This window comes from Solanum stenotomum, chromosome 1, assembly GCF_019186545.1.
Source record: "Solanum stenotomum isolate F172 chromosome 1, ASM1918654v1, whole genome shotgun sequence".
In the NCBI taxonomy this organism is placed as follows: Eukaryota; Viridiplantae; Streptophyta; class Magnoliopsida; order Solanales; family Solanaceae; genus Solanum; species Solanum stenotomum.
Window position 1 is genome coordinate 80,576,197 of NC_064282.1, and position 72,089 is coordinate 80,648,285.

A 72,089-nucleotide genomic window follows, 5' to 3' on the forward strand; every position below is an offset into this window, starting at 1 on the left:
AAATGAAACCGGATGCGTCACAATAGACCGTAAAGCCCTTGCCATCAACTAGAATTGTCAGTACAAAGACTATAGTCAACAACTCATTAAGCCTTCGAAAGCTCAACTCACAATCCTCAAACCACTCAAAAGGTAGACCAAGATAAGTCAACTAGGTCAAAGGTATTGCAATGGTGGAGAATCCCTCCACAAACTGTCAATAGTAGTTTGCCAAACTAGCGAAGCTCTAAACCTTAGTAACTGAAGTAGGCGTAGCTTAATCATGAATAGCCTCAATCTTTACCAAATCTATCATGATGCCGTCCTTGGACATCAGGTGCCCCAAGAATTCTATAGAATCAAGCCAAAACTCACACTTTCAGAACTTGGCATAAAGCCACTAATCTCTCAATGTCTGGAGCACAATCGTCAAATTCTTCTCGTAATCACTCCTGCTTCGCGAGTATACCAGAATATCATCTATGAACACAATGAAGAACAAATCAAGATACGGTTTGAACACATGCATCATCAAGTCCATGAAGGTGGCAGGGGCATTAGTCAACCCAAAAGAAATCAATAGGAACTCATAGTGTCCATATTGAGTCCTAAATGTAGTCATAGGGATATCCACTGCCCTAATACTCACCTAATTGTAACTAGATCTCAGATCAAACTTCGAAAACAATGTGGCACCCTAAAGCTGGTCAAATAGATAATCAATCGTACTCATTGGGTAGCGGTTGTTCATCAACACCTTATTCAACTACCTATAATCAATACCAATATGCTTCGTACTGCCTTTCTTCTTCACAAATAGAGGCTTGATTAATCTTTGCCCAAGAGATCTTGAAGATGAAAACTAAGCTCCTTGAGCTTTATTGGAGACATCCACTATGGCGGAATGAAAATATAGTAAGTACCTGCTAAAGCTCAATAGGAAACACATCTATAAATCATAGACGACTGGAATAGGCTCAACTGGAGAGACTTCACTACTCACATCACACACAAACGCCATGTAAGAACAACACCCGCTAACCACTAGCCTCTAGGCCTGAACAAAAGAGATAACTCCAATCGGTGCGCTTATAATGGAGGCCTACCACACAAGCAGGATAACACCATGCATAGTTAAGTTAAAAATCTTAGAGAAGCAATCTAAAATCGAACTGTATAGGGGGATAACCAGTTTATTCTAAGAATCATATCAAAATCAAGCATATATAAAAATATAAGGTGACCCTGGGTCTCACACCCCTGGATAGTAACTAAGGAAGATTGAAATACCTAATCTTCTACTAAACCCTCACCTACAGGGGTCGACACACACATAGGAAGGACCATAGGATCATTACTCATACCCATACGTGAAGTACGATACACAAACACATAAGAATATATAGAGCTCGGATTAAATAAAGTCAAGGTGGGCTGATGGCATAAAAAAATTGTACTTGTGATCACATCATTTGATGCTTCAGCATGCGCTGTCGTTGGAGCTGCATAGAAATGGCCCGATCCGACTCTGTCCTGGCCATCAGTACTACCATCTAACCAGCCTCCCTGAGGAACCACCTTGCATACCCTGTTATCCAGCACGACGGTCTTGACCCTAACCTCAACCTCTAGTGGGAGGTGCTACTAGTGGAGCAGGTATAGCTAACTTTGGAACTAGAGAAAACATTCTACGATAAAGGCAATCTCTTGTCCAGTTACCTAACTAACCACAGTCAGAATAACTCTAAGATGATCTGCTCCCAGAAGCACAACCAGCACACCTTGAAGTACAAGCTTGGGACCCATGACTCTGACTAGAGCCAACCTCACTTTGGGTATACCAATCACCCTTTGAACACTACAATGAGGCCTGAACAGGCTGATTAGGCTGACCCTATAAAAAACCATTTTCCAACCCTATCAGGTGCATCTCTGGGCCTAGAATGGGACTCACTATAGCTACCCTCTTATCTAGCTCTCTTGTTGCTGCCCTCTTGGGCCTCCTGATAGAGTTGCTCAATAGTGCGGGAATGATCAATAACATCTAGAAAAGAGTGACCCACCTGTATCATAAATCAATACAAAAAAATTATTTTTAGTGATGAATAATATTGTCACTTAAAAATCATATTACGTCACAAAATCATTTTTGAGACAAAAACAATCCGTCAATATTTCGTCCCTAAAGCATGGGTCAATAAATGTATATTGAGACAACTTAGTGTTTCGTTACTAAATAGAGGTATATTCGCTAGAGAAATAGTTTTTGTCCCGAAATACATAGTATTTATGCCGAACTTGTTCGTTATAGAAATAATAAAATGTTGTAGGTAATAGTGTATTTTCGTCACTAAAGATGTTATTAAGGATGAAAAAATTGATGTGTCACTAAATATTTAGTTTTATTAGGGACAAATTCATTTCTCTCTTTGTAATATGTATTTCGTAGTTGAACAAACATTATTTCATCACTAAAAACTATCTTTTACCTGCAGATTCTTTTATCCTTAAATGTATAAATAGTGACAATTTTTCTTTTATACAATTTTGTAGATGAAAATGATGGTATCGTCGCTAAAAATATTTCTATTACCGACAAAACAAAATTATCACTAAAAATGTCATAATTAGCAACAGTCATAATTTTCATAAAATACAAAGTTCATTTGTAGGTAATAATTAGGCAATTTGGGGAAAAAGATTAATGTTGTCACTAAATGTCATATTTTTAGAACAAAAATGTGTTCGTCTCACTGCAGTTGTTCATAAAAGTTAGATTTTTGAAGATAAAGTGTTGTCTGTAATCACAAGAATCATGTGACATTTAAATTCAAAGCGCCACTATTTACAAATTGTATTTAACTATGTTTCCATTAATTTATAATTTTATTAAGAGAAATTATTTATAAATAATACATTAATATCTAAAACATAATAGAATGTAGTGCTCTATTTGATAATGAGTATTGTACAAATTATAAATAACAACTGAGTACTTTGCGTCTAAACATTTTTCATTGCTGATGAAAAGTAAAGATAAAAAGGTTTGCATTTGGCTCACACGGATAGGTCTGAAGGCGTTTCAACAAAATCAAGAACAACCCTTGTACCTGAAAAAATGTTGGTATTCCTGCAAATATACCTAGCCATCAAATGAACCCAATAACCATTTCAAAGCAAAAGTGAAAACCACAAGCAAATAGGAGCAGAATAAAGTAGATTCTAGCATGACATGCATTTATATAAACACTTATTCTACCAAAACTGCAATTACTAATCGATTTAATCAATCAAAAATAATTTGTACAAAATTAAATACAAATCAATTGATACTAACCAGTTTATACAAATACAGACGAAAATAACTCAATTAAAAATACACCTGAATTATACAAATGTACCCACAAATTATATAAATGAGGTGTTAATTATAAAAACAGGGTCGCCCATAGCAACTTAAACTATAGCTACAACCCGTAAATATGCAAACTATAGCTAAGGAGCCTAATTAAGTTTATTATAATGGCTATTTTTGATATTTTTCCCCCTATTTTTATTTGTTTTTACCTTTCATCTTTTATGAGTGACCCCATAGAGAGTATTAGGGACAAGTTTTTTTTATTCAATTTAAGGAACATATTACCTTCCTTGAGTTATTAAATAAACCAAAGAATTAACAACCACAATAAAAAGTTGTATGTAAAAGGGTACATTTATGGACAAGCTTCTCAACTCATCGCTAAATGTTGGTCATTAGTAACCCTTTTTCTTGTAATGTTGTAATAATAAACAAGTGTAGCAAATATAACGTTATTTTTATCTATTATTTTTTTCGTAGAAAATAGTTAATTATTCGTCTAGAAATCGTCCCTATTTAAATATTGCATATTTTGTGACAAAACAATGATTGTCACTAAATTGAATGTTGATTAGAAACAATAAAATAATCGTCACTAATTGCTTATGTATTAGTAACAAAAACTAAGGTCACAAATAAGTAAAAAATTTTGTGGCTAAAGCTTAAACTCTTTTACTACGAACTATAATTTGTCGTTGTTGTAACAAGTTATTTTTTATGATGAAACCTTTTTAGTATCCAAAATTATACCTATTTTAAGGCAAACAATAGTTTGTCACAAATTGAATGCGAAAACATTTTGTGTCACTAATAACTTAAAATTCGTTGTTAATGATACCTAATAAATGGCACAAAATTATCTTTTGGTGGAAAACTTTTGTGGACAAAACTTTGCTACGAAAATTAAATATTTTGTCACTAAAAGTATATTGCTTCATGCATTTAAACACGAAATGAAATTTTAGTCACACACGATGAATAATTAGTGACAAATTTTGTATTGTACCTAATAATTTCGCAGCTAAATATCGCATTTGTAGTAGTGCGACCATGTGCGAACGAGAGGCCAGACACTCGCGAATGAGGCAGCACGCACGCGAACGTGCACGCCCAGGATGCCATTCGTTCACGCTTAAAAACTTTTTGTCTCCAAAAGCGTTTGTGGCAACATAGACACTTTCTCCACTATATTATAAATTGTGGCAAAGATGTCCCTACTATTTTTTTTATATGTATAATTTATTTAAAATTCCAAAAAGACCAAAAACAATATTATGGTATTCCTTAAATTTCCATGGTAAACCTCTACTGCATAAAAAAAACTCATACAATTTTCACTCTTAATACCTATATGGAAACTCATACAATTTTCACTCTTAATACCTATATGGAAACTCATACAATTTTTCACCCTAAATACCCTTACTATTGAAGCCCATAAAAATTTAACCTTAAATACCACAAGTTTTGAAGAATCCACAATGGGAAAGGGAAAATTGAGATCAGCACGTACTGCTTCGTTATCAATCGATGATTTGATAACTAGAGATTACCTAGAGAGGGACAAATATAACCCAATTTTTTTCAAGTACTTGGCATGATTTGTGTAGATCATAGTGAATGAGTGTTATTTGTATGAACTTCTTGGGTATTATCATTCCTTAAATCAATTCATTTAAGTTTGTATTTTAATAACTAGTATATTATATGATTAGTATGTAGAAGGTCCTTCAATTTCTTTTCCATCTAAAACTGAGTGGCCATTGAAAGTCTCCTTTCATAGTTGCAATGGATGGAGGGATTAACAAATAAAATGGAAAGAATGAATTCAAACGATTGAGTGTATCAATCACCCCACATGGAAAGCTGCAGGGATTTATGGAGCTATCAAGAGTTCAGTTTATAGAGTCAAGCAGGATCAACATTTGATTTTTGGGTTGGTAGAAAGGTGCTCTTGTGAGACTAACATTTTTTTGTTTCAGTAGGGTGATGCTACTGTTAGTCTTGAGGATATGATGATTTTGGGAGGCTCCTGTCTTTTGGGTGACTCAAAACAAAGAAGCCTCCCAAAATCATCATATCTTCAAGAGTAATAGTAGCTTAACCCCACGAAAATACTAAAGTGTTAGTCTCAAAACACCACCTTTTTACCAACCCAAAAATCAAATTTGGATCCATTTGGACTCTATAAATTGAACTCTTGATAGCTCCATAAATCCCTACAGCTTTTTATACAGGGTGATAGATAGACTCAATCATTTGAACCCATTCTTTCCATTTTTTTTATTGATCCCTACATCCATTGCAACCATGATAGGAGACTTTCAATGGCCACTCAGATTCGGATGGAAAAGGAATTGAAGGATTTATACGAACATCACTCATTCACTATGATATGCACAAATCATGCCAACTACTTGAAAAAGTTTGGGTTATCTTTGTCCCTCTCTAGATAATCTCTAGTTCTCAAATCTTCGATTGATAATGAAGCGGTGGGTGAAGATCTCAACTTTCCCTCCTTCCCAATCTAGATACATCAATAAGTGGGGTATTTAATGTTAAATGTCTATCGGCTTCAATATTTAGGGTATTTAGGGTTAAATTTTATGAGTTTTCATGTGGGTATTTATAATGAAAAATTTTATCCGTTTTTTTAGGCAGAAGATCTTTTCCATGGAAATTTAAGAACTACCATAATATTATTTTTTAGTTTTATTTTTAAATTCCAATTAATTTTATACATTTTTAAACAAAATAGTAGCAACATATTTTCCACCAATTGTCATATAATTTTTGGACAATTATATACTTCACAGATCACTATAACTAATATATTGTTTGACTATCAAATCTGAAACTTACCATCGCACTATTTATGAAAGGAAAGAACAATATTTTGAGTTTTTTTGAGTTAATTGTGAAGGTTTTCCTGTAATCTAGCTCGTTATTGATATATCACTTGTACTAATTTCATGCTTCTTATAAAAGGAAAACACACTAGGGTTTGTTGATGACCACGTATATAATTGATAGGCCACACAAACATTTAAGAAGTTACATGTTCATTTTAATCTTGGAGATTGAGCTTAAAGAAATAAGTTCCAATTCCTATTGAATTCCTATGTGTGGAATGAGTAAACGATGAGAAAGAATTGTGAGGCTCAATTGATGACACCAGCCATTGGGTAAGATTATAAAGTATTTTTTAAGATTATAAAGTATTTTTTAGTAAGGAATGAAACTCGAGGATGAAATCGGAAGTGTAGTGAGGGGCATGTTGTTAGGCAGGAGGATAATTTAGAATTGCTTACAAAAAGGCATACAAACTGTCTTATGTAGTCTTACCCTACATTTCTATAGGAGGTTGTTTTCACCACTCAAACCCCAAACCTCCTCGTCACATTGAAGAAACTTTACTAATCACACCAAGAATTAAATTATGTTACCGGAGCAAGTAATTAGATAACTTACACAATAATATTTTTTATTCTTTATTTATAATTATACAGAACCTTCCTTGTACTCTGATCTTATTTAATAATATTATTAGTATCTTCCACATATAATAAATAATCTATATTTAGAAAGAAAAAAGGAAATAGATATGAAGGTTAGTGAAATTAAAACATATTAAAGTTAACACTTAGGAGTATTTATCATGAAAACTACTAATCAATGCAAATCAAACTTTCAATCATTTCAGATATTCACTAACACTCTAATGTTCCATATTATCCTTCATTTTAAGTATTGAACACTCCGTTATTATTTTTATGATCAGCATATTATTATCCTGAAGAAATCAAAAAGTAGAGAAATACCATAAAGACTATACAACCAAAATAGAAAGAAGTACTCAAGGGTTCTTCCAAAACATTGTTTGAGTGCAATTTCTATAATGGACATCCCAATCAACAATAGATATTTTCTTAATCACATCCATAGTTGGTTGTATGCCACACATTGGTTTATATTACACAACTCAAATCCTATGCATTTCCTGCCATGAGTATAATTGATTAGGTCATTTTTTGATTATATAATTATGTATCTTCCGTTGTTTTTTATTTAGCTATATAAATGGTTTAGACTTGACTATATATTGGTCCATTTGGTTTTTAGCTAGGTTTGATTAGCCTCATGTCCACTGTGAAGTGTTGTGGTGGTTACCGATGTTGTATCTTCAGCTGGTTGGCTTCCATAATGAACCATTGTAGTGGATAGGTTATTTGGATAGCACCTCCAGTTATGTTCCTTTGTCTCTCTCTCTCTCTCTTATTATATTCTTCTCCCCTGTTTTTGTTTACATTAATTGTTCAATATCTCTTCTTTAGCTTCTTATACTATACTTGCTTTCCTTTCCTATAATTTATGTTTGATTTATCTTTTGAGCTCCGTCGGCCTATTACTAATGAGTACCTCTTATTTGTATTCATACTACACTTGTACACCCTGCATATCATAGTATGACTTCTTTCCATTAAGGTATTCTTTGTGTGGAGCAACTTTTGGATTCAGAGACTGCGGTGAACCCCTGAAATTTGGATTTGCTAATCTCCCTCTATTTTAACTAGTCCTAGTCTTTCATTTTCTTTCACATATGGTTCTGTATATATTTTTATTTGTCCTGGTACTCCTATTTTTATTAGAAGCTCGACTACCGAATGAAACCATTTCTTTTATCAAATATTTTTGTCATCATTCCTTGTATTCCCTTTATTCTATGTTTGTAATGACCCTCACGGTAAAATCTATTTTCTTGCATGCATTTACTGCTTTGCCCCTACCCATAGTTTCGTTGAAGCTTTTGTGTCTTGCTAGATTGAGTAAGATGCTTCCCGAAGTGGTCGAGAGAGTTTTGAGTAAGTTTTCCCCTTTAAAAGGCTATTCAATTGAAATAGTTGACTTTAGTCAACATCTGAATAATCTGATGTCGTATAAAATTTTTGAAAGCTCAGTAAGGTACATATTGGTCTAGTAGAATGGTTGGTTCTGGTTGTGAGGCCCTCGGCTTGAGTTTGTGTGGGTAGGCATTTCATCTTTAATGTTTTGGCCAATATTTGACTTTGGTCAATATTCTTGGTAAATGCGTTCGGATGAGAATTTTATTAGTGTGGTTAGCTCTTGAATATCGAGTTTGTTCTTGAGTGACCTTTGGTTGGATCTCGAGGTGTTCAGGATGAGTTTGTTGTTATACCCCATTTTAAGTCACGTCAAATAGTGACAACATATTGATGATTCCTAAATTATTTAACTTAAGGAGTGACCACCTAATTATTTTTTAGGTAAATTAGGACACTTAAATATTTATTTAAGTAATGCTAAAATGAATTCCAATTAATGATCTATTTAACTTATGTGATTCTAAATAAGGGTTCAAGTTATCCTAAAGGGACGAGATTAAGCATCATTTAAAATCTATTAAATATTGTTACCAACAAAAATTAGGTTGACAAAAATATATGATTTGATTAAAAATATGACGTAAGTGAAAATGAAAATATAACTTAAGAAGACATTACTAGTATTTTAAGAGAAATACCATGTAAATAGTATATATATGAATACTTCTACTATAAGTTAATTAAAGCCCTCATTCGGACAATTAATTGCAGATTATTTTTTTATGTAGTTGATTTATAAAGTAACGAACCAATGAGTCAAACCATCCTTTATTAGCATTGAACTAAAATTGATTCAAGCTATCTCTACTAAAAAATCGAATTATTTATACAGCTTGACCAAAAATGCAATAATATGTAATTAGATACAAATTTAGTCTTAGAAAAATGAGAAAACAGTAATAAGCTTACTCAAGATTTAAAAATATTATATACTTTGAAGATTGAAACCCAAGCATAATAAAGTAATAATATTTCCAAATTTTAAGAACAGGCAAAATTAATTTGAAAAACCTACAATTTAAGTGAAATATTTTTAAGAAAATAGTTGCAGCCATTTGTTTTCAAATGAAAGAAAATAGTCAAGTGTTTAAAAAAATGACTCTCAAGGTCTGTAGGCTTTTGAAGGTAAGCATGTAAAAATTTGGTTTAAAATCGAACGTTGATTCCTTTTATATTAAGAAAATGAAAATGTTTTCTTTTATTTAAGGGTCATTGATGCATATTTTTTTTTATGTTGGATAGATAACCTTAGCCGTCTAATGTTGTGGAATGAAAATATATATTTTTCTACAGTTATACATCAAAGGTTAGGGTGAAGATTCATGACCATCTAATAGGCTATATAACTTATTGATGGACCTGACCCAATAATTGATAGAAAATCTACACAAAAAAAAGCAAGCATAAGCCTTATATTTACTCCTTAAAATCCTACTTTAAAGCTATTGTACTATTTTAAGGGATAATGCACGAGTATAAAATTGTCATGACTCAAAATCACAAGTTGTGATGATCAAAAGAAGGGATATGGCTACATGAGGCAGTGCAACCTCCTGTCATTTCACCAGCAGCTCTAAACACCTATATATTTTTTTGCAAAATGAACTTATATTTTTTATGATTACATTTTTATATTACTCATTACGCGAGTGTGTTTCATAGAATATAAAATATCATTAAAGAGAGTCTACAAAAATTAACATGGGAACACGTGCAATGCACGTGCCCAACACTAGCTGTTAAAAACAAAAAAATAGGAGTTAAAAAGCTTATCTTTTTAATATAAAAAAATACCCTTTGTCACTTTTGAAACAAAATTTATCCTGGTGTTAAATTACTTTTGTCTTTGTCTGTTTCTAAATGCTCAGTTACAAACTCCAATAAACAATTAAAGTACTAGCAAACATCTTATTTTTACTTTGAAATTGTATAATACAAACCATTCAATTAAAATTAAATATTCATCATTTTCCTAATGATTTTCAACAATGGCTAATTGACATTCATTTTTTATGTTTCTTGAAGTTGATTTCTTGGATGACCATCGAAATTATAGAAATAACTTAATAAATTAACCGTTTTTTAGTATTTCAATTGGTAAATGCTTGTATAGGAGACTTACGAAATTCCTTTTTAAAGAAGAAGATCTATAATTATTACGATTTGTATTGTTGGTAGTTGGAAATCCTCATAGAATGGTTGAATTCCCTTTATCCATTGTCCAAATTCCATAGAAGATGCATAACATTTTTTTGTGTTGGATTGATAACCCTAGCTGTCTAATGTGGTGGAAACAAAATTTATCTTTTGCTACACCCATAATAGTATATGTGCAACACCTCAAATATCAGAACTAAGACTGAACAAGAGAGAAGGGTAAACAACAGACGGGTTCACAGGTCATGAAGGTGTCCACGACCCGTCACCTTTATTGTGGTTGTGCACCCAGCAAAATATGAAAGACCACAGACCACTAGACGATCTGTGGAGCTCCACATGAGTCGTTAAGTTGTTTGTGAAGAAGAAACAGAACCACCATTGCTACAGTGAAGGACCCTGGACCACTAAATGGTCTGTATGAGGTTCACAAGAGCTGTAAAATGGCTTGTGAAAGAGGATTAACAGACTTTAAGGTTTCAATCAGCTTCAAACGATCATATTTTTCTACACAAAATGATTCACATGGCCCACAACCTATCAAATTAAAGGTCTTTCAATCCTTTTTCCAACGCCACCAAGTTTGCCTAATTTCTATCCCGGAATAAAAAGTAATGCTCATTTTAGTGAAGCCCTATTAGGGAAGAGAATCTTCACGATCCACTCGACGAGCCGTGGTACTTTAGATGGCACGTGAAGTATGTGTTGAAATCACTTTGTCAACTTTTAAGTGATGTTTCACCCCCAAAGTCACTTGTCAAGCACCACAAACCTCTAAATAGTCCGTGAAGCTCCACACGGACCGTGAAGGGGACTTGTTAGACTGAAAGTTTTGGTTCAACTTTACATGCCCATATCATTCAGCACAAAATGAATTTTGTGGCCCATGACCTATTAAATTAAAGATCTCCAACTCCTGTTTCCAATGCAACCAAGTTTTCCTAATTCCAAGCTCAGAGCAAAAAATTATGCCCATTTTGGTGAAGCCATGTCAAGTAGGGCATCTTCACGAGCTGCTAGACGAGCCTTGGTCATCATGAGGACCAGTGAAGCCTGTCTTGAAGTAACTTCGTGTAACATCTCACAAAATTAAAAGAACTAGAAAGAGCTAGAATTAGAAAGAATGATAATTGGAAATAGTAATTTTTTTTGGAAATAATAAAAAATCTCAAAAATTGGTTAAGTTAGGTTAAGTTTGAGATTTTGGTCAACTTCAAATGACCATAAATCCTAGCTCATGATGATTTAGGTGTGTTTCCAGATATCTTAGGAAATATCTTGAAATAATCTTTCCAACGCCGCTGAGTTTGCGTGAATCCGAGTTTGTATGAGTGAGTTATGCCCATTGGAAGTTGGGTTGTTCAAATAAGGAAAGTCCAATCCAAATTTTAGAAGAGCATTATGGTCTTTTCACCACCCAATTAAGTTAATTTATTTTTAGCAATTAAATTGGGGTAGTTTAGACAATTGAAAATTTATGCTAGGGTTTTTGGAGAAAGAACGCAAGAGGAGAGAGGAGGAGAAGGAGCAAGGAATCGTCAAGTTCTTGAAGCTAGGCTCGTGGATTTCGTCTAGGGGTGATCCCTACAAGGTATGTGAGTTCACACTACATTGGGTTCGTTCACCCACGTGCCAAACATGTTTTATTCAGTGTACTTTCATCCTAAAAAGATTGAGAATTTGATGTTCTTGTGTTGTATTCTTGAATTGCTTTCGTTCTTGAATTTGGAATTAGATTGAGGAGTTCTTGAGAGTTTAAGATTGATTATTAGATTTGCTTTCAGTTAGATTCTTTTGTATATGTCGTGGGTACCTGAATCTAAAGAGATATGGAGAAAAAGAATCGAAATTAGGCGAATTGGGGCTAGAAAACAAAGAAGAAAAATGTCGGGAAAATCTGGAGCCCCAGGCCGCGTCGTGGACCTGCCCCACAGTTTTGAAAAATTCTTCCTTGCATCGTGGAACGGTCACGGACCGTTCATCCTCAAAAAGTATTTTCGCGACAAAAATTTTAATACATCTCTGCGTCGCGGACCAGCTTTTAGACAGTGAATTCTTGATATTTTCTTATGTTTAGCTATCTAAAGTCACTCCTAAACATCATGAGATCTTTCCTATAACAAATCACAATCCTTGAATCCATAATTCAATTCAAGGAACTTAAGAATCAAATCAAGAGAAGTTAAGAGTCAAGTTAAGAGAAGTTAAGAGAAGTTCATAAAGTTTTCCAAAAGTCTTTTACAAATGATTTAACTTTGTTTTAAGACTTGAATTTTGAGTTCATAAAGAGTAAAGTGGAAGTTCATTTCTTCAAAAGTATATGGGGACTATGTATTCCCAAAGAGTTTAAAATGTTTTCACATTTAAACAAGTAAGGAAACTTTGATTTCCAAAAGAGTCTTTGAGCTAGTTTTCAGTTAAAGAGTAAATGTTTTCACATTTGAGCAAGAAAGGGAACTTTGTTTTCTAAAGAGCCTTTGAGCTAGTTTTCATAAAAGAGTAAATGTTTTCATAATTAAGCAAGAAGAGAAACTGAGATTTTCAAGATAGCCTTTGAGCTAAGTTTTGAGCAATTATCTCAAACCACAGAAAGAAGTTATGTTTTTTAAACATAAAGTTCTAGTATATTTTGGGAGTAGTATTGAGCACAGTTATGGGGGAGATTTCAGAAAACTCCGAGCCGCCATAAACCATGTAGCCATCATGGGTAGAAAAGCGTCATACTTTTTAGATGATTCATTTAGTTCTTTTTAGCATAGACTGGTGGATCCACTTAGTAGTTTAGGTTCTATACCCCGGCAAGGTATAGGATAGCCCTGGCAGCATGAGGTAAAATGCTATATCATCACAATAGCTTTTAAGTGATGGTTGTCAGTTATAGAAACTCCACAACAGTATTTTGTATTTTTATATACATCAGAAATATTTGTATTTTCATATACAAACAGAGTTTATATTGTATCTTTGCATACATACAGAGTTATTGTTGTATTTTTAAATACACAGAGTTGAAAACCATGTTTTAAAGCTTTTCTTTATACTGTATTTATTTACACTGCTTTATATTGAAAGAAGTTCAGTTGAGTTGAGTTGACCTAGGTCAGTTCTTCAATTCCTTTCAAGCTTGTGTCTTATTTTAGAATTCCCCTTGCATACTCGTACATTCAATGTACTGATGCCATTTGGCCTGCGTCTTATTATGATGCAAACACAGGTAACCAGGATCAGCATCCAATGCATCGTTGATCTAGTTGAGCACTCAGAGTCAGTTGGTGAGCCTCTTTGCTTTCCGGAGGATCCCTTTGGTTATGTTTGTTTTAATGCTTGCTTATTTCAGTTGTTAGGATGATCGGGGGTCTTGTCCCGACATCCCTCAGAGTTTAGAGGCTTCATACACAGAGTTAGTGATGTTAGTTCATGAGTCATTACTTTTCCTTTTTAGTTAAGTTGAGACTTGAGTTGATACTTTGGCAGTGAATGTTATTATAATACATTCTAAATTATATTTTGAACAGTTCAGTTTACTTGTTTTAAAAGTATCTATATTGAGTAAAGTCTTCTGCCGAGTAAGTAAGCCAGGCCAAGGGTCCGCTTGGGCCAGCAATGGTTCTCGAGTGCCAGTCCCACTCAGGGTGTAGGCTCGGGGCGTGAAAAACTTGGTTTCAGAGCCAGGTTCAAGAGTCCTAGAGAGTTTATGAAGTCGTGTCTGTAGAGTCCTAGTTATCGTTGTGAACCGCACCACATCTATAATTAGGAGACTGCAACATTTAGGAAATATCTCACTTCTTTCATATTCATTTCGTGCGATAGAGTTAATCTCTATGAAGTTTCTTTCTAATCGTGCTTACGCATAACCAATTGTGAGTTGGGTTGTGTTGACATCCAATTTTGGCCTAGCATTTTCAAAATTCGTAACTTTTAAGTTTTATTTATTTAATAGTTCAAAATAATTTTTTAATAATTTTAAATAAGTTTATCGATAACTATCCTTATTTATCAAAATTTAGGATTTTTCTTTTATTAGTTAATTTTAAATCTACATTTTTATATGTTATTAGTTACGTTCATTATATTTTTTTAAATATTCATTTTATTTGTTACATTTGTTAATATTCATTTTGATATTTTGCACGATCTAAATATTTATTCAAATACGGATATTTTATTTAACCAATAATTTTGGGCCATAATCTCAATTCCACAATTTGAGCCCATTGTAAAATTATTTCCTATATAAGTTTTGTTTAGGTTAAAAAATAGAGGGTGGTGAATAAATTTTAGATTTGGGGTTCAATTTTCAGAGCTATTTTACTTCTTTTTTTTAAACTGTTCATCTCCTTTCCGGCGAACTTTCTGGCCAATCACCACCAAACCCCACTGGTCATCCCTCTTTTCTCACTAACCACCTCCAAATCACCACCAAAAACCGACCCCAAAACCACCGGAAAGAACCTAAACACCCCCGAAACTTGATTTTTCTTATATTTATTCATTTTCTGCTCCTTTATTTTGGTAATTTTTATTTACTGTCATCATTTATGTGATCATTTTTTTTAGGGATAAGAATCTGAAAAATATCTTAACTTTAGCCGAAATTGTTGTTACGATACCAAACTTTAATGAGGACCTATTACCCTAGACTATTTAATATCGTATTTTAAACATATATATTTGCCCACGTGGACATAAAAAATAATGCAAAATTATAAATAGTAATGTGTCCACGTGGGCACATATATACCTTTAAAATACACTATTAAATAGTTCAGGGGGTAAAAAATACACTATTAAATAGTTCTGGGGGGAGTAGGTCCTCCATAAAGTTTGGTATCGTAACAGCCAAAGTTGGGTATTTTTCAAACTCTTATCCCTTTTCTTTACTACTAGTTATTATTGCTTTAATATTGTTAGCTTGTGTTTTTTTGTTTATTCTCGACCTTATGAATTATTCTGTTGGTATCTATGTATCACTTTTATTTTATTGTTCTTAAATATGGTTCATGTTAACTTCACAGTGTTCATTTTTATGTTGTTACTATTGTTTCAAGTTTTAGTTTTATTATATGCATGAAAAGCTACTTTTTGTTGTCAATGCCTACTGTTGGTTGATTATGGACATTCTTTTATTACATTTTTTGGTTATTGATTTATGTTGATGTTACTTGTTTATTAGTTTAATTGAGTTGAATAAATTATGACATCATGACCAATGAAAAAATCTCTACGTCGATTTTGGAGGCCTTCCCATTTTAAAAGACGGTAATTTAGTTTAAGTAAATATATTTTGTTTATTAAAATTGGCCGATGAAGAAATTACCATCGATTTTCAAGGCCTCTCATGTTAATAAAATGGGTTTTTATTTTTGAGTTATTATTTAATTTATTTATTTTTATTCATATCTATTTATTACTAACACTTTTACTAAGTGTCTTTATAGGTACACGTAGCTGCTTCCCATTGGAGCTATTCGAACGAAGTTCGAATTATATTATTATTTTTCATTATTTTGTATGTTATCGATGTTAGGCAAGCCTTAGGCTGTTTTGATTATTGTTATTTTATTACTTGTGCATATCGTATGTTTGTTATACTTGTATACTATTTTATCTCCTCCTCAATTTGAAAAAAATGAATTCAGTCGGGAACCACATTTGTGGATTTCGAAGGATGCCTAACTCCTTCCCTTCGGAATAACCTAAACCCCTTGCCTAGAATCTTTTGGTTTTGTAGATCATTTCATTGGTTTCCTAAAATTAGGTGGCGACTATTTTAAAATTCATTTATTCTTAAAATTCTTTTACAATTGAATTAATTGATCATTTTTTAGGCGCCGTGACATTTTGCCCTATTTAATAAATAGGGATGTAAACAGGTTGTTTTGAGAGTGCTTTCATGGGGCGTTTCTTTACCCATGAGTTAAGAGATGGTTGCCGACATGAGGAGCAGGATGAGTTTATTCGTTGTTGAGTTTCCTCGTCTGTCAAGTTAGGATAGTAAGGCAGTCATGCTTATAGGTTACATGGACATAGCCAAGCTGATGATTCATGTGCAACAAGTTGAGAAGAACCAGCTGACAGATAGAGAATAGTTTGAGAATAAGAGGGCTAAGACATCAAAGAATAAATCTGGGAAGCAAAAGAGTAATGTGAACCAGTCTTCTTTCCAACATAAGCAGAAAGGACATGCTCCATCATTTGCTAGTGCACATGCACCACGGAACAAATATGAGTACAATAGTCAGAATTCTCAGAACTTCAGAGCTAGACCTGCATATTCGCAAAGTAGTAAGGTACAAGGGTGTACTAAGACTCCTGTGTGTGCTAAGTGTGGTAGGAGCCACTCAAGGATTTGTCGTGATGACTCCACTAGTTGCTTCAAGTGTGGCTAAAACGGTCATTTTATGAGAGAGTGTCATAAGAGAAGACAGAGTAATGGTAATAGGGGGGCAATAGAGCCCAGTCTTTTTCAATTGCTCCACCAGATAGAGTTGCATCTAGATGAGCTACTTCAAGGGCAGGCAGAGAAGGAAACTGTCTTTATGCTATCAATAGTCGCCAAGATCAAGGGGATTAGCCAGATGTTTTCACTGGTATGATCCAAGTCTTCGTTTTGATGTTCTTCCTGAGCAACTTAGTGAACCATTCAGTGTTTCTACACCTGTTGATGAATCTATTCTTGCAGAGAGAGTCTATCGTGATTGTTCCGTTTCCATCAATCACAAGAGTACGATGGTTGATTTAATTGAGTTAGACATGGTAGATTTTGATGTCATTCTAGGTATGGACTGGCTTCATGCCTGTTATGCATCAATAGATTGTACAACTCGAGTAGTCAAGTTTCAGTTTCCAGTGAACTAGTTATAGAGTTGAAGAGCACTTCAGCAATGCCTAAGGGTCGTTTTATTTCGTACCTTAAGGTGAGAAAGTTAGTTTCCAAGGGACGTGTCTATCACTTAGTCCGAGTTAATAACTCTAATGTTGAGATACTTTATATTCAGTCAGTTTCAGTAGTAAAAGAGTTTCCAAAAGTCTTTCCAGATGGTCTTCCCAGAGTCCCTCTTGAGAGAGAAATAGACTTCGATATATATACTATTCCTGATACGTGTCCTATCTCTATTTCGCCATATAGCATGGCACCAGCAGAGTTGAAAGAGTTAAAAGAGCAGTTGAAAGATCTTTTAAAGAAAGGTTTCATTCGACCAAGTATCTCACCTTGGGGCGCTCCGGTCCTATTTGTGAGAAAGAAATATGGTTCCCTTAAGATGTGTATAAATTACCGTCAGTTGAACAAGGTTATCATCAAGAACAAGTATCCTTTTTCGAGAATATATGATCTTTTCGATCAAGCTTCAGGGTGCTTCGTGTTTCTCAAAGATAGACATCAGATCAGGTTACCATCAGTTGAAAGTAAGGGAATATGATATTCTCAAGACAGTATTCAGGATCCGTTATGGTCACTAAGAGTTTCTGGTGACGTCGTTCGATTTGACTGATGCACCTGCAACATTCATGGACCTTATGAATAGAGTTTTCAAAACCTTATTTAGATATGTTTGTTCTCGTCTTCATTGATTACATACTAATCTATTCAAGGAATGAAGAAAATCATGTTAGCCATCTCAAAATAGTTCTTCAGACTTTAAAAGATAGAGAGTTGTATGTCAAGTTCTCTAAGTGTGAGTTTTGGCTTGAGTCTGTGGCATTATTAGGCCACATTGTGTTTGGAGAGGGAATTAAAGTTGATACTCAGAAAATTGAGGCAATGCAGAATTGGCCTATACCCACATCTCCAATTGATATTATGAGTTTCTTGGGATTAGCTGGCTATTATAGAAGGTTCGTAGAGGGGTTCTCATCTATTTCATCCCCTTTGACCAAGTTAACCCAGAAGACAGTGAAGTTTCAATGTTCAAAAGCTTATGAGAAAAGCTTCTGGGAATTGAAGATAAGGTTGACTACTACCCCAGTGTTGACCTTACCAGAAGGTACGCAAGGCTTTGTTTTATATTGTGATACGTCTAGAGTGGGTTTGGGTTGTGTACTAATGCAGAATGACAAAGTTATAGCTTATGACTCCAAACAGTTGAAGGTTCATGAGAAGGATTACCCAACCCATGACTTAGAGTTGGTTTCTGTAGTTTTTTCTTTGAAAATATGGTGTCATTATCTTTATGGTGTTCGTGTGGATGTGTTCACTGATCACAAGAGTCTTCAATATGTGTTTAGTCAGAAAGAGCTTAATCTCAGACAAATGAGGTGTTTAGAATTACTCAAGGATTATGACATGAGTATTCTTTATCACCCAGGTAAGGCTAATGTTGTTGTTGATGCCTTAAACAGGTTGTCTATGGGTAGTACCGCCCATGTTGAGGAAGAAAAGAGAGAGTTAGCGAAAGATGTGCATAGACTTTCACGCTTGAAAGTTCGACTAATGGATTCCATAGAAAGAGGAGTAGTGGTGATGAATGGGGCTGAATCATCATTAGTGTCAGAAGTAAAAGAGAAGCAAGACCAAGATCCTATTTTTTCTTGAATTAAAGGCAAATGTTCATAAGCAAAGAGTAATGGCTTTTGAACAAGGGGGAGATAGTGTTTTGAGGTATCAAGGTGGATTGTGTGATTATTTCAAGGGTAATTGGGATGATCACCTACCTCTCATTGAGTTGCGTACAACAATAGTTGCCACTCTAGCATCCAAATGGCTCCTTACGAAACTCTTTAGGGGAGAAGATATAGATCTCCTATTGGATGGTTTGAAGTTGATGAAGTTGAGTTCATAGGACCACACTTAGTTCGTCAAGCTATGGAGAAAGCAAAAGTTATTCAAGAGAGATTAAGAACAGCACAGAGTAGTCAGAAATCCTACACTGATGGTAGGAGGAGGGAGTTAGAGTCTGAAGTAGATGATTGAGTTTACCTGAAAGTTTCACCCATGGAGGGTGTTATGAGGTTTGGCAATGTAGCTTATTAAACCTTATCGAATATCCAAGAGGATTGGCAATGTAGCTTATGAGTGGAGCTACCACAAGAGTTAGCAGTGGTTCCTCCGGTATTTCACGTCTAAATGTTGAAGAAGTGCATGGGCGATCCTTCATTGATCATACCAACTAAAGATATTGGAATCAAGGATAACTTATCTTATGAAGAGATTCCTGTTCAAATTCTAGATCGCCAAGTTCGCAAGTTGAGAACAAAAGAGGTAGCATCAGTCAAAGTCCTTTGGAAAAACCAATTTGTTGAAAAAGCTACTTGGGAAGCTGAGGAGGATATGAAGAAGAGATATCCACATCTCTTCGAATCCAGAGAAGTTCCGAATTAAGGTACTAATCCTTCCTTAGTATTTATTTATAAGTTGGCATGTTATTTTGCATTTGCTTGTGGGTGTTTGAATTGGATGTTGCATGTTATACCCTTAGCCTAGTAAGAGTAATCTCATTCGAGGACAAATGTTCCCAAGGGGGAGATATTGTAACATCTCACAAATTAAAAGAACTAGAAAGAGCTAGAATTAGAAAGAGTAATAATTGGAAATAGTCATTTTTTTGGAAATAATAAAAAATCTGGAAAATTGGTTAAGTTAAGTTTGAGTTTTTGGTCAACATCAAACGACCATAACTCCTAGCTCAGGATGAGTTAGGTGTGTTTCCAGATATCTTAGGAAAGATCTTGGAATAATCTTTCCAACGCCGCCGAGTTTGCTCGAATCCGAGTTCGTATGACTGAGTTATGCCCATTGGAAGTTGGGTTGTTCAAATAAGGTAAGTCCAATTCGGATTTTAGAAGGGCATTATGGCTTTTTCACCACCCAATTAAGTTAGAAGTTGGGCTGATTGTAGTGATGTATACCTATCTGCAGAGTTGATGAGTTATTTATCTAATAAAATAATTGCATTTCAATTGTCTACACTAGACACTCTATAATAGATTGGTGTAAAAGAGAAAGAAATAGAATCCTATGAACATGATAAGATTAATGATTGGTTTATTCATTGTTGTTTTGTTTCTTTTGGGATATGTTCTAAGAACTACATATTACATTTCAATTCAATTCATTTCCAATCAAGAATGAAATGTGTTTGTGTTAATTGTATATCCAAGATGAATGAAAAAAGGTTTATTTTATTGTCCTAAAGAAAATAAGACAATTGTTAAGACAACTGTCAAAATTCTAGAAAAGGACTATTTAGTAATCCATGTTCCTAGAAGTAAACTAGTTTTACAAGAACTAAACAAAGAAATAACAAATGAGTTAGTTGTAAATTCAGACGCTCAAGAACAACTAAATGGTATATCGGAATTGATGTTTCATTGCAATTAAGTAGTGAGAGAAATGCTACTAGACATAAGGAAACTACTACCTTAAGTAGAGAGAATGATGTGGGGAAATTAAAGAACACTACATGAAAAAGTTTTTAATATTTCAATACCGAAAGGTTTTGAGGAAAAATATTAAGACTCAAGAACATGAAAGTGTGACTATTAATGTAGTACTTAGTCGTAAGGGAAGAATCATAACGAAGATTGATTAGTTTTGTATGTTTAAGATGACTTTCATGATAGAACTCCTGAAAAGAAATAAACTTTTGAAGGGTTTAATAATGGGGCCTCTAAAGATCTCATACAAAATCGATAAGTTACGACGAATCACTAATAGACGAAGTTGCATAAGAAAATAACTTGGTAAGATCTTTTTGATAAGAAATATAAAAGGAATATCTGTGAAAGTTGTAAATGCATTATTAACGGACTAAGTGGGAGATTGTTAGGGTATATACTATTAATCATGTGTTTAGAAAAAGTATTCTAACAATTTTCAAGATTAAATATCTTAGTGGAAAATTGTTAGGGTATATACTATTAACCATGCATTTAGATATAGTACATTATACCAATCGTGATGGTTAAAAGTCTAAGTGGAATATTATTGGGATATATACTATTAACCATGTGTTTATATAGAGTATTTATTATAGAATAATTATTTATTTATTTTAAAAGATCATATAGTCATTTATGGTGTTTATTTACTTATATAGTAAATGATTTAGTGTATTGAGATTTAGCTTATACACTAAGATTATATCATCGATTCTCATAAGTATACAAATTTTTGTTCGCAATCTAAGATTGGAATTGGACATGACATCGGTACGATTGTAGCATAATATTATATGTAGTTTATCTTAATTATGGGAATGGTATAGTTCCAACTTCTTGTGCTAGTGCATTTTGTATGTATTGAACGTGACCGAGTAGAGATAGTTACTTTAGACTAACTTACAAAAGTATATTCTTTAAACTATTAAATGTACTCATATTCTTAATCCTGATATAACGATTAAGATCTATATATGTTAAGTATCATTTTGATTTATTAAAAGGTGAGATTCTAAGATGGTCAATATGCCTGGTAGATTGGATGATGATAATATATATTGGTGAAATAACAAGTTAGTGGATGGAATCCATGTCTCGATATAGAGATTGATGATATGCCTTTTTGAGAAGTTTATACGTTTTTATCGTGTCAAACCTTGCAAGTGGATTTATGGATCTGACACTTGAAATAACTTAAGCAATGCTCTAAAAGGAATTGATCATTGATTAAATTCATCAGTAATTTAATTTATTGATTAGTATCTGTAATCTTAACATGGAGAATTACATGGGTTTAATGGGGAATTTCAAAATATAAATAGAGGAGTGCAATTATGAATTTTTAGTTGAATTATTCGTAATTTATTATTGCAAGAGTAATTCAAATTAATTATCTGGAATTATTTACATAATAGGAAGCTTCAGTAATTAATTTTATGGTCCCTACCATGACCATATTTAACTAGAACTCAAAATCTATTTTAAGGGTAAAAGGGAGAAGTATATGTCATTCTCTATTATAAGGAAAGGGAGAAGAATGTGTCTTTCTCTATTCTAAGGTAAGGGAGAAGTACATGTATTTTTCTATTCTAAGAAAAGGGAGAAGTATGTGTCTTTTTCTATTCTAAGGAAAGGGAGAAGTACATGTTTTTTTCTATTTTAAGGAAATACATGGTGTATCTACTCCTCCTTGGACTAGGATGAAATCTCTCTAAATAGGGATTCTTCTAAGCATTGAAAGAATAAGTTTTATAAAGGATACTTGCCCACCCAAGTATTGAGAGAGTTCGGAAGTGAACTTGGGATCACTGTAGAAGACCGTAGAACTATCGTCTAGGTTTTGGACTAGCTTATGGATTCGCTTGAAGGTTCTAGCTTGTCGACTAGCTTATGGATTCGCTTGAAGGTTCTAGCTTGTCGACTAGCTTGTGGATTCACTTGAAGGTATCTGCACGCTTCAAGAGGTATTCTTGAATTATATTTTAGAAAATTTATGTATTCTAGCATAAAGTATGTGTTGTCTATTATTAATGTAAGTAGTATGATTCTGGTATACTTCCGTTGTGCATATATATTTCCAACACTTTATATCACTAGCTGGAACCATTTTCCATTGTCTTTAAAAATAGTTGTTGGAAATGACCTCGGCATAAGAACAATCGCTAGCAAAGACCTCGACATCATAAATCATCACATGTCTCATCACGGTGCTCACAATCAATGCATACAAGCAATATCATATCACATAGAAGAGACATCAATTCACACAATTCAAATCCGCATTCATACTTTCAAGCATTTCATCAATCAATCAACCAGGGTCGCAATAAGGCAACTCACATTGTCATGTTCATCACATAGACTCTTTCATTTCAACCCTTTTTTATTCATTTATTTATAATGAGTGGACAATTTAAACCCTTCACCTCATCCCCATTACTCCCAACACAAAAGAAATAAAGGAAGTACACGAAATCTACTAGAATACGAGGTTTAGGAAGTCACTTTCCTTAAATTTATCAACAATCACACCAAGAGTTGAGTCTTCCTCTTCCGAATCACCTCTAAAGTCCCACAATCTATAATAATCATGTTTTCACAGTCACTCATCGAAAACAAAAATTCCCTAATAAATTAGGTAAAGAAATGGGTCAATCAACTCATAACCTAATTTCAAAATAGAGGTTTGAATCCAGAAAACAATACTTGAAAAAATTACTCAAGGCTTTAGGAAATCATTGGTGAAAACAATTTCGAAAGAGGATTCAAAATCAGTTCACAAACTAAGTTTACTTCAAAACTCAAGTTCATGAAGAACCCCTAATTTATCAATCCAAAATACTGATTTAAACTCATAAATTCAATAATAATAATGGGTAATTGAAGATTTAGAGTTAAGAAACATTACCCAACTATTTTATCGTGAAAAACACAATTGAAATTTCCTCTGTCGAGTTTTCAAAGCTTCAAAAATGAAAATGGCTAAGAAACCCCAAAATTTGGGTCTAAATACTGCCAGGGGTCCTACACAAACATGGATCCCTGCCCGCGAATGCAGGATTTAATAAGTTGGATCTTCCCAAAAGTGGAAGGTCTCCTGAGAACACGGAGGTCAACACCTCGACCTCTAGCGAACACGGTAGAGACTCCACGAACGTGGAGTCCTCACCCCTTACCCTCTACGAATGCAGCCATAATCTCTACGAACGTGGAGGATGCACCATAACATAAAAGAAAAATCATCCAGATATCAAACTATAAAAGGACCCTCGGGATTTATTCAGAACTCCGTGCACACAAACCACATAAGCAAAATAGTTATACTCGACCATCTGAACTAAATGGAATTGTTAAAACTCGAATCTGAGGTCTCCTAACCTGACATACATGAAAATCACAAGAAACTAACTCAACGCCTAAAAATGCTAAAACAAGCTTGGGACTCCTCAAAAATTAACCAAGACCTCACCTAGTCTTAATATCATCCCCAGAATCAAATGGAACTCTCAAAATTCTGATTCGAGCATTCGAACCCCGAATGTTCACAAAAGTCAACCCAAAGGCTAAAATTCCACAATTACACAACTTGAAACCTCAAACCCTCAAAAAGACTCGAAATCAGGAACCGAAAACACCCACAAATCAGATATCACATGATGGGACTGATGGAATCGACAAAATTCCAAACTAACACTGAAAAACACCAAAAGACACCAAACTCACTTTCTTACCAACTTAGCCTTTCAGGCTCAAAATTTTTCATATTCTCAACTTTTAACTTAAAGTACAAAACCAACTTAGCATTTGCACAATGATTTTCAACAATGGCTAACCGACTTCCATTTTTTATTTTTCATGAAGTTAGTTTTTTGGATGACCATCTAAATTATAGAAATAACATAGTAAAGCAATCTTTTTTTTTAGTATTTCAATCAGTATATACTAGTATAGGAGACTTATGAGATTTATTTTTTTGTAGAAGCAAATCTATAACTATCAGGATTTATGTTGTTGGTCGTTGGAAATTCGCATAGAATGGATGAATTTCCTTTATCTAGAGTCCAACATCCACAAAATATGCAGAGCATTTTTCTTTTATGTTTGATCGATAAACCTAACCGTCTAATGTGGTGGATTGAAAATCTATTTTTTGCTAAACACATAATGTTGTATTTCTACATCAAGGGTTAGGGTTAAGTATCATGACAGTCTAAGGGCTATATGACTTATTGGTGGACTTGACCCAATAATGATTATAAAATCTACACAACTATGCAAGCATAAATCTTATATTTACTCCTTAAACTCCTACTTTAAAGCTATTATATTATTTTAAGGGATAATGCATATGTACCAAATTGTCATGACCCAAAATCATAAGTTATGATAAAAATCATGAATACGGCTATATGAGGCAGTGCAACCTCATTTCACCTGCAACACTAAACACCTATATTTATTTTGCAAAATGAACCTATATTTTTCATAATTACAGTTTTTATTACTCATTACACGAATGTGTTTCATAGAATATAAAATATCATTATAATGAGTCTACACAAATTAACACGGGATGCACGTGTCAAAAACTAGCTGTTAGAAAAACAAAAAAATAAGAAATAATAAAGTTGTCTTTTTTACAAAAAAAAAAAAGATACCCATTATCACTTTTGAATCAAAATCTATTCTGGTGTAAAATTACTTTTGTATTTGTTTGTTTCTATATGCTTGGTTACAAACTACAATAAACAATTGAAGTACACGAAAACATCTTATTTTTATTTTCAAATTGACTAATACAAACCATTCATTTAAAGTTAAATATTCATCATTTGCACAATGATTTTCAACAATGGCTAATCGACTTCCATTTGTTATTTTTCATGAAGTTGATTTTTTGTATGACCGTCTAAATTATAGAAATAAATTAGTAAAGCAATATTTTTTTTAGTATTTCAATCGATAAATACTAGTATCGGAAACTTACTAGATTCATTTTTGCAGAAAATAATCTATAACTATCACGATTTGTGTTGTTGGTCATTGAAAATTCCCACAAAATGGAAGAATTCCCTTTATTCAGAGTCCAATATCCACAGAAGATGTAGAAAATTTTAATGTTGGATAGATAACTCTAGCCGTCTAATGTGGTGGAAATAAAATCTATTTTTTGCTACACCCATAATGGTGTATTTATATATCAAGGATTAGGGTTAAGGATCACAACAATCTAATGGGCAATATAACTTATTGATGAACTTGACCCAATAGTTGTTAGAAAATCTACACAAATAAGCTAGCATAAGCCTTATATTTACTCCTAAAAATCCTACTTTAAACCTATTGTATTATTTTAAAGGATAATGTATAAGTACCAAATTGACATGACCAAAAATCACAAGTTGTCATGAAAAGTAGTGATATAGCTATATGAGGCAGTGCAACCTCCGCTTATTTCACCTGCAACTCTGAACACCTATATTTTTTATTTGCAAAATGAACTTATTTTTCTTATGATTACACTTTTTATTACTCATTACACGATTGTGTCTCATAGAATATAAATATCATTAAAATGAGTCTACACAAATTAACATGGGACACATGTGAAACGAACGTGCCCAATACTTGTTAAAAAATAAAAAAATAAGAGATAAAATGGTTAAATTTTTTTTAAAAAAATATAATTACCTTTATCACTTTTGAATCAAAATCTATTCTGGTGTAAAATTAATTTTGTCTTTGTCTGTTTCTATATGATCAGTGACAAACTCCAATAAACAATAGAAGTACTAGCAAACATCTTACTTTTATATTTTTTTAAATATTAAAAAAAACCATTCAAGTGAAGTTAAATATTCATCATTTGCACAAAAATTTTCAACAATGGCTAATCGACTTCTATTTGTTATTTTTCATGAAGTTGATTTCTTGGATGACCATCTAAATTGTAGAAATAACTTAGTAAAGCAACCTTTTCTTTAGTATTTCAATAGTAAAATACTAGTATAGGAGACTTACGAGATTCATCTTTGCAGAAGTAGATCTACAACTATCACGATTTGTGTTGTTGGTTGTTGGAAATCCTCACAGAATGGATGAATTGCCTTTATCCAAAGTCCAATATCCACTGAAAATGCAAAACATTTTTTTTATTTTGGATAGATAACCCTAGCCGTCTAATGTGGTTGAAAGAAAATCTATCTTTTGCTACACTCATAATGGTGTAATTATACATCAAGGGTTAGAGTTAAGGATCATGACAATCTAATGGGCTATATAACTTATTGATGGAACTGACCCAATAATTATTAGAAAATCTACACAATTGAGTAAGCATAAGCTTTATATTTACTCCCTAAAATTCTACTTTAAAGTTGTTGTATTATTTTAAGGGATAATGCATAAGTACTAAATTGTCATGATCCAAAATCACAAGTTGTGATAAAAGCAAGTATATGGCTATAGGAGGCAGTGAAACCTCCTGTCATTTCACATTTAGTTCTAAACACCTATATATTTTTAATAAAATGAATCTATAATTGTTACAATTACATTTTTTATTACTCATTACACAAATATGTTTCATAGAATGTAAAATATCATTAAAATGAGTCTACACAAATTCACACGGGACACACGTGCAACGCATGTGCCCAGCAATAGCTGTTAAAAAAACAAAAAAAATAAGAGATAAAAAGGTTATATTGTTTATTAAAAAATAACCCTTTATCACTTTTGAATTATAATCTAGTATGGTGTAAAATTACTTTTATCTTTGATTGTTTCTATATGCTCAGTTACAAACTCCAATAAACAATCGAAGTGCTAGCAAATATCTTATTTTTATTTTCAAATTGTATATACAACCCAATCAATTGAAGTTAAATATTCATCATTTGCACAATGATTTTCAACAATTGTTAATCGACTTCCATTTGTTATTTTACATGAAGTTGATTTGTTGGATGACCATCTAAATTATAGAAATAACTTAATAAAGGAACCTTCTTTTTAGTATTTCAATCGGTAAATTCTAGTATAGGAGACATACGAGATTCTTTTTTAAAGAAGAAGATCTATAACTATTACGATTTGTATTGTTGATAGTTGGAAATCCTCATAGAATGGATGAATTCCTTTTATCCAGTGTCCAATTTTCACAGAAGGTGCATAACATTTTTCTTTGTTGGATTGATAACCCTAGTTATCTAATGTGGTGGAAAGAAAATATATTTTTTCTACACCCATAATAGTATATTTATACATCAAGGGTAAGGACTAAGGTTCATTACAATTTAATGGTTTATATAACTAATTAAAGGACTAGACCCAATAATTGTTAGAAAATCTACACAACTAAGCAAGTATCAACTTTATATTTACTCCTTAAAATTCTACTTTAAAGTTATTGTATTATTTTAAGGGATAAAGCATAAGTATCAAATTGTCATGACCCAAAATCCCAAGTTATGATGACAAGAAAGGAATATGGCTATATGAGGCAGTGCAACTTCCTGTTATTTCACCAGCAACCCTAAACACCTATATTTTATTTGCAAAATGAACTTATATTTATTACCATTATATTTTTATATCTCATAACACAAATGTGTTTCATATAATATAAAATATCATTAACATGAGTCTACACAAATTAACATGGGTCACAAGGGCAACGCACGTGCCAATGACTAGTTATTAAAAACAAAAAATAAATAAGAGATAAAAAGGTTTTCATTTTTTGACAAAAAAAATTAAGACACTTTTGAATCAAAATCTATTTTGGTGTAAAATTATTTTTCTCTTTGTTTGTTTCTATATGCTTGATTTACAAACTGTTGGAAAACTCTATGCACAGCAAAAGCATATCATAATCTTACTGCTTACATGAATAATACATAACCAATATTATTTATTCTAGAACACATAATCATGCTAGAACACATAAATTTATTGAATTTAATTCGATAAATACCTCTTGAAGCGTGAGCAGATAGCTTCAAGCGAATCTCCAAGTTAGACGGACCTTCAAGCGAATCCACAAGATAGACAACAGCTATGGTCTTCTACAGTGATCCCAAGTTCACATCTGAACTCTCTCAATACTTGGGTGGGCAAGTATCGAATAGAAAACTAATCAATCTAGGGCTAGAAGAATCCCTATTTATAGAGATTTCTTCACAGTCCAAAGAGGAGAACCAAACACACGTTATTTTTCTTCAACCGAAAAATACACGCTAGTTTTCTTTTTATAAGAAAACTAACGCCTGTCCCCTTTTCCCTTTAGAAATAGGATTCTGAGTTCTAGTTAAATATGGGCACTGGAGGGACCACATAATTAATTACTGAGGCTTCCTATTATGGAAATAATTCCAAATAATTAATTTAAATTATTCTTACCATAATAAATTACAAATCATTCCACTAGAAATTCGTAATTGCACTCCTCTATTTATATTTTGTAATTCCCTATTAAACACTTATGTAATTCCCCATGTTAAGATTTCAAATACTAATAAATAAATTAAATTACTGACGAATTTAACTTAATGATTAATTTCCTTTAGAGCACTACTTAACTTATTTTATGTGTCAGATTCATAAATCCACTTGCAAGGTTTGACACGATGAAAACTTATAAGTTTCTCAAAAAGGCATATCAATCAATTTCTATAACGAGAAATGGATTCCATCAACTAACTTATTATTTCACCAATATATATTATTATCATCCAACTTACCAGGCATATTGACCCATCTCATAATCTCACCTTTTAATAAATCGAAACAATAATTAATATATAGAGATCATAATATTTATAGCAGGATTAAGAATATAAGTACATTTAATAGTTTAGAGAATATGTTTTGTCAGTCAGTCTAAAACAACTATCTCTACTCGATCCCGTTCAATACATACAAAATGCACTAGCACAAGAAGTTGGAACTATACCTTTCCCATAATCAAGATAAATTACATATAATCTTGTGCTACAATCGTACCGATGGCATGTCCAATTTCCATCCTAGATTGTGAACAAAAAGCTTTATACTTATAAGAACCGATGATTTAATCTTCTGTGTATAAGCTAAAACTCTACACACTAAATCATCTACTATATAAGTAAACAGACACCATAAACAAATATATGATCTATTAAAATTGAAAAATATTTATTCTATAATAAATATTATTTCTTAACACATGGTTAATAGTATATATCCCAACACAAACTCCCATAAACAATTGAAGTACTAGCAAACATCTTTTTTTTTTTCAAATTGTATAATATAAACCATTCATTTAAAGGTAAATATTCATCATTTGCACAATGTTTTTCAACAATGACAAATCGACTTCCGTTTGTTATTTTTCATGAAGTTTATTTCTTGGATGACCGTCTAAATCATAGATATAACTTAATAAAGCAATACTTTTTGTAGTATTTCAATCGGTAAATACTTGTATTGGAGACTTACGAGATTCTTCTTTGCAGAAGCAGATCAATAACTATAATGATTTGTGTTGTTGGTCGTTGGAAATCCTCACAAGATGGATGAATTCCCATTATCCAGAGTCCAACATGCACCGAAGATGCAGAATGATAGATAACCCTAGGCAACTAATGTGGTGGAAAGAAAACTATTTTTGCTACACCCATAATGGTGTATTTATACACCACGGGTTAGTGTTAAGGATCATAACAATATAATGGGCTATATAACTTATTGATGGATCTGACCCAATAACTATTAGAAAATCAACTAAGAAAGCATAAGACCTACATTTACTCTTTAAAATCCTACTTTAAAACTATTATATTATTTTAAGGGATAATGCATATGTACCAAATTGTCATGACCCAAAATCATAAGTTATGATAAAAATCATGAATACAGCTATATAAGACAGTGCAACCTCCTGTCATTTCACCTGCAACACTAACCGCCGCCGAAATCCTTGCTCCTGGCTTATATTCACATAGACCACTACTCCCAGCAATGGGGGGGGGGGGGGGGNGGGAAGGGGAGTGGGTAGCCGGGCTCCTTTCACTTAACTGGTTACTTAGGACTTTTTTCTACGATGTTCGAGATCTTTGTCTCCCAGAGGTCAATACATTAAGTTTCTATCTATTGTTTTAAAATCTTTCCATACATCACATCTTTTATTGTTGTTTTATCTTGAGTTGAGTATGCAGGGTTGAGTATCTTGAGTTGAATATCTAATCTTTGAATATCTTATTCTTGAGTTGAGTTTAGTTGAGTGAGTTGAGAAGAGGTAAGTATGTTTCCTTTTTATCAACTTCAAGCTTATGTTTATGCTTTAAAATTCCCCTTACATGCTCGTACATTCCATGTGTCACGACCCGATTTAACAAGTCATGATGGCACCTACTATAACCCGCCAGCAGGTAAGCCAACCCGTAACCCGGAACAACAAGTAATGGGTCTGAGGGTAGAAATTAAACAAGAGTAGGCAAATAACAATATAAACAGGCGGACACAAACCAAAAACATATATACAAATAAAGATCCCTCCCAGAACCTGGAAGTCACTAGTACAGAGCTACTACAAAATGAGTACAAGTCCTAAAACCGGACAACAGAGACTGGACTGTCTCGAAAGGAAAAAGACAAGTCTATATATACAGATGGAGACTGAAATAGTACAAAACGCCGTGTGCTCACCCCCGTCTCCAGATAAGTCTACTCCAAGCTAGATCAACGCTGGCTACTAGTGCTCGGACCTGCATCACAAAATAGATGCAGAGCGTAGCATGAGTACCAAAACAACAGGTACCCAGTAGGCATCATCGGCCGACTGAGCAAGATAAGCAAAAGTAAACTGAAATGCAAATAAAGGGTCACATCAAGTGCAAAGAGTAGTAAATGGGGGGTATGTACACGAGCGTACAGGCAACAAAGACAAGCAATCTAACTAACTCCGCCGGGCTCCCATAAACCCGACGGGTACGCTCGTGCACAATAAAAGAAACCACCTGCACGGACCCCCATAAGCCCGGCAGATGGACTGACAGTTGAAGTAAAATAATGGAGCTAGAAGGTCTATCACAATATTACCAATTTCCGGACTTGTAACTGAACCATTCCCAATCATATTCCAAGATCTCATTACGTCCCGGACTTTAACCGGAATCTCTCCAACCTCCAAAACCTCAACCTGCAGATGAGAGTAATCAAGACTAAACTGAAGCTTTAGTGAGGAATTGGGAATACACCACGTGCAAGCTGGACCACGGACTCGAACCGGGTACTATAGCTAATGAGTCAACCTATATGGGCTGGACCACGGACTCGAACCGGGTGCTGTAGCCAAAGGTCGGGCACGGGTGGGCTGGACCACGGACTCGAACCGGGTGCTGTAGCCAAAATCAGATCACAGGTAAGCTGGACCACGGACTCGAACCGGGTACTGTAGCTAAGCCTGGACATAAATGAGCTGGACCACGGACTCTAACCGGGTACTGTAGCTGAAACCAGATCACAGGTAAGCTGGACCACGGACTCGAACCGGGTACTGTAGCTAAGCCTGGACATAAATGAGCTGGACCACGGACTCTAACCGGGTACTGTAGCTGAAACCAGATCACAGGTAAGCTGGACCACGGACTCGAACCGGGTACTGTAGCTAAGCCTGGACATAAATGAGCTGGACCACGGACTCTAACCGGGTACTGTAGCTGAAACCAGATCACAGGTAAGCTGGACCACGGACTCGAACCGGGTACTGTAGCTAAGCCTGGACATAAATGAGCTGGACCACGGACTCTAACCGGGTACTGTAGCTGAAACCAGATCACAGGTAAGCTGGACCACGGACTCGAACCGGGTACTGTAGCTAAGCCTGGACATAAATGAGCTGGACCACGGACTCTAACCGGGTACTGTAGCTGAAACCAGATCACAGGTAAGCTGGACCACGGACTCGAACCGGGTACTGTAGCTAAGCCTGGACATAAATGAGCTGGACCACGGACTCTAACCGGGTACTGTAGCTGAAACCAGATCACAGGTAAGCTGGACCACGGACTCGAACCGGGTACTGTAGCTAAACCTGGACATAAATGAGCTGGACCACGGACTCTAACCGGGTACTGTAGCTGAAACCAGATCACAGGTAAGCTGGACCACGGACTCGAACCGGGTACTGTAGCTAAGCCTGGAAAAAGTAAGCTGGACCACGGACTCTAACCGGGTACTGTAGCTAAGAATCAATATCCAACCATCCGTCGCGGGAAATATCACCAAACCGATTACCATAAATAATCCTTTTAGTCCGACCCTCATATACCCCAAATCGCCGAGGAAGTATCCAATAATGAGTAAGCTAGACCACGGACTTTAACCGGGTATTTGTAGCCGATATAAAAGCAGGGCATTATGGATACAAGGTCATAAGCTGAGTTACCGACTATCAGACTCAAGTCTGCTATATCAGTCTACAAGGAGCTAACCGTCCGAAACGACGTCGGAAAAAGTTCTACTGCCCAACGACATCCGAAATCTCGCAAGTCTATGGCAACACTAGTCTAAGCCTAGACTAAGGCCAAACATACTTCAAATCAATATTATCATATACACCACCAGATATGGCTATTCAATAATATCAAGAGACATGCTGTCATAATCCAACACTTTCCCGAAATAAGGTCTAAGGCAGGAATTATAGAAATTTAGCATGCTCGACACCCGAACCCCTCCATACTCAAGCAAATCAATAAACAATTGCCTAAACATGCTCAATCTCACGAGAGAAAACCATAGCCTACCTGAAAGCCGATCACGCGTGCTCCAACTCACGGTACCGGATCTTTTCCTCTCCGAACGGTCTCCAAATGCTTCCCCACTAACAAAAGGTTAATCACCTCGTCATTACGAATATATTGACACTAAAATTATATTTTTCGGAGACGGACCCAAAATCGGGTCTAAAACGGGATTGTGGGGCCCACACTTAGAATCTCAAAATCGAATCCGTGGAAACGTCCCAACTACCTTACTAAACTAATATCCCAAAATTTTAGCACAAACAGATGCCCACAACACCGCAAATCAGCCACAATAATTAAAAAGGACAGCCCTTTCATCATCAATTTCCGGAAAAACGAGACCCTTTCAACCCAAACAGATTATACCACGACGATCCTTGCGAAAAACTCTACAAGTTAGCCACAAGAATGACTCAAAACGGACTTACGATGATCAAGATCTCACATTTCAAAAATTCAACAACAAAACATCCGAAAATCACACTGGCAGTGGCTAAAAATTGATTTCTTACCTCAACGAAGCCTCCCCTCGCGTTTTCGAGATCACCGCTAGATTCCCCTCGAAATTCTCTTGAAGTTTGCCTTTTGAATCACTTAATTTGGATTAAAAATGAAGGAGCAATCTCAATTTGAAGTTGAACAAAAATTTGGACGAAATTCGTTCTTAAAAATCTGGAAATTTCCACCTCTGCCACGTGTCGTCACGTGGCTCTGCCACGTCACCGCCGCGTCAAAATTTTACAACCCTCCAAACTTAAATTTCGATGTTTCGGACTCGTTCGGAGTCGGAAAAATACAAACCTTATATGGAATCTGATTGGAAATGATATTTCGGACTCAATGGTGAAGGCGGAATTTCCATTTGGAGCTCGCTTCGACGAAAAGTGGGTCCCACACCCAGTATCATTTTGAGCCAGATTCCACTACTGCTATCTAAAGTCTCGGGAAGTGAACAAAGGGTCGTTCTAGACCAAAATCGATCTTCCGAAGCTAACCTAGCTGTCAGAATTTTCATCTGAGCACGTCTTCCAAGAAGGTTGACCAAAGTCAACTTTTCAAGTTATAAAAATCTCCAAAACAGGAGAACGGGCCTAAAACCCAAACGAACGACCAGGCGACCGAACAGTCAGTGCCAACAAGTCATAAATGACTTGGGGTCGCTACAGGAACGCTCTAAACGATGAAATGAATTCTTTAATTTAAAAATGACCTGGAGGGTCATTACACCATGTACTGAGCCATTTAGCCTACATCATTTTATGATGCGGATACAGTTATTCAGGATTATCAACAAGTGCTTCAATGAGGTCATGGGATATTATAGTCAGCTTTGGTGAACCTTTTCATATTTTTGAGGATTTCACTTTTATCTTACAGTTAGTAGTTTTGAGATATCGTGGGTCGTGTCTCGATATTTTTCCAAAATAGTAGAGTCTTCATAGATAGACAAAGTTGAGTAATTTTTAGTATATATCTTCTTTGAGTTGTTTTTTAAAAAACTCTAGTTTATCTATTGAATAGTTTTCAGATCTTTTTAAAGATTGAGTATTTGAGTTATTGAACACAATTCAGTCTTTAAGTTTTTGTATGCTTGAGTTAGTCTTCCACTTGTAGTCAGCCACGTTGAGGGTTCGCTTGGGGATCAGCAATGGTTCTTGAGTGCCGGCCACGTCCAGGGTGTATGCTCGGGGCGTGACAAACTTGGTATCATAGTACAGAGTTCAAGTGTCCTAGGGTGTCTATGAAGCCGTGTTAGTAGGATCTTATTTATGGTTATGAGGGCCCCAGTTCTATAAATGAGGTACTACAGACATTGTAGAAAAGTTTCCCTTCTTTCATACTCTCGTGCAGTAGAGCTAATTCATAGAAACATATTGTAACTCGTGTGTTCTCGTATCCATTTTACTACCCCTTATACTAGAGGTGGTTGAAAAGAAAAGTCACTTCTTTATCAGTGAGTTTCTCTTAGCAAGTTTTGAAGAAGTTATGAGACTCCAAAGGGGCTTGAGAGAAGCCTAGGAGTGAGTTAAATGTTGAGTTCGAGAAAATGCACTCATATTCATGTGAATCATGCATTTGAGGTAAAAGCGAGTTTTACTCTTTTCTCTAAGCCCTGTTTCAGTTGAGACCCTGATGAGGGAGTATGTTTAGATCTTGGGTACTATTCTCATCCAAAAAGTTAGCATGAGTTATGAAATTATGAGTAGTAGTAGTGAAAGTGCCTAGAGTTAGAAGAAAGTATGCAGAGGTTCAGTAATCAGAGGAAATGAGATAGTGATGGGGCAGATTATGTTATTGCAAGCATGTACCCATTCAGTTATAAGTGATGAGTTCCTTTATGAGTGGAATAACAAATAATAATGTTGTAGAGAGTTCTTGATAGAAGGAAGATGAATAGTTACTAGTCTGCATGAGATATACTTTTAACTAGAATAAAGTTGATGTCGATGTGCCATCATGTTAGAGGAGACTAAAGATATGTGTTGAATAGAAGCACGGAGTATTCATGAAGTGATAGATCTAAGCTAAGCTGATGATTTGTTTGAGAGGGTCATGATGTTCCAAAGGCTATAGAACGATTAAGTAAAGAGGTATAATAAGTGGGTGAATAGTATTGAGGGTTTGAAAAGGGGATGTAGACCAGTTTACAGATGATGGAATCGGTCCATAGCTTTCTAGTGTCAGCTTTAGACCTAAGGGGGAGATGATAAGATGAGAAATCAAGTCAAGTGTTGAGAATAATGTAGTAATTAGTTCAAAAGAGTATGGGAGATATCTTTTCAGACGTCCTTGTAGTAGTGGAGTGATGTTAGAAGAAGAAGGTTAATGTCCTCATCATGATAATGATTGTGTGATACTTCCATCTAAAGTTATAAATAAGGAGAAAGAGGAGGATGAGATTTTACTATGAGAAATAGATAAATGAGAGCCTGTAGTTGGTTCCGAGTAGTAATGCATGTAAGTTCAGTTGGTAGAGATGATGAGGGGATGAGAAGTTCTTAGAAAGTGGGTTAGTAGGAGAATATAGACTGGTTAAAGGTTCTAAGCTTGAATGTGGTGTTGTTAAACATGAGGTAGTTCTTGATATGAGCCCAATGTTGATTAAATGAGGTGGTAAAGAGTAATGTTCTTGGGATGAGACTCCCTATAGAGAGGTATAGAGCCCGATCCTTAGGATTTGGGTTAAACTTGAATATAGTAAGAGCGTGTCACTAGACTCAGGCCTTAGTAAGAAAAGTCATGTACCTTTGTGAGAGCAGTGAGTTGCAGCCAATGAGGAATGATATTCCTAGTCTTACTTCATGCTAAGATTTCCTTTGTTTAAGATAAGGTAACTTCAGAGAGAGTATCACTACGTTCAAAATAGCATCGTTCTAGACATTCATGCTATAGTAGATACCAACTATTGGTACAAATCAGTCCAGCCTATGTTAGTAGGCAAGTTCGCGAGTCAAGGGAGATAGTAAGAGTAGCCCCGTTCCATAGCCAGTCCAGCCGTCATTCGAGGACGAATAATCCCAAGACGGAGATAATGTAACACCCTAGAAAATTTTGTGCTAAGACTCGAACCCTTCTTTATGGAGACTAAAATTTTTTGGAGGAATTTAAAATTTTCTTAGGTGTTAAGGTCACTAGATGAAGCACCTTGAGTTCCAAAAGGAACCAAAGAGAATTCCTTCAAGTCATTTGTTAGTTCTTTTAAGTTTTGCGTCAACTTAAAATGACTATAAATTTTAGCACATGATGAATTAGGAGACCCATAAGATATCAAATGAAAGGTCTTGGAATCTTCTTTCCAACACCACTGAGTTTGCTAATTTTTGAGCTCATACGAGAAAGATATGCCCTTTTGAAGTCAGGCTGTCCATTTAGGGAAGTTACCCAAAAATAGGAGGGGTATTTTAGTCTTTTCCTTACCCCACTTATTCTAAACGTGAATTACACCCAATTAAGGGTCTAAACTGATTAAATCAGTTTCATTCATTCCTAAAATCATTTAGGGTTTAGAGAGAAGATTCAAGAGAAGAAAAAGTTCAAAGTTTCAAGCGTTCGTTCAAGAAATTCAAGATTTCACCGAGAACCTAGTTCTTTGCTATATGTAAGCTTCCATATTGTTGGGTTTATTTACCCACACGCCAATCATGACATTCTTTTGCGAATCGATCCATAAAAATTGAGCAATTTAATTTCTTGATGAGTTCTTGGTAAGTGTTCTTAAATTTTCCTTATCGATTAAGTTTTGATGTAAGATTCTACTTGGGTCAACTTCAAACGACCATATATCTTGGAATATAAAGAGTTACATGGTCCATAAACTATCAAATTAAAGGTATTTGAATCTACTTTTCAACGCCACCAATTTCTCGTTAATCCAATTTTTGAGTAAAAAGTTATGACTATTTTAGCAACCCGATACAGTGATGTTATGAATTAGCCAACGGAAAAACATTAAAAAGGGTCGTTTTTGTCTTTTTACCCTCAAGAAAACCCTAAACGAATTTATTGATTAATAAAAGGCTCAAAACAATCAGATTTTCAACTTTTAATGCATCATTCTCTTCTTTCTCAAACCCTAGGGCCTAAAACTCAAAACAATCAGATTTTCATCTTTTAATACATCATTCTCTTCTCTCTCAAACCCTAAGGAAAAATCAAAGTAGAAGACTCCATTCAAGATTCTTTCAATCTTTTTTCAGGATTCTTCTTCAAGGTTAGTCTTTCTCCAAGAATTCCATTCTTTTCAACTCAAGTTCCTCCATACAATTATGAATCACTAATAAAAACCATAATTCTTGGCCATAGAGATTTCAAGAAACTAATTCAAGAATATCAAGAAAGGTTTTCTTATTCAAGATTCTTCAGGAACCTTGTTCTTCCAAGTCTGTAAGGCTATCATAGTGTTGGACTAGTTCATCCTCACGCCTTACATCTACTTTCAAATAAGTAAAAGAGTAATCTAGGATTTTACCCCTAGATTTGAGTATTCTTGAGAAAAGTTGATTTTGAGTTCTTGAATTCCTGATGCTTTTGAAATTCTATTCTTAAGATTTGAGTTTCACTATTTTTATTGAGATCCTTGAGTTGATTTGTTCATGTCTATAATTCAGCATGAACCCTATTTTGAGTTATAAATCTTGAGAAGTTTTTCAAAGCCAACACTTGAGTTTTAAACTGAGTTTTGAGGAAGTAAGTATGAGAATGAGAAGAGTCGTATACATGAGTTACATATTATTATTTAGACCCTTGAGTCGAGTCATTCATGCCCATAAATTCTGCATGAACTCCATCAGTTGAGTTTCTTTGAGAGGAGTAGTATTTTCAAGTTCTAAGTCTTGAGTATTGAGTTCCTAATCAGTTTGGGAATATATTAATAATCATGGGGCTACTATATGTTACCCATGAAGGTCCTTGAGTTGAGTGGTTCATGCCCATAATTCCGCATGAACTTTATGAGTCAAGCAGTCTTGAGATGAGAGGTATCATTGAGTCCTTGAGTTGAGTAGTTCATGCCCATAATTCCGCATGAACCCTCTGAGTCAAGCATTCTTGAGATGAATAGTATCATTGACTCTTTGATTTCTGGAGTTGTTGAGTTCCAAGTATTGAGTTCTATGCATGGTTATTGAAAACCTTGAATTGATTCATTCAAATCCATAATTCAGCATGAACCCTATTTTAAGAAGTTTTTTTACAAATTGTTTTAAAACTTGTTTTAAAGACTTGAGCACTGAGTTGAGGAAGAGTAGAGCTGAGTTCATTTTCATTAAAATGATATATAGGAACTAAGTATTCCCAAGAGTAAAACAAATTTTACATTTAGGATGAGAGGAAACTGAGATTTCCAAAAGAGTTTTGAGCAGTTTGAGTACCATCTCTTTTAAGAAAAAGATTTTTGGGTAATAATCTCAAAAAAAAAAAGAGTTATGTTTTCAAACATATGAGCTGGTATAGTTTGGGAGTAGTATTGAGCACCGATAAGAGTTCATACAACTCACAACCCCCATAAACCATGTAGCCAACGTGGCTAGAAAGGGTCATACTTTTTAGATGATTCCTTAATGCTTTTCAGCATAAACCAGTGGATCCACATAGTTGAGGAGTTCTATACCCCAGCACGGTATAGGACAATTCTGGTAGCGTGGGTGAGATGTTGTATCATCACACAACTCATAGTGATGGTTGTGGATTAGAAAATCTCCTATAGAGTTATATTGTATTTTTATATACAAATTTAGTTGTTATTGTATTCTTCAATACATTGAGTTTCTATCTACTGTTTTAAAAGTTTTCCATATATTGCATCTTTTATTGTTACCTTATCTTAAGTTGAGTATCAGGAGTTGAGTATTCAAGGTTGAGTATCGTGAGTTGAGTATCTTATTCTTGAGTTGAGTTTAGTTGAGTGAGTTAAGAAGAGGTAAGTATGCTTCCTTTTTATCAAGTTCAAGCTTATGTTTATGCTTTAGAATTCCCCTTGCATGCTCGTACATTCCATGTACTGAGCCATTTGGCCTGCGTTTCATGATGCAGATACATGTATTCAGGATCATCAACATGCGCTTCATTGAGGTCATGGGATATTCCAATCAGCTTTGGTGAACCTTTTCATATTTAAGAGGACTTCACTTTTATCTTACATTTAGTAGTTTTGAGATGTCGTGGGTCTTGTCAAGATATCCTTCTGAAATAGTAGAGGCTTCATAGATAGACAAAGTTGAGTAGTTTTCAGTATGTATCTTCTTTGAGTTGTTTTCTTACAATCTTTTAGTTTATATATTTAGTAGTTTTCAGATCTTTTTAAAGATCGAGTATTTGAGTTATTGAACACAATTAAGTTTTTATGTTTTTGTATGGTTGAGTTAGTTTTCCGCTTGTAGTCAGCCAAGATGAGTGTTCGCTTGGGGACCAACAATGGTTCTCGACTGTCGGCCACGTCCAGGGTGTATGCTCGGGTTATTACATACACTCTCCACAATATACATGATACTTCTAAAAAGTACATCAAGTGTTTGTGACCCATGGGGGACTCGCAAAATCCATATACCGACATGGACAATCTCTATGTGTCTATGCGGATGATCTCAACGCACTATCATAAAATCAAACCAATGCCCCCAGCACAAACAATCTCCACGTGTAGTGGCATATGTAAGGTTTTTTTCAAGCGGTGACACCTTTAAAGTATATATATAAATATATATATATATATATATATATATATAACACAATTCACATATATTATTATATCTTTTCCAACAAGTAATAAAAAAATTAAACTTTTTCTAGATAAATTTCTGTTTTCAAAATAATCTCCTAAAATATAATAATGCTACATAGTAATTTTTATATAAAATACCAAAAAAAGAAAAAAAAAAAAGCAAAGGAAGAATAGAAAGAAGAAAAAAGAAGAAAAACAAGGTTGTCACTCATGACAATCACACAAAAATTGGTGCACTTAACCGACCGAGTTTTTAACATTGTATAATATATATTTTCTATTTTCTATATATATATATATATATATAAATATATTGTAAAATTTTCTGACGAAGCAGTATCCGGTGACACCCATTAAGCCTTTCTAGCTCCATCTCTGTCCATGTGCCCAACTTATATGTCACGCTCGGAGCCTACACCCTGGACGTGGCCGGCATTCGATAACCATTGATGATCCCCAAGTGAACCCTTGGCCTGGCTGATTACTTAGCGGAAGACTTACTCAAGCAAATAGACAACTTTAAATACATAATTAAACTAAATAATCTCAATTAAACTCAACTCAAATAAATGTCTGGAAAAACTTAATAAAGTATAAGTTATAGTTTTCAAGATCTCAAAACAGAAAGGAACATATTTAAAGACTCATCAACTCTAACTATCTATGAAGCATCTATAGTTCAACATGGATGTTGGGACAAGACCCACATCACCCTAAAATGACTAAACACAAAGGAAAAGGAGAGTCCTCTAGAATTCAAGGAGGCTCACCAAAAGCTAACTAGAGTGCCAAATGATCTCAATGAAGCGTCTGTTAATGATCCTGAACACCTATATTTGCATCATAAAAGATATAGGTTGAATGACATCAGTACATTGAACGCACGAGTATGTAATATAGCCGAGGTGAAATAACTCAATGAAAGGACTGCAAAAGATATATCATAAACTCAACTGAATGTAAAGAATTAAAGGAATGAAATTATTTAACTTTAAAATATACTTTCTCATCTCTAAACTTTAACATAATAAGTGAAATATAAAATAAAAATATACTTTAACTCTATTGGCATACTCTCTAGCCAACAACCATGACAACAAGATACGTGATGATACATCATCTTTTCCACACTGCCAGAACTGTCATATATGGTGTCGGGATATACAACCTCTCAACCAAGAGGATCAATTAAGCTCTACCCCAAGGCACTAAGGATTCATCTAAAAAGTATGATCATGTACTCATGTTGGCAAGACATGGTTTGGGGGGTTGTGAGTTGTCTGAACTCTCCCCCATATCACTGCTCAATACTACTCCTTATAATATATACTTTTGGTCAAATGTACTCCCTCCGTCCCTTTTTAGTTGTCCACTTTAGAAATGGCACACAGATTAAGGCAACAATGATTAGCACAGTGAAGTTACAATTTTACCCTTATGACAACTTTTCACTTCAAAATTACAACCACTTTTTTGAATTCAAGTGAAATAAATTGGAGGGAAACAACATACACTTTTACAATTTTCAAGAAGTGTAAATAAGGGTATAATAGGAAAAAATTTGTTGTCCTTTCTTGATTTGTCAAAATGGACAACTAAATAGGGACAACTAAAAAAGGAAATATGGACAACTAAATAGGGACGGAGGGAGTATAAAACATTCTCTTTCTCTTGTTTCAGGTAATTTCTCAAACTATCCTGTTAAAAGATGTAACTTTTCTGAAATAACACTTAAACTCATTGCTCATTTAGAAAAGAAGGTTTCTCTTTGCTCAATGTAAATATACATTTAGGGTTGAGATAATTACTAAAAAGGGCCTTTTTAAGGGGTAACTGCTCTATACTTAATATTTCTGAAAACTCTTTTAACATTTCTCAAAAAAAGGTCTACTATGTTTCTTCATGTAAAAATAAAACATTTAGGAAATACTTAGTTCTCTTATACTCTTTCTCACAGTACTCTTTACTTTCTCAAAACTCAAATTAAACAATAATGTTTTGTCTGAAAGATTCTCAATAAGAATTCACTGAATACTCAAAAATAGGGTTCATGCTGAAAAACAGTCATGGACAATCAACTCAATAATCACAATACACAATGTATGACAACTCAATGATTAGAGATAGGAATTCAATAACCAACAACCAAAGAATTCATAACTCAATATCAGCTCATCTAAAGAATACTAAAATCTAACGATAGAACCCTAAATTACTCTTTTACTGAGTTAAAAGTAGATGTGAGGTGTGAAGATGAACTAGTCCAACACTTTGACAACCTTACATACTTGGAAGAACGAAGTTCTTTGGTGAAAACGCTTGAACCCTAGCTTTTCTCCTCTTGGAACCTTGCTCTAATGTCTTGAAGTGTTAAAGAACGTAAAAGAACTGATTAACACTTTCTAAGCCCTTAATTATGTGTAAAATATCATGGTTTAAGAGAAAAGACCAAAACGACCTCAACTTTTAAAACTAAAAAGATTCCTTAAAGGGGAGGCTTTACGAACCGTTTAAGGCTTTACGGTCTGTGAAACACTTCACGGGTCGTCTAGCCGGTCGTCAAGATTCACCTGCCCGACAGGGCTTTACTTAAATGGGCATAACTTTTTACTCTAAACTTGAAATGATGCAAACTTCGTGGCGTTGGAAAGAGGACTCAAAGACCTTTAATTTGATAGGTCATTGGCCACCTAAACAATTATTCCCCAAGAGATATGATCATTTGAAGTTGACCCAAAACATGAAAATTGATGGGTGGTTGGTACGGACCCCTAAATGGACCATACAAGTTACCACAGCCGTCTAGGGTCTCGTCTAGGTGACCTTCACAATGGCAGCCTTGGAAGTTCGTCCACCATACCCTAAACGGGTCATGGACCCCTAAATAAACCATTTACGGTGTCGTGAAGGGTCCATGGTCCATTTTGGGTTTGTTGACTTGTTTGTTACCCCTTTTTAATCCCTTTCAAAGTCTCAGGTGTTACAATATATCTCCCCCTTGGGAACATTCGTCCTCGAATGAGATCAAACAAAGCAAAAAAAGGGTGGGAAAGTGTCTAACAACCCAACATAAAGCACAAAACATGCAAATAGCATAAACTCAACATATCAACTTAAAGAGTACTTTACAAAGATTAGTACCTTTGTCTAGAATTGTTTTAGATGAAAAGAGGTGAGGGTATCTCTTATCCATATCCTCTTTGGCTTCCCAAGTAGTTTCCTCAATAAATTGGTTCCTCCAAGAGACTTTGACCATCCTTTACTCCAATACTCTCAGTAGGCACAATATGTGTAAGATCACCCAAACACTTCTTTAACATAGAAATATGAAACAGTGAATGAATTGCTGCTAACTCTGGTGGTAGCTCCAACTTGTACGCTACATTACTAACCCCCTTGTATAGCCTGTAAGGATCAATGTCTCAGGGACTGCGCTTCCCTTTCTTACTAAACCTTATAACACCCTTCATGGGTGAAACTTTTAGATATACCCAATCATCAACCTCAAACTCCAAATCTCTTCTTATAACATCAGCGTAGGATTTCTGATGACTCTACGTTGTTATCAACATCTCCTGAATTGTCTTCACCTTCTCCATGTCTTGATGAACCAAATCTAGTCCTATAAACAAAGCTTACTCAACCTCAAACCAGCCAATAGGAGACCTACACATTTTCCCATATAAAGCCTCATACGGAGCCATTTGAATGTTGGAATGGTAACTATTAATGTAAGCAAAATCAATAAGAGGCAAGTGGTCATCCCAATTACCTTCGAAATCCAAAACACAAGTTATCAACATGTCCTCTAAGGTCTATAATTTGCACTCTGTGTGACCATCAATTTGAGGATGAAATGTAGTACCAAGGTTCATCTTCGAACTCATACCTTTCTAAAACAACTTCTAAAATTGTGCAGTAAATTGAGTACCTTTATCTGAAATGATGGATAAGGAAACTCCATGCAGTCGAACTATCTCCCGATTGTACATATTTGCATACTCTTCTATTGTATTGGTAGTCTTTACTGGTAAGAACTGGGTTGATTTAGTCATTCAATCCATAATCACCCAAATGGAGTCATGTTGTATGCAAGATCGCGGTAAACCATTAATGAAATCCATATTAATCATCTCCCACTTCCATTCCAGAAGGGGTATATACTGAGCTACACCACATGGCCTTTGATGCTCAGTCTTGACTTGCTAGAAATTTGGAAACTTGGCAACAAACTTGGCAATGCACCACTTCATGTCACTCCACCAATAGACTTCTCTCAAGTCATGGTACATCTTGGTGGCACCTGGATGAATCGAATATTGAGAAATATGGTCTTCTTCCATGATTTTCTCTGGGAGTTCATCTACATTTGGAACACACATCTTACTTTAATACCTCAATACACCATGCCCCTCTTGTGCAAAGACCATCACTTTCTTCTTATGCACATATGTCTTCATCTTAAGTAAAATAGGATCTTTGTCCTATTTCTCCTTCACTTCCGACGATAATGAGGATTTGCCCCATTCATCACGACCATTATGCCTTCACTAAAATATAAAAAGCAGACTCCCAGACGTGCAAGTTTGTAAACATCTTTATCCAATTCTTTCTTACCTTCCTTGACATGAGCATAACTCCCCATGGACAACCTGCTCAAGGCATCAACAACAATATTAGCCTTACCTCGATGGTATAAAATACCGATATTATAATAATTGAGTAGTTCTATCCATCTCCTTTGCCAAAAATTTAACTCCTTCTGACAAAAAACATACTAGAGAGTCTTGTGGTCAGTGAAAACATCCATGTGAATGCCATAGAGATAGTGACGCCATATCTTGAGAGAACAAACTATTGCTGCCAACTCCAAAACATGAGTCTGGTAGTTCTTTTTGTGACTGTTAAGTTGTCGAGAGGCATAGGCTATAACCTTACCATTCTGCATCAATACACAACCAAGTCCAACTCTAGATGCATCACAATAAACAACAAAACCCTTTGTACCCTATAGTAGGGTCAACACTAGACGAGTAATTAACCGAGTTTTCAATTCCTGAAAGCATTTATCAATGGCATCAAACCATTAAAACTTAGTGGTTTTCTAATTCAACTTAGTCACTAAGGACAAAATAGATGAAAACCCCTCGACGAACCTTCTGTAGTAACCAACCAATCCTAAGAAACTTCTTATACTAGTAGGGAAGGTGGGTCTTGGCCAATTCTGAACTGCTTCAATCTTCTCAGTGTCAACTTGAATTCCATCTCAAAGACTATATGGCCTAAGAATGCCATGAACTCAAGCAAGAACTTACACTTAGAAAACTTGTCATATAACTCTTGATCTTTGAGTGTTTTGAGGACTATTCTGTGATGACTAATATGGTCCATCTCATTCCTAGAATAAATCAATGTCATCAACAAATATGATAGCAAACAAGTTGAGATAGTGCTTAAATACTCTATTCATAAGATCCATGAATGATACATGAGCGCTAGATAACCTAAAGAACATAACAAGAAACTCATAATGACCATAACGGATCATGAATGTTATCTTCGTGATGTCACTGTCTCTCATTTTCTAGTGATGGCAGACATATCTGGGGTCTATCTTAGAGAAATAAGTGTCACCCTAAAGTTGGTAAAAAAGGTCATCAATTCTTAGAAGGGGATACTTATTCTTTATAGTGACCTTGTTCAATTGGCACTAATCAATACACATCATAAGGAACCGTCTCTATTTATCAAGAATAAGACTATAGTACCCCAAGGTGAGACACTTGTTCGGATGAAACCCTTAACAAGAAGATCTCTTAAATGCTCTTTTAACTCAGCTAGAGTCATTCTATATGGCAGAATAGAAATGAGTTGAGTACCAGGAAACATATCTATTCCAAAGTCTATTTCTCTCTCAGGAGTGACTCCGGGAAGATCATCCGAAAAGACCCTCGAAAACTCACTCACAACTCGAACTGGTTGAATATGTGTTGTCTCAACGCTAGAGTCATTAACTCAAACTAAGTAATAGATTCACCCCTTAGAAAATAACTTTTTGGCCTTAAGGTATAATATAAAATGACCTTTAAGCACTGTTGAACTACTCCTCCACTCTAAATATGGCTCATTAGGATACCAAAACTTGACTACTCGAGTTCTACAATCAAATGAGGCATAACAAGCATGAAGACAATCCATACCTAGAATAACATCAAAGTCCACCATGTCTAACTCAACTACGTCACCTATGGTGTCCTTGTGATAGATAGAGAATGTACAATTACAATAGACTCTTCCTGCTAGAATAAACTCACCAAGACGTGTGGAAACACCGAAAGGCTCAAGAAGTTGTTCAGGGGAAATACAGAACCTCGTGGCTATATAAGGAGTAACAAAAGACAAAATCGCACTTGGATCAAGTAGACATTAAAATCAAAAGTAACGACTTTAAGCATACTATCTAGTGACAACATCTGGTTCATACTCCTAATCCCGATGACTAGTTATCACATACAGATGGTTCGTACCTCCGCCTGAACCTGAAGTAGCTCCTTTTTGGTATTTCTATTTGCTGGAGTTTCTCAAGAAGATTAGGCTCTATTGCCCCCATTACCCTGCCATTTTTAGGGCATTCTCTTATAAAATGACTCATATGGCCACACTTGAAACAGTCATTGGAACCATCACGACTTTCCCCTGGATAGGTCTTTCCCTACTTAGCAAAAGATGAGCTCTGAAACCCTTGTGCCGCACTACCCTGAGAGTGAGTACCCTGAGCTCTAAAATTTTGAGAACTATGATTACTGAGATCATTCATGTTTCTTGGTGTAGGTGCACTAGTTACAGATAGAGCAGGTCTAGATGACCTCTGCTAAAAAGATTACTGATGCCCATTCCATGTCTTTTGTTGGCAAGTCTCATTACTAGTTGTCTTGGCCCTCTTGTTGCGAAACTCTTCTATATCCTTATCCTCCTCAACCTACTACACATGAATCATGATCTAGCTATGTACATTTCCCCTATCAACACAACTACCTTACCTTACTTGTTGGATAGACGAGATAGCTCGTACACGAACAAACTCATCTTGCTCCTCATATCTGTCACCATCTCTGGTGCATAGCGAGATAGCTTAGTAAACTTGAGAATATACTCTTGCACACTCATCACTTCCTATTTTAGATTCAGGAACTCTCTCACTTTAACTTTCATTAGCTCTCGGGGAAAAAAGCACCCCAAGAAGGGATCCTCAAATATAGCCCAACTCAAAAGTGGTGCCCCATATGCCCTATTCTTCTTCCACTAATAAAACCATATCCTAGCAACACATTTGAGTTGATATGAGACTAACTCCACATGTTGTGTATCAGCAACATGTTTGACCTTAAACACTTTCTAAAGATCTTCCATGAAGTTCTTTAGATCCTTAGTGACCTTCGATCCAGTGAACTTTGGGGGATTCATTCTCAAGAACTCATGGATTCTAGATATAGTAGTTACATCCTGACGACCCACTCCTAGTTGACCAACCTAGTTTACCACAACCTGAGTTAGCATCTGAATAGCATTCCTGAACTCATAATTGGTGACATATCCTTGATGGGGTTGCACTTCTAGTGCATTGGGAGCTTCTTGACCTTGAGTATTAGCAAGACGTCCTCAAACAACTCTTCATGGATGCATGATCTGAAAAGACATGTGTAAGCACGAGTTAGAAGAAACATTTATACAGTTGAACTCTATCGCATGAACAGGAGTAAAAAGAAAGTGAAATGTTCCTAAATGTCATAGCCTCCCAATTATAGATGTGGCGCGCTTCACACTTATACAAAAGACTCTATAGACACGACTTCATAGACACCCTAGGACTCTTAAACTTTTTGCTCTGATACCAAGTTTTACTCGCCTCGAGTATACACCGTGATGTGGCTGACACTCGAGAACCATTGTTGGTCTCAAGTAAACCCTTGGCCTGGCTAACTACTTAGTGAAAGACTTACTCAAGCAAATAGGAAACTTTAAATGCATAATTAATCTCAATAGTCTCAATTAAACTCAACATAAATAAATGTCTGCAAATGCTTAATAAAGTATAAGTATTAGTTTTCAAGATCTCGAAACAAAAAAGAACATACTAAGAGAATCATCAACTCTAACTATCTATGAAGCCTCTATAGTTCAATATGGATGTCGGGATAAGACCCACAACACCCTAAAATGACTGAACTTAAAGGAAAACGAAAGTCCTCCAGAATGCAAGAGGCTCACCAAAAGCTAACTGGAGTGCCAAATAATCTCAACGAAGTGCCTCTTGATGATCCTGAACAGTTGTATCTGCATCATAAAAGATGCAGGTCGAATGTCATCAGTACATTGAATGCACGAGTATATAATATAGCCGAGGAAAAATAACTTAATGAAAGGACTTCAAAAGATATAGCATAAACTCAACTGAATATAAAGAATTAAAGGAATGAAATCATTTAACTTTATAAGATGCTTTCTAATCTCTAAACTCTAACATAATCAGTGATATATAATAAAAATAACACATTAACTCTATTGGGAGATTCTCTAACTGACAACAATCACTATGAGCTACGTGATGATATAGTGTCTTGTCTACTCTGCCAGAACTGTGCTATCGTGTCAGGATATAGAACCTTTCAACGAAGTGGATCCACTAAGATCTACCTGAAGGCCCTAAGGATTCATCTAAAAAGTATGATCATGTACCCATGTTGTCAAGACATGTTTTATGGAGCCTTTAAGTTGTATGTACTCTCCCTAATATCAGTGCTCAATACTACTCCCAATAATATAAACTTTTTCTCAAATGTATAAAAACATTCTCTTTCTCTGGTTTGAGGTAATTTTTCAAACAATCCTCTTAAAAAGGGTAACTACTCTGAAATATCTCTGAAATTCATTGCTCATTTAGAAAATAAAGTTTTTTTTTCTCAATGCAAAAATACATTCTGGGTTAAGATAATTACTCAAAAGGGGCCTTTTTAAGGGGTAACTGTTCTGTACTTAATCATTTTGAAAACTCTTTTAACTTTTCTCAAAAAAAGCTCTACTCTTTTTGTTAATGTAAAAATGAAACATTTGAGAAATACTTAGTTCTGTTATACTCTTTCTAAAACTGCTCTTTACTTCCTTAAAACTCAGTTTAAACAATAATATTTTGATTAAAAGATTCTCAATAAGAATATACTTAATACTCAAAAATAGGGTTCATGCAGAAAAATAGTCATGAGCAATCAGCTCAATAATCACAATACACAATATATGAAACTTCAATGATTAGAAATAGGAATTCAATAATCAACAACCAAGGAATTCATAACTCAATATCAACTCATCTCAAGAATATTGAAATATAAGGAAAGCACCCTAGATTAATCTTTGACTGAGTTGAAAGTAGATGTAGGGTGTGAGGACGAATGAGTCCAACACTATGATAGCCGTACATACCTGGAGGAATGAAATTCTTTGGCAAAATCAATGAAACTCAAAGAACACTTGAACCCTAGCTTTTCTCCTCTTGGAACGTTTCTCTAATATCTTGAAGTGTTAATGAATGTAAAATAATTGATTAACACTTTCTAAGCCCTTAATTAGTTGTAAAAACTCATGGTTTAGGCTTAGAATAAGGGTCAAAATGATGTAGTTTAAGTACCACACACATAGGGGAATGACCAAAACAACCCCAGCTTTTAAAACTGAAAAGGTTCCTAAAAAATGAGGCTTCACGAACCATTTAAGGCTTCACGGGCCATCTAGCCGGTCGTTAAGCTTCACCTGCCCGACAGGGCTTCACTTAAACGGGCATAATTTCATACTACGAACTCGAAATGAGGCAAACCTTGTGGAGTTGGAAAGAGGACTCAAAGACCTCTAGTTGTATAGGTATTGGTTACCTAATTCATTATGTGCTAAGATATATGATCATTTGGAGTTGACCCAAAAACTTAAAAAACTGATGGGTGACTTGTACAGAGCCCTAAGCGGACCGTAAAAGTCACCAAGGACCGTCTAGGGTCTTGTCTAGGTGACCTTGACCTTGGAAGCCTTGGACAGTTGTCCACCATACCCTAAACGGGTCGTGGACCCCTAAACGGGCCATTTAGGGTGGCATGAAAGGTCCATGGCTCATTTTGGGTTTGTGGACTTGTCTGTTACCCTTCTTTAGTCCTTTTTGAAGTTTGAGGTGTTACATTATTATTATAAATTGATCTCGACACGGGTGACCTCCATGTGTCAGACCTTTACTCATTCTCAATCTCATCACATCAATGTGTTTGCTCCTTCCGTGCAAATCTGGATTTTTGGAAAGCTTAATCGCTGAATCATTATCACAGTAAATTAGAGTTGGCTTTTGTGGAAGAAGACATAGTTCAGCTAGAATATTCTTCAACCAGATTCCTTGACTGGCGCACATAGTTACTGCGACAAATTGTGCTTTTGTAGTTGACAACGTAACAATTGGCTGCTTTTTGGAACACCATGAAATAGCACCTGATCCTAACATAAAAACATAACCGGATGTGATTTTCCTATCATCTTTGTCTCCAGGAAAGTCACTATCTGTGAAGCCAATTAAATATGATTTTCCTCCTTTTTTGTACAAAATGCCTAGATCATTCATACCTTGCAAATACTTGAGAATTCTTTTAGCAGCCAACAAGTGAGTCTCTCTTGGATTTTCCATGTGCCTTATTATTAGACTCACATAGTACATTATATCACGTCTACTGATTGTCAAATACATCAAACTTCCCACATTTTGCTTGTCGAAAGTGTTGTCAATCCTTGTTTCTGTAGGATTTTTTTTCAAGCTTCAGCCTCATCTCCATTGGTGTGGTGACAAAATTGCAATTTGTCATTCTAAATCTCCTTAAAAATTCATGAACATATTTCTTTTGTGAAATAAAAATTCCACCAGAGGACTGCTTCACTTCAATTCCAAGAAAGTAATGCATCATGCCGAGATCCGACATATCAAACACGGTCGTCATCAATTGCTTAAAATTATCAAGCAATACACTATCATTCCCCGTATAGATTAAATCATCTACATATAAGCATATAATTGACAATCTTTCCATCTTCAGTTTTAGTATAAAGTGTATGATGATAAGGAAATCTTGTAAAACCTGATATATAAAAATAAGCATCAATGCGACTATACCGAACTCCTGGAGCTTGTTTTAGCCCATATAATGTTTTTCTCAATTTGCAAACTTTACGTTCGCTGACATACTTAATGTAACCAGGGGTTGATTAACAAATACCTACTCTTGAAATTCTCCATGTAAGAAGGTTGCTTTCACATCCAATAGATAAATTTGCCAATTGTTTTGGGCGGCCAGTGCCACCACCAACCTGATGATGTCGAGTCTAACTACTGGAGCAAAGACCTCTTAGTAATCCACACCATACACTTTCTTATATCCTTTGGCCACCAAGCGTGCCTTGTACTTGTCAACTTCACCATTCTCATTGAGTTTGGTTTTATAAACCCATTTAACTCCAATTGTCATTTCCCTTTTGGTAGATCAGTTAGCTCCCAAGTTTTTTTTTTCAGTTGCCAAAATTTCAGCATCCATTACCTCCTTCCATTTTGTTTCGTGGACAGCCCTTTTAAAATTTAGTGGGTCACAATCTACAAACAATGCAAAATGAGCACTTGTCTCATCATTGATATTAACACTGGTTACCTGATAGTCTTGCATCCATGTAGGTATATTTCAGACACGGGGATCAATTTTCTCTATTTTGATAGGTTCTTCTATAGGTGGGAAAACTTCAACAGTTGCTGGAATTTCAGACCTTGGAGCTACATCTTCTGATTCATCATCGCATAAAACTTTACTAGACGACTCTTCGTCCTAGTTCCAAGTATTGTTTTCATGAAAAAAAACATCTCTACTAGTCACTATCCTTTTGGTCAAATAGTTAAACAACTTGTACGCCTTGGACATCTCGCTAAGACCAAGATAGACACACTTAACGCATTTATAGTCAAGCTTCTTTCTCTTTACATCTAGAACATGTGGATAGGAAATGTAGCCAAAAATTTTGAAGTGTTCTACCATCAGGCTCCTTTCAATCCGAACATGCTCTCATGTCACATCTCGAAGAGAAAAAGTAGGACTTCTGTTCAAGATATGGATGCTCCAATTTACTGCTTTCGTCCAAAATGCCTTTGGAACTCTTCCTCGAGCCAGCAAGCTTCGAACCATGTTCAGAATGGTTTTGTTCTTTATCTGCGATACACCATTTTCTTGAGGTGTATAGGCTGTTGTGAGCTCTTTTAGAATGCCACAAGTCTCACAAAATTATTCGAATGCCTTAGAAAAATATTCGCCTCCATGATTTGTTCAAATGCTTTTTATGGTCTTCCCCGTCTCATTCCCCACATGAGCTTCAAAATTTTTAAATACATTAAAAGCCTCTGATTTTTCTTGCAAAAAATATACCCAAGTCTTTTGGGAATAATGATCAATAAAGGTAATAAAATACCTTTTGCCTCCATTAGAGATTGGTGTTATTGGCCCACAAATATCTAAGTGAACCAACTCCAACATCTCTTTTGCTCGCCATGACTTGCCTTTCAGAAATTGAAACCGGTGTTGTTTGTCAACAACACATTCTTCAAAAACTTGAAAAGGAACAACAATTTTAGGAAGGCATGCCACTATATTCTTCTTTTGAAGGATCTTCAAACCACCAAAATTTAGATGGCCATATCGAAAATGCCACAACCACGAAGGGTCTTTCACTTCCGCCATAAAACAAGATTGAACATTTTCAATATTTAAAGGAAATAACCTATTATGACTCATTTTCACAGTAGTGATAACTCCTTTGGAAGGATCAGAGATTTTGCAAGAATCGTTCCTAAGGGTGATGACATATCCTTTATCTAACAATTGAACAACACTCAATAAATTATTTTTCAAAGCAGGAACATAAAACACATTAGATATGATTTCCACACACGCATTCTTGATTCTTAAATTAATATTACCCTTCCCCATTACATTCATTGCGGAGAGATCACCAAAACCATCTGTTGAAAGGAAGCTTTCATTTAAATAAGAGAAAAAACACTTACTTCCAGTCATGTGGTTACTGCAGCCGGTATCCACATACCAAATAGCTTGCTCCTATGACTCATTTTCGACATGGATTGCCATTAACAAGGTTTCCCCCTCCTTGTTCTCAGTAAAATTTGACTTTTTTTCTTTCTCACTAGGCAGCCTAGTACGACATTCAGAACGATAATGACCAAACTTATGGCAGCAATAACATTCCACCTTAGATTTATCAAAATCTCTTCCTCTACCTCTGCCATATTCATCATTAGCTCTAAAATTCCTACTGCCTTTTTTGTTGCCACCATCTCTATTTTCTCGGTCTCTTCTCCCTCTTCCTCTACCTCTACCCCTTCCTCTAGAATTGGAAGGAATAAAAGTAGAAGCGTTCCAGGCATGCTCCTCAAAAGTTGAACTTATGTTCATCTTTAGCTCATCCACCAACAAGGAGTTTTGCAATTCGTCAAGTGAAAAAACATATATGCCTTTTGACTCCTCAATCGAGCATACAAAATAACCATATTTTAATGATAGGGAAAGCAATATCTTTTCAAAAATTGTGACATCGTTAATTTTCTCACAATGAAATCACATCTTGTTGTTTATCTCTGTGGTTCTAGCGCAATAGTTAGTAACAGTTTCACCCTCCTTCATCTGCAAAGTTTCAAAGTCCCTCCTCAAGGCTTGAAGTTGTGCTCGCTTCACTCTTGTAGTGCATTGATACTTCTTCTTCATGGAGTCCCATATATCCTTGGAAGTTTCTTTGCAAGTAATACTTTCAAAGATAGGGCGCTCAATAGCCTGAAAGAGGTAATTTTTTGCCTTCATATCTTTCAGGTTTCTTCCTTGAAACTCCGTCTTTTGAGTATTCTTCAAAGCTTTGCCTTCCTCTGGAGTGCCAATTCTATCTTCGACAATTGGCCAATACTCCTTTGACCGTAAAAAGTTTTTTATCAACATACTCCAATGGTCATAGTGACCATTGAAATGGGGAATTGTTTCTTGCACAAAGTTGCTCTCTGAAGCCATAGATGAATAATAATTTTTGGGTGAACTCTCCCTCACAGGTGTTTTTTAAATTTAACCTGGCACTGATACAACTGATAGAAAATAACAAATAGAATAGAATGATGATGAGAACAAATTGAAACAAGCAACAGAAGAAAATTTTCTTACTGCGCGACTCTCTTGTCTTCGATAGCAATCAGGATAAGTCATTATATAGACTTTTACATAGAGTGTTTTGTTATGCATTTAAACCACAAACCTACGACTACTAGGACTCCTAACAGACGCTACTAACTTACTAAATATTTGCCCACTTCCTAATAATTAGGAGTTTAACATTCAATAAAATAAAAAGACCAACAAACATTAAATAAATAATTCATAACAAAAGGACTTTTTCAACAAAAACTTCACATTTTTAGTTTGCTTGAACATTTGGTCTCACTAAAGCTCAGTCAAACTTTATTGACCACTAAGTTACATCTTGGCTTCATTGTACTCCAATCATAAATTGAAATTAACAAATAATCTAGTATTGTAAATATAATTTGACTTTTGGTAAATAAAAAATAGTAACCCATTTGGAAAATGATAATAAGATATAATTTTCTTTCCAAATATGAACTATTTTTATGGCCAGTAATCAAAAGTGAGATATAGTATAGTATTTAAATAAACATAAATTACTTTTTTTCTCTTTCAGCTCCAACATTTGAAAGGAAATGTATAAACTAAGGTGCAAGTCATTAAAAGAATGGGATGCAAAGTCCAAACAAAACCATAAGTGTTGGGTGCTAAATGCCAATAATATAGAAAATATAGAAGGAGAATACTATCTTTAGAAAATGCTCAAATTTTATATAGGCTACTTAAGGCCACTTGAGATGATTATAATCATCTATTACATCTCTATTTATACTAATAAAATGTAAAATCAAAGGTTTTGCACAAATAACTAGATACATGTATCACAATTTATTAGATACATGTATTACAAACTCCTAAAATTCTTCTTGAAAAACTAAAAGACAATATTGGAAGACTAAACATCAATGTGTGAATGCATTAATTCCAATGCCCCTCTCCCCCCTTAATGCATTTGCTTGACAACTCCAATGCCTTCTCGAAGATACCAAAACTTTTTTTCTTGTAAATGCTTTGGTGAAGATGTCAGCAAGTTGTTCTCCTGTCTGTCAATAATTGCAACTGAATTTCACCTTTCTCTTGTGCTTTTGAGTATCTCCTTTTATATTGAGTTTGGTTTTGTATATCCATTTTAGACTTACAACTTCTCTTTCTTTAGGTATAGTCACACACTCCCAAGTATTATTTTTCTCAATCATCCGAATTTTTTCTGTCAAGGCTTTCTTCCAAATATCATGCTTTATTACCTCCTCATAATTTTCTGGCTCAACACCATCTTCGATATATTTCACTCAACATTTTTGCTCCTCTTGGAGATATATGGTTCTTCATCATCATAATCTGAGATTTCTCCCCTTTGAGGGACATCTTCCTCTTCTTCATGCTCTTCTTGATTTGACACATCTAAAGATATGATAGAAGTATTCTCTACCTTAATCTCAATAAGTATCTCAAGAAGGCCTTGCACAATGTCTTTTTGCTTGAGAATCTTCAAACCATGAAAATTCAAGTGACAAAATCTTTTGTGCCAAATCCATGAATCATCTACAACTTCATTTTTGAACACATTGTAATGAAATCGTAAATGAAATTTTCTTTTTATCATCTCTACTTCAACAATGACTTGATTTGGCTCGATTTTATCTTAAATATTGCAATAATTATATCTAAACACTAGAGAATAACCATTTTCAATGAATTGACCAACACTAAGCAAATTTTCTTTCAAGTCAGGAACATAAAATACATCATGAATTTATTTACCACTCCTTTTTATGTTGATCGAAATGGTACCTTTACCCTTTGCATCAACTAAGGCTCCATTCCCCATTCTCTAGTAGTGATGCTACTATTAATCGAGAGAAAAGCATTTTTATCTCCAGTCATGTTATTGCTACAACCGCTATCAATATACCATTCATTGGTTTTTGCTGAAGCATCAGACTGAGAAGCATAGAAAAGGTTTTCTCCCTCCTGTTCTTCATAAAATTTTGCTTGCTCACGTTGCTTGTGCCAACAATCCTTCTCAATGTGGCCAAACTTTTTACAAAAGTTACATTTGGGCTTGCCTTTGTGCCAACATTTTTCTGCATTGTGATAATCCTTTTGCAAATTTTACAAAAAAGACTAGAACTGTTCTCACCTTTTTCTTCAACCTTATTAGAAGAACCATCATGATCCTTCTTCTTTTTTGGATTGTAATTCTTCTTTTGTTGATTTTTTGAGAAATTTTGAGAATTCTCATTTGTTCTGGACTGGAAAGCAGTCTCTTTGGGTTGATCTTCACGAAAAAATCTTTGTTTCTCATGTGCACAAAATGATCCAACTAGCTCTTTGATGGAAAACTTAGAAAGATCTTTCGTCTCCTCAATGATAGCAACAATGTACTCATACTTTTCTGTGACACTAATTAGAATCTTTTTCACACCTTGTTGGTGAGAAATTGTATCACCATGATTTCTCATTTCATTGACAATATTCATGACTCTTGTGCAATATTCATCTATTTTTTCAAATTCTATCATCTTCAAATTTTGAAACTCTCTTCTAAGAGTTTGAAGATTTATAGTGTGTACCTTTTCCTCACCATACACCTCAGTTTCCAGAGACTTCCAAACTTGTTTTGCAATCTCACAAGTAGCAATTGTTGCAAAATATGCTCTTGAGACTCCCATTTGGATTTTGCTCAAGGTTTTTGCATCTTGACGGTACTTAGCCTCAAGATTTTTCATCTTTGCTACTGAAATTTCACATCGTTTTCTGGCTCTTCATAGCCATTTATAACAATAGTCCACAAACCTTCAACTTTCAAATGCTTTCTCACTCTTATCTTCCAGTATTCAAAATCAGTTCCATCAAAAAATGGAGTAAGAACAACTGAAGAATCAGCACCTTCATTTGTTTTGGATGCCATATTTTTTCCTTCACCTAACTCTAGATTCAGAACGAAAACCTTCTCTAATACCAATTTGTAGGAAATATAGAAGGAGAATACTATCTTTAGAAATTGCTCAAGTTTTATATATACTACTTAAGGCCACTTGAGAGGATTATAATTATCTATTACATATCTATTTATACTAATAAAATGTAAAATCAAAGGTCTTGCACAAATAAGTGGATACATGAGTATCACAATTTATTAGATACATGTATTAAAAACACCTAAAAGACTTCTTGAAAAACTAAACGATAATATTAAAAGACTAAACATCAAGGTGTGAATGCATTAATTCCAACAAATAACTCATCCATTCATTATATACTTCCAGTGACACGTTACAAAATGATTTTAGTGTGATGAATCTACGAAGATTTGTCTTCTCATTCTCACTACACTTCAAGTGACATGTTTACCTGAATTCAACTTATATTATAAAAATCTAGGAAGAGTCTTCCTCATTCTCACTTCAATTCAGTCAAGTAAAATAATTCTTGATTTGCTTGTTTACTATATCGGCTCCAACATTTTCACAAATTAAGAGTAAAATGCTACGTACAGAAGAACTGAATGAATAAAATTGAATATCTTATGAAGAATCCGATGAACACCGAAATTGAAGCAGATCTATAAACCCTTTTCTGCTACCTGAAGTTGTTGCTGAAATCATCTCAAGGCTTCCAGTGAAATGTCTTTTGAAATTTAGGTCTGTTTCAAAATCTTAGCTTGCTTTGATCTCTAGCCCTGAATTTGTCAAGTCTCATATGAGTGTATCATTTAACAAAAACATCAACCATAGAGTTACGGAGGAATCTAACTTGGATTATCTAACGAAAAATTCTGCATATCTTTTTTGATTGAGGGGCATTAAGTTGACCCCCCCCCCCCTACGTAGTGATTCTATCAATCATGTACGTAGGTAGGACCCTCCATTCTAATTGGTATATCATGAAAAAAGAAAGCCATTTGCACCAGGCGCACTGCGCTTTCCCTTGCCCAGATGTTCGTCTTTCTAAGTCAAGTAATGGTGACCACCAAAGACTGGAGCTTCGTAACATGTTGACGAAGGCCCCCGGTTCAGTCAATGGATTGATTTGTCTTGATAATGAGGCTGAAGAAATATTTCTATGGAAACCACCAATATGAAAATACAAGAAATTACGTAATTTTAGATTAAATCAATTGAAGAATGCTAGTCGTTTCATGTGTGGTTATGGATATGATAAGATCCATGATGATTATAAGGTAGTGCGAACTTTTACTTTTTTTTGGTCGTCAAGGTAACTTTCGAAAGGTAAGCATGTTCAGTTTAAAGAATGATCTTTGGCAAATAATTGCGAATCCTTGGAATTGGAATATAGTGCAGTTAATTAGTTCATGTAAGTTTGTGAATGGAAAGTTTCATTGGGCTACTAATGTTGGTTCTGGTTTGGAAAGAGTCTGGGGCAAAACGTCTTTTAATTTGGCTGATAATAAATGGGGAAAGCTGGAGAGACCATGTGGGGATGGAGTGAGTTCTAGAAACTAATATCTCTATGATTTGTAATAATCCAACAAATCACATAGATGTGTGGACTATGAAGGACAGAAGGAGTATGGCGATAAACAATCTTGGATGAAGATGTTTACTATATTAATTATAGTTTAATTTCTACATCCTATTGAATGCTTACTTTTTCAATCCTTTTATATGTCAAAAAGAGGTGAATTTTCGTTGATGTTTAAAATAGCTTAGATGATATACAATCCAAAGGATAACTCATGATCAATCAGATATTCACAGTTTCATAAATTAAATTATGGTGTTTTGGTTGACTTCTACATTCAAAGCTTAGTTTGTTCCCTTTCACAAAATGAACCAAGGACATAACAAAACTGAACGCGTTAGAAGCATAGATGATTGCAACAGTGTAAGTAATTATTTGTGAGTGTTCAACTTTTTGCATTTTTCTAAGGAGGGTTATATTTCTTTTATCAAATATTAGAAAATATATTGCATATTTAAGGGAGAACATTACCCCAAATCTTCATTGAGATCTTTTTTATCTTCCCTTTTTGCATATTTCCAAGCAAACTAGTTTTTCTCGTTGTTTTTTTCTTTTGTTCTACATTTTCATTAAATTGGTTATTCTGTCAATCAAACGTTGAATTTTTCTTTTTATTTTAATAGTAACAACAAGGTGTGTGAAAGGTAAATGTTTAAAAATAATATTCCTATGTAATATGATGCATTTTCGACCCTTTCAAAAGAAGAAACTGATTAACTACTTAAGTTTACTGATAAGTGAAACGAAAAGCTTCTTCTTTTGTCATGGCAATGAAATTAGCTTTTCTTTAATTAATATTAAGTGAATATAAGAATGGATGTCTATGCTTGAGAACATTCCTATGTGTTGTAAATTGCCAAATTAGCCTAGTTTTACTTGTCATGAATCATGGTAGTGTTACTGTTTTGCACTTACTTTTAATTTCTTATCATATTTTAAGTTTTATTTTTTCCTTAAAAGGAAACTCAAAGTATTACCATAAATGTTTGAATTTTTCGTGAAAGAAAATATAATTATCTTTCATATTTGGTTTATTTTTTCCTTAGAGGAAGACTTCGAACTCTATATCAAGAACACAAAATAATTTACAATGTAGTCGTTTAGAGACTTTTGTTTATGTAGAGATTTTCTCTCTACTGTTTTTATTTTTTTTATTAGTTTTATATTATGTAGGTCAGTTGGACGAATCATAAATAATATTATGTTTTTTGGAATAGTTTTTTTTTTTTGGTCATTTGATTTACTGTCTCTATGATTTGCGATTGTAACCTTCCGCATGATGCACATAGAACCCAACAGGTAGATCAGTAAAATATTAAATTAATTTCATTTTCTACTTTTGAATTTTTAGGAAGTGGAGTTGTTTAAAGAGCAGTTTATTGCGGCCGACTAATTAATTCTTGACGATGAAGCATGAAATCCCCTCGTTGATTTTCATACTAATTAAGTCTCTGTAGTGTTAGTTTTTTAATTGTTTGCAACCAAAGGATAAAAAACCTTATATTTTTCATGTGATGGATTTGTCCTTATATTTTAAGAATCTAATTACTTAGCTTTGTTATTCCTTAGAAGCTCGAATCATTTCGAGTCCTTAGTGTTCACATTTATCCTTATAATTTAAGAGTTTAGTGTTAATGTACACCATATTTACCTTTTGTCCACAACATCCATCCACTTGGCAGGTGATCTCATGAATTCAGTAAGCACTATACTTGAGAGAATATAGGGTCAATAAAGTTTAAATATTGTATGTGTTGTGAGTTCATTATACACCAATGTTTTATAGTATATATGTTCACCTTTTTCCCAACAAATATATGGCCATTTTATCTGAAAGTGCTTCTCACCTAAATTATCACAAAGTTTTATAGCATATATGTTCACCTTTTTCCCAACAAATATATGGCCATTTTATCTGAAAGTGTTTCTCACTTAAATTATCAATTTGTTAATGTTCAAGAAACCAAATCAAATTTTATTTTCATGAAAGTTCGTCCAGTGGCAACTCTTGACCGGTATTAGATAGCTTCTAGTAAGAATGATTTTAGCCATGTTGTTTTTCTTGCTTGAAGTACCACCCAAGTTTCTTGGAGAACCCCATCATAGAAGAACTCCACTTGGAGAGGGCATCGGCAATATACAACGTAAGAAATCACTTATTTTGATTTTTTTTGATAGCTTAGTTTCCCTTTTGACTTTATGCTTTATGGATTTGGGCCGGTCAGACGTTCTTCATATTGTCTTTTACACTTGCTTCTCTTTCAAATCGTTCTTTATCTACTTCAACATTTTCATAAAGAATCATCATGTACAAAATGTCACATTTAGAAGAAGTGATGAATCGAAAGCAAGAAAAATAACAATAAGAATTTGATATAATCTTATCACCTATCTCCTCTCCTCCTCAAAATCACTTCAAGAATGATTTACAAAATGAAGAATCAATCAACTCTGAACCTGCAAAAGATAGAGTTGTAGACTAAACAGAGGACCAACAATCAATATATAGGAAAAAGAAAACTCCCAACATCTAAGAAGTATGAATTGAAGCGTGTATTTCCAAAAATTGAAAAAAAAAAGAGTTCCATGTAAGAATAATATGAATTGAAGCCCATTAATGTGTTTAATTTAAATTTTCCAATCTTGAACAAGGAATTGAAAGAAGACAATGAGTTCGATTATGAACATGATTTGGCAATCTTGAAGTCTATGTATTCAATCATGCAATGTAATTTCATATCCTATATCGGAGAATTTAATTAAATATATCAAGGCTCTGATCTACAACATGAAATTTCATGGACAAGCACTAATAATAAGATCTCGGATATAGATATTTAGCATATTTTAAAATGTAGAAATGCATAGTACTAGTAATGAGCAACAACACCTAGTGACGGATGTAGCATATAATCTACGAGTCTATCTGAATGGTAATTGAAAATCCCCAAAGATGAATTAACGAAGAATTGAAGGTGAAATTTGTGAGTTTTGTCTAATGTGCTACGTAATTTTCCTTTAAAATCGGTTAATTGATTATCGAATCTGAATTATAAAGCTATAACTCAATCAAATCCAAGTTAACAAAACATTGGATTGAAGTGTACCAATTTCTACCAAAAGTTATTAGAAGTAGTTTTTCTACACCAATTAGTTCATAGGCTATTTTTGTTCAAAGTGTATATAGCTTTTCTTGACAACCTATAGAATCTTTGTGTGATAATTAACATTTAACTCAATTTTCAAGTTTTATTTCACATTCTTACGCAATATATATTACCATGAAGAATTAAATTACTGTCTAAAGAATTTGTATTATCAGGTCACATTGTAACATTTATTTATTGTAAAATTTAACTTAGGTGATTTTTTATGGAAGTGTAATAGATTTAACCTATTATAGTAGAATGCTTTTTTTATTTTAAGGTAATTAGTTATACTAAATATGGTTATCTTCTAAGTGATCTTGATAGTGAAAAAATAATTTATATCAACGATCTGTAGAAGTGAATCTAATGCAAAAGTATATTTTCAATACTAGCATTAGTTACATAACCATCACATATATATGAACTTTTTTTTCTTAGCACATTTTACAACATTATCATTGGGTACTAGTTTAGTCTGTACGCATAGAGATGAAGGGATAAGGGTATGATATACTCCTCAACCCTGCAATTTAGAGTTGACAATGTCACGATCAAAAAATTGAAATCATGATGGCACCCGTTATAGGATCAACTCTTTTTCGGTGTGGGAATAAGACATTGGATTTCATGTTATAGCTTACATGGTCTATGTCGATTATCGGTAAACTATCCCATAAAAGATTATGCTCCGTTTCCTCAAAAGTTTATGTTTCAATCAATGCAAAGGGTTTTATAAAGATTTGCATTGACCATGTCTTATATCTTATGATTTTACGTTATCATGTTTTGGCTTCTTACACTTGGTCATGCATTAGCATGTTTTCCATACTTAGCATGTTATGTCCGTTGTTATGCATTTTCTCATACTCAGTATATTTTAAGTACTGACGCTTATCATATTTTGTGTGTCTATATTATTTTATAAAACATGGTTCGTCACTCCACTTCATGCCCGTGTCTAGTTCGAATGCTCCGCTATCTAGTTATTTTGGTGAGTCCTCATGTTCTGAGGGCATTCCACCACATGGAATCTTTTACTTTCATATCTTTTTAGTTTCAAACTTACTTCGTGAGCTATGGGTTTGTCCTAGCCACGTGATAATATTAGAGGCTTATTGTCAGACATAATGCATTTTTCGCGTATGAGTTGTGCTCTCTTTTGGTATCAATGATATGATTGAGACTTATATCTTGCTTTATCTCATTCTTAGTATTGCTTATGTCAAGTGACTTTTTTAGTGTTTCTCTCAAGGCGCTATTCTCCATTTCAAGAGTAATAGAAAGTTTCAACTTGCCTTAAATAAAGCCGCCCTACAAGTAAAATTACGGTTCTATCTTTCCTCAAAGCATATAAACGAGGCTAATTCAGTGAAATACATAATTTGCATAAGCAAACAAGTCCTTAGACACCCATATTTCTATACTTCTATCTTCATAGGATTTTATGAAAATTATTTTACCCATAAGTAACTCACTATTAACTTTCATAAAAAAAAACTAAGCCTTATCGAGGTTCAAAACCTCAAGATTTTATCTCATAACTTTAGCCCAAAAATCTCCATTTATCATCATATCATATATTTTTAAAAGTGGGAACAATTTAAGTCAAAAGTTGAATTACGAAAATATCCTTCATCTACTAATTTATTTTTTTTAAATCATTTTTAAAAATTACTTCTTCTTTTTCATTTAAAATCAACTCCATCACTACACCTCTTCATTCTCAAAACCTTTATTTATAATATTCATTAATCTTGTGCCTTTAACTCACACATTATCATCTAAAATTAATATTATTTTCTACTTCTTTTTAGCTTCCATCCGTTAAAAAAACTTTTCATATTCTTTTACCTTCTATAAAATCAATAGTTTTAGCCTTTGGTCCATTGTCAAATTATTATATGCTTTCTTTTTGAAAATACTCAATATTTGGTGTATTCTTAGCACTTTCTGCAACAAAGGTACATTCTTTTTATATTAGTTTTTTAGAATTTTATTTTTCTCTTAATAAATTTTGTTCTTTGTTGTTCATTGCTTGCTTTTTCAATCTTCAGACTGTTTTTTATATTATGTGGCTTATTATGCTTGGTCATTATTTTGAATTCTTGCATCTGCGATCAACCTCTTCATTCCCTTCTCTATTATTTAAAAATTTTCGTACAAATTAGCATAGAATACACGTGCACCGCACGTGTTCGAAAACTAGTCCCAATATAAACACTTATATAAGGTAAAATCGATAGATAATTAGCAAGGAATAAATAATGGTTAAGAAACATACCTAGTGATGAAAATCCTCTTTTGAATCTCCCAAAAATATGATTCCAGGCTTCCAATATCAAGTAATAGGTTTTATGTTCAAAAATGAGATTTCAATTTGCCCAGGTGAATCGCCTTTTGCAATCATGGGACCCCTCATAGTGACCGCAACAACCTGACCCAGAAACTCTTTGCAATCGCGAGCCCACCTGATTGCGAAGGACGAAATTTACCCGAACCCTTTTATTTTACACAATCCCGACCATTCCACTATGACTTTGATGCTCTTCTTGATAAACCTTTTGCGAATGCTGTGATACCTTGGTGATTGCAAAGAAGAAAATCAACTTGCATCATCAAGCAACATATTCTAGAATGGACCCTCGAGATTCATTCAGATGCTCGTGAAGACATACCAAATATGCTACAAGACTAAAATTGGTATTCCAGACAAAATGCCAAATGGAGGTCATATTGGCCGAAGTCAATTCTTAACTTCTAAATTTTCAAGCTCCTAATCAATGACCTGGATCTAATCTGAATTCTGAATGTCTTGGGAGTAGAACCCATAGTCCAACCAACTCAAAAATCACCTATCAAACCTACAACATTGTCAAAATTTCAGTCCAAGTCATCTTACTAGAATGTTGACTTTGGTCAACTTTGCAACTTTCTAACGTTCCAAATTGAAAAACTCATCCCAAACCTGTTCAACCACCTGGGGACTATGTAACCAATCCCCCACAAGTACCATGTTGGAGCTATGAGAAAGGACGAAATAAGAAAAATCGGATGAAAATATAAAACAACCATGATGGTTATTACATCATATCCATAATCAATTTCACCGATGTGGAGGAAATTAATACATAGCATTTTTAGTCTGCTTGAATATTTGGTCTCACTATAGCTCAGTCAAACTTCATTAACCACTAAGTTACATCTTGGACTTACTCTCATCATAAAATCACATTTAAGAATAATTATATAGTGTAAATACAATTTTGTACTTTCGGTAAATGAAAAATAGTATATCCCATTTTGAAAATGATAATAAGATATAACTTTCTTTCCAAATGTGAATTATTTTTGTGGCCAGTAATCTGAAGTGAGATATAATTTAGTATTTTAATAAATATAAATTACTTTATTTCTTTATCAGCTCCAACATTTGAAAGGAAATATACAAATTAAGGTGCAAGTCACTAAAAGAATAGGATGCAAAGTGCAAACAAAAACACACATTTTGGGTGCAAAATGCAACTCATTAATTTACTCTATACTTCTAGTGAGACATTACACAATGATTTTAGTGCAATGAATCAAGGAAGAGTGGTCTTCTCATTCTCACTACACTTTTGATGACACGTGTACCCTAGCTAATTCAACTAATATTATAAATATAGGAAGAGTTGTCTCCTCATTCTCACTTCAATCTAGTCAACTAAAAAAAATTGTGCTTTGCTCTTTTACTTTATCGGCTCTACCATTTACAAAAATTACGAGTAAAATGCTACCCACAGAAGAACTGAATGGAGAAAATCAAATATCTTATGAAGCATCTGATCAACACCCAAAAAGAAGCAGGCCTACAAAACTTTTTTTGCCACCTAAAGTTATTGCTGAAATCATCTCAAGGCTTCCAGTGAATTCTCTTTTGAAATTTAGGTTGTTGAGATTAGTTAAATTTCAGCTTTCAATTAATTATATTATATGCTTTTTGTTATAAAGAAGTTAGTTAGCTTACTGTGTTAAAGGAAGTTAGTTGTTACGTCTTAGCTGTCACCTTGATTAGAAGATATTTTTCTTCTCTGTACATACATGTATAAATATTGGAAGAAAGTGGAATAGAAGTTAATTTTTCATTTCCCCAAATTACAATCTCAATCGTCTCTTTCATGCTCCTTCCAGCTCCATCAATGGCGGTTTTCAATTGTTGATTATCTGTGCACAATTCTAACATGGTATCAGAGCTTTAGGCACTGATCTCTTCTTCGTCTTCCGCATCACCTCATTCAGTTCTTCATTGTTGCTCTTCATTGTTGTTGTTTCACTGATTCATTCTCTTCTTCATCTCACTTATGAATTCTCGCTCCTCTTCTTCTCGTTTCTTCGATTCTGTACTTAGGTCTCAGAAATTTTGCTCAACCTCATCAATCTCTTTCAATCTCATGGATCAAAACGCAGATGCTCCTCAGATCCCTCAGATCCCAATTAACCAAGTCATCGATTCCAGTCAACCGCTGTACATGCATCCATCAGAAAGTACTGGATCTGCCATCATTCCGGTGCTCTTCGACGGGACTGGTTACAGGTCCTGGCGACGCGGTGTTCTTTGTGCTCTATCTGTGAAAAACAAAGTAGGTTTCATCAATGGCAAAATTCAGAAACCAGCTGCAAATTCACCCACATTCGCTCAGTGGGAACGTTGCGATGACATGGTCACATCGTGGATTCTCAATTCTCTATCAAAGGATTTAGCTGATAGCCTGCAGTACGTCAACAATGCAAAGGAATTGTGGGAGGAACTACAAGATAGGTATGACCAAACCAACGGTGCAAAACTCTATCAACTCCAACAGGAGATCAATGATCTCGCCCAAGGAAATCTGGACATTACAGGGTACTACTCCATGCTTCGAAGACTCTGGGAAGAGCTTAACACTCTGGATCCCAATACTCAATGTACATGCCTGTGCACTTGTGGTGGTAAAACCAAGATGCATAAAGCGGAGCAGGATCGAAAGCTCATCTAGTTTCTGATGGGACTTAACAAGGTCTACACTATAGTGCGAGGTAGTATTCTTATGATGAACCCACTGCCAACTATGGCACAAGCCTTCTCAATTTTAGTATAAGAGGAGAAACAACGAGAAGTGAAACCATCCACTCGCATGAGTTTAGCCTCCACCTCACTTAGTGCTAGTTCTGGAGCTTCTACGTCACTTAATGCTAATTCTGGAAAGGGAAATTTCAGAACTAATTACTCTCACAACAAGAGCACAAATGGAAATATCTACAGAGGTCCTCCAAATCAATCTCAACATGTCAACAGGACTTATCCTTTTCTTGACATCAACAAAGCAAATTTGTTCTGCGATTATTGTAAGAAAGCTGGACACACAGAAGAAAAGTGTTACAGGTTGCATGGTTTTCCCCAAAACTTCAAGTTCACTAGGGGAAGGAATTCTGGATTAGCAGCAACTGCTCACGCCAACTGCGATGCACCAATGGACCAAGTTCAGGGAACTCAAAGCTTAACCAAGGACCAATATGATCACCTTGTGAGATTGCTTGAAAGCGTTCAGGTGCAGGGACCATCTAGCAGTACCAAGGACACTTTGGACAACATCATGGGTGGAGCTGCGAGCTTTGCAGGTATCTTGGCATGTCATTCTTCTATTACTGATGTTGGTAACCTCTCATGTAATTGTTTCAAATTAACTGCTGAATCCTGGATCATTGATTCTGGAGCCTCAAACCATATGACTTTCAATAAAAATTTACTTACAAACATGAGACCTTTGCCTTACCCTTTCCTAATAACATTACCTAATGGCTATAGAGTTAAAGTGATAGAAATTAGGGATGCCTGTTTAAATTCAATAGTGACTTTATACAATGTGCTGTTTATTCCTACTTTCAAATTTAATCTAATATCAGTACATTGTTTGACATCTAACCTTAAGAGTATAGTAAGCTTCAATGATATCTCATGTTCCTTGCAGGGCCCTTCACTGAAGAGCCCTCTGGTGATTGGTAGAGCAAGGAGTGGCCTTTACTTCTTCTGCTCAAGACGTCTTGTTATTATCACCTCATCTACTTCAGTCCATAATTGTTCTTCTTTACATGCTTCAAATAAGCAAGCTTTACATCATATTCCCTCTTCTGTAACATCTGTCATTCCAAGAAATAAATCAGCTTGCTATGATATAAATTCCTCTGTTATTCATGTCGATTGTCCTGAACCTACTAAGTCTTTTTCATTGTGTACATCTCATGAAAATAGTGTAGGTTACTTGTGGCACACTAGACTAGGACATGTTCCTTTTGTTAAGATGAGAGGTATCCACACCATACCTATTAAATTTTCACCCAAACAACCATTTTTATGCAATGTCTGCCCCATGGCAAGACAAGAAAGAATGCCCTTCCCATCCAACTCAACACCTTCTTCTACAAAGATTTTTGATCTTCTCCACATAGACTTATGGGACCATACCACACACCAACATATGACAAATACAAATATTTCATCACAATAGTGGATGATTACAGCAAGTCAACTTGGACTCAACTAATCAGTAGCAAAAGCAACACCCTGCAAACCATAAAAGTTTTTACATCCTTGATAGAAAATCAGTTTAACACCACCATTAAAACCATAAGAACTGATAATGGTTTGGAATTTGTCAACAAAGAAACAACTATTTTTCTGCAAGCCAAAGGAATCATACACCAAAGAACATGCCCATACACACCATAACAAAATGGTGTAGTGGAAAGAAAACACAAATACCTCCTTGAAACTGCCAGAAGTCTGTTGTATCAGTCTAAACTTCCTATGAGCTATTGCAACCTACCTAGTAAACAGACTACCTTCCATAGCCATCCAAAACAAAACTCCTTATGAAGTATTGTACCAAAGACCACCCACATATTCACATCTAAGATCCTTTGGCTGCCTTTGTTTCCCTACCACTCTCAAAAACCACAAGGATAAGTTTGAACCCCGATCCACTCCACATGTTTTCATTGGATATCCATTTAACACAAAGGGTTACAAAGTTTTAGATCTAAGCACCAAGCAAATACACATTTTAAGAGATGTACTATTTCATGAAAATATCTTCCCTTTTGCTCTCTCTTTTCCTGATTCTAGTTTTAATTATGTACTGAGATGTCTTGATGTTAATTCTAAATTGTCGAACTGCACAAACAGTACTTTGAATAATGCTCATGACTTGAATGAAAACAACTCAATTACTGTCACAAATAATGCTATTAATGCCAATTTACCACACATTGAGACGTCAGTTAATGAAACCATTCCATCAGATAGCCCAGAAATATCTCCACATAGCACCATTTCTACTACTTCCAGTTCACAACAACAACCTCATGCACCTAGAAGAACAAGTAGGACACATTCTGTACCAAAATACCTAAATGAATACAACTATAATCTGCCCAATCTGCAAACTCAGTCATCATCTTACCATCCTCCTAACATGACCAGTGAATTCACTCACCAGTTTTGACACTGAAAATCAGCAGCTAGTTAGAAATATTTTTCATGATAGTGAGCCAAACTCATATGAGGAGGCAGCCATGAGCTTTGCTTGGCAATCAGCAATCACACTTGAATTTGAAGCTTTGCATGCTAACAATACCTGGAGTTTAGTTCACTTACCTGTAGGGAAGAGAACAATTGGATGCAAATGGGTCTACAAGATAAAACATAAGGCTGATGGAACAGTGGAGAGATTCAAAGCTAGACTGGTAGTCAAGGGATACACTCAACAACCTGGCATTGATTACAATGAGACATTCTCTCCAGTAGTAAAGATGACCACTGTAAGGGTTCTGATCAGTTTAGTTGTTAAGAAAGGTTGGGACCTATATCAGTTGGATGTGAATAATGCATTCCTACATGAAGATTTAAATGAAGAAGTGTATATGGACCTTCCACAGGGGTTGCAAGTGAATCAGAAAGGGCTTATTTGCAAGCTCAATAAGTCTTTATATGGGTTAAAACAAGCTAGTAGGAAATGGTATGAAAAGTTAGCAAAGGCATTGTATTCAAGAGGATACTCACATTCTACTAGTGATTACTCATTGTTCCACAAGAAGGATAAGTCAGCTAAGGTTTTTGTAGCAGTGTATGTTGATGATATAATATTGACAGGAACTGACCTAGATGAAATTACATCCCTGAAGTCCTTTTTACATGACCAGTTCAAAATTAAGGACCTAGGAAAGCTCCACTATTTTTTGGGATTGGAGATTCTCTACAAGAAGGATGGGGTGATCATCACACAGAAGAAGTTTACCACAGATTTACTCAAAGAGTTTGATTGCTTACACTATAATCCAACTACTTCTCCTCTTGATGTTGTGGTCAAATTGAAGTCTCATGAAGGAACCCTGTTAACTGATCCAACATACTATAGGAAATTAGTGGGAAAGTTGAATTTCCTCACAAATACTAGATTGGACATTGCATTTAGTGTACAACATCTTAGTCAATTCTTGTAAACACCTAGAGAGCCTCACTTGAAGGCAGTTGTTCATGTATTGAGGTATCTAAAGAACAATCCCACACTGGGGATTTATCTTTCCAAAGATCCTAACTATGTCATCATTGCTTATTGCGACTCAGATTGGGCTGCATGCCCTGATTCCAGAAGATCAGTAAGTGGATACATAGTACTCATGGGGAATTGTCCTATAAGTTGGAAATCTAAGAAACAAACCACTGTTTCACTCTCCTCTGCAGAGGCAGAATACAGGGCTGTAAGAAAAGTAGTTGGAGAGTTAGTTTGGATTGAACGATTGCTTTGTGAATTAGGTGAAGAACCTTCCCAACCTATATCAGTCTTTTGTGACAGTCAAGCAGCCATCCACATTGCAAAGAATCCTGTGTTTCATGAGAGAACCAAGCACATAGAGGTTGATTGTCACTTTGTTCGAGACAAACTACAAGAAGGACTTGTGACCCTGCACCACATCCCCACTGATGAACAACTGGCTGATATTTTAACCAAAAGCCTCACTGGGCCCAAGCACTCGGCTATTTTGCGCAAGTTGTCTGGAAGCATCTCCCTTCCAACTTGAGGGGGGGTGTTGAGATTAGTTAAATTTCAGCTTTCAATTAATTATATTATATGCCTTTTGTTATAAAGAAGTTAGTTAGCTTACTATGTTAAAGGAAGTTAGTTAGAGTTAGTTAGAAAGTTAGTTGTTACGTCTTAGCTGTCACCTTGATTAGAAGATATTTTTCTTCTCTGTACATACATGTATAAATACTGGAAGAAAGTGGAATAGAAGTTAATTTTTCATTTCCCCAAATTACAATCTCAATCGTCTCTTTCATGCTCCTTCTAGCTCCATCAATGGAGGTTTTCAATTGTTGATTATCTGTGCACAA

The 72,089-nt window shown here is 34.8% G+C and overlaps 1 protein-coding gene and 1 long non-coding RNA gene across 2 annotated transcripts; both read right to left on the minus strand.

Moving 5' to 3' along the window:
- Window positions 1–31,193: 31,193 nt before the first annotated feature.
- Window positions 31,194–34,156, minus strand: LOC125841432 (uncharacterized). Its single transcript, XR_007443802.1, has 3 exons — window positions 34,082–34,156; window positions 33,570–33,646; window positions 31,194–31,526 (listed from the first exon to the last, which is right to left on the minus strand). It is a non-coding gene; the product is annotated as an uncharacterized LOC125841432 (long non-coding RNA).
- A 14,928-nt stretch (window positions 34,157–49,084) lies between these two features.
- Window positions 49,085–51,502, minus strand: LOC125857260 (secreted RxLR effector protein 161-like). Its single transcript, XM_049536959.1, has 2 exons — window positions 51,058–51,502; window positions 49,085–49,122 (listed from the first exon to the last, which is right to left on the minus strand). The coding sequence occupies exons 1-2, from the start codon at window positions 51,500–51,502 to the stop codon at window positions 49,085–49,087; spliced, it is 483 nt and encodes a 160-aa protein (XP_049392916.1).
- Window positions 51,503–72,089: the final 20,587 nt, after the last annotated feature.

Bases quoted from the DNA above. Each gene is read 5' to 3' on its own strand.
- LOC125857260 (XM_049536959.1), bottom strand. From the start codon at position 51,502: ATGGAAAATCCAAGAGAGACTCACTTGTTGGCTGCTAAAAGAATTCTC. The intron at 49,123-51,057 runs GTCTGACACATG...TTTATGATGCAG, and splicing joins GAGATTGAGAATGAGTAAAG to ATACAACTGTTCAGGATCAT.